Source organism: Euphorbia lathyris, chromosome 7 (genome assembly GCF_963576675.1).
Source record: "Euphorbia lathyris chromosome 7, ddEupLath1.1, whole genome shotgun sequence".
Taxonomy (NCBI): Eukaryota; Viridiplantae; Streptophyta; class Magnoliopsida; order Malpighiales; family Euphorbiaceae; genus Euphorbia; species Euphorbia lathyris.
In genome coordinates, this window is record NC_088916.1 from 67,587,672 (window position 1) to 67,659,760 (window position 72,089).

At 35.3% G+C, this 72,089-nt stretch overlaps 3 protein-coding genes, 1 long non-coding RNA gene and 1 other non-coding gene across 7 annotated transcripts; 4 read left to right on the forward strand and 1 right to left on the reverse strand.

Annotated features, from left to right (window-relative positions):
- The first annotated feature begins 2,417 nt into the window (after positions 1-2,417).
- Positions 2,418-14,582, forward strand: LOC136235368 (ubiquitin carboxyl-terminal hydrolase 26). 2 transcript variants are annotated; one of them, XM_066025006.1, is made up of 15 exons: positions 2,418-2,739; positions 4,107-4,203; positions 4,300-4,896; positions 5,856-6,111; positions 6,271-6,995; positions 7,279-7,390; positions 9,077-9,255; positions 9,629-9,913; positions 10,007-10,214; positions 10,885-10,956; positions 11,187-11,417; positions 11,519-11,782; positions 12,816-12,957; positions 13,230-13,428; positions 14,464-14,582. In XM_066025006.1, exons 2-14 carry the CDS (start codon positions 4,124-4,126, stop codon positions 13,340-13,342), a joined length of 3,264 nt encoding a protein of 1,087 aa, XP_065881078.1. In that variant the 5' UTR covers positions 2,418-2,739; positions 4,107-4,123; the 3' UTR covers positions 13,343-13,428; positions 14,464-14,582. The 2 variants fall into 2 exon arrangements, with proteins under 2 accessions (XP_065881078.1, XP_065881079.1); XM_066025007.1 differs by having other exon boundaries at positions 7,282-7,390.
- Positions 14,583-19,543: 4,961 nt separating this feature from the next.
- LOC136236070 (guanine nucleotide-binding protein subunit gamma 2-like) lies at positions 19,544-20,461 on the reverse strand. Its single transcript, XM_066026178.1, has 4 exons — positions 20,179-20,461; positions 20,053-20,105; positions 19,915-19,959; positions 19,544-19,819 (listed from the first exon to the last, which is right to left on the reverse strand). Exons 1-4 carry the CDS (start codon positions 20,359-20,361, stop codon positions 19,744-19,746), a joined length of 357 nt encoding a protein of 118 aa, XP_065882250.1. The 5' UTR covers positions 20,362-20,461; the 3' UTR covers positions 19,544-19,743.
- A 9,155-nt stretch (positions 20,462-29,616) lies between these two features.
- LOC136201465 (uncharacterized) lies at positions 29,617-33,177 on the forward strand. 2 transcript variants are annotated; one of them, XM_065992132.1, is made up of 5 exons: positions 29,617-30,094; positions 30,184-30,420; positions 30,532-30,600; positions 32,006-32,198; positions 32,310-33,177. In XM_065992132.1, exons 1-5 carry the CDS (start codon positions 29,690-29,692, stop codon positions 32,831-32,833), a joined length of 1,428 nt encoding a protein of 475 aa, XP_065848204.1. In that variant the 5' UTR covers positions 29,617-29,689; the 3' UTR covers positions 32,834-33,177. The 2 variants fall into 2 exon arrangements, with proteins under 2 accessions (XP_065848204.1, XP_065848205.1); XM_065992133.1 differs by having other exon boundaries at positions 32,406-33,166.
- Positions 33,178-39,375: 6,198 nt separating this feature from the next.
- On the forward strand, positions 39,376-42,256 carry LOC136200661 (uncharacterized). The gene is made up of 4 exons (XR_010673432.1): positions 39,376-39,476; positions 39,574-39,686; positions 41,597-41,699; positions 42,022-42,256. It is a non-coding gene; the product is annotated as an uncharacterized lncRNA (long non-coding RNA).
- A 24,225-nt stretch (positions 42,257-66,481) lies between these two features.
- Positions 66,482-66,588, forward strand: LOC136201827 (small nucleolar RNA R71). The gene has a single exon (XR_010674166.1). It is a non-coding gene; the product is annotated as a small nucleolar RNA R71 (small nucleolar RNA).
- The last annotated feature ends 5,501 nt before the right edge of the window (positions 66,589-72,089 follow it).

Genomic DNA, 72,089 nt, shown 5'->3' on the forward strand with positions numbered 1-72,089 from the left:
TTCTAGATTCTCACCATTTTGATTCTTCACTATAATACAATAACTCATACCTCAAGCATGGGATAAAAATCGAAAAAATTACCAGGTGTCTTCTTCACCAATTCAATCTTTTATAGCTGCCTGTTTTCCCTTCTTGGTCGAAAAAACAAAGTAAATATTTTAAGGATTCTCTTACCATTTTTTCTGTGTATTTTTTGAAATCATAAACCAATAACATATGTTTTAAGAATGTTGGATGCTTAAGAAAACAATAAATCTGTTTTAAGAATGTTAGATTCTTAAGAAACAATCATTCGTCTTAAGAATGTTGGATGTGATTAACCAAAAAACAAATTGAACACAGACAAAACATATGAAAAATAAAACTAGAAATTAAAAGGAAAGAGTTAGACAAATCTGAGACCTATATTAGCAGTTTCCTTAAGACGACGTCGTCGCTATTGATGACCGTCTCCCATGATACAACAGATTACGCAAGCAAACTCAAACCGTGTGTAGATTCGTTATCGCCGGAGTAGGAAAACAATAACATTATGAACAGTCAGAGAGCATAAATATTGACAGAATATTTTTTATCAACCACTTATGAATTTGACAATCCATTCTATATAGATAGAACTCGAAATGATATGTCTTTTCACGAATGAATACAACTGTACACGGACAGACACGAGTGTTCACGTACGAACACGACTGTTCACGACGGACACGACTATTCATGAAAGAATGTGTTTGTTGGTATTTAAATTAATATATAATTTTATTCAAAATTTTCCAACAGTTATATTTATGATATTAATATAGTATTTATGATAATATAGATAATATAAATTCATCTATTATCTCTACTCTTATGGTGCCAACTGAGCCAAAAGACACCTAAAACAATTATTTTAAATTCTATCTGATTCCATTATTATATATAGTATAGATAAGAAGATTATTAATAATGGATATAAAGATGTGACATCTAAGAATATAATTAAAGAGAGAGAATCAAAAATTAATTTCAAAGGGAAGGAAAGAGAGATATCAAGAAATGAGGCTTTAAGATAAATTACTCGATTATAAGAGGATTATTAATGACGAATCAAGAGGAGGAATTTATGAATACAATTAAAGAGAGAGAATAAAAAATTGATTGCAAAGGGAATGATGTAACATAAGGGAATATAGAAGGAATTTGAGGCTTTATGGCAATTAATAGATAGATAAAAGAGATTAGCTTTAAAAAATAGATAAAAAAAGATGCATTTGCTAGAAAGTTTTAGAAGAAGAAAAGAGTTGTGAAATTTTTTATTGCATAACATGTCATTTTTTTTATGATGTGGAAGCAGAGTGAGAGGCTAATGTGTTGTTTGATGAAACTAAAAATTAAGTGCTGAAAAATAAATATAGAATTGAATATATAAATATTAAAAATACTAAATGATGCAACAATTTGATAAATATAAAAATAAAGTATTGAATATAAAAAATTTGGTAGATAATGTTCAACATAAAATTTTAAGTCAGATATTTTGACTTACATAAACGAACATATAGGCAGGTGGTTAGCGCTCGTCCTGACGAACCAACCATTCATCTCCTCTCCTTACAATCGAAATCTTCAAATCTCCCACTTTACTTGAGTTATTTAGATCCTATATTTTGCAGAGAGCTACTACTGTGTGTGCCATCATTGTATAGTAAATTAAATGATTCAATCGTGCCATAAACCCCTTCCTCTACTTCATAAAGAGGATATATAGCCCATTGCTATTCGTTGTGTAAGAGTCAAAACCAAACTGCAGAAAGGAAAGTATGACCGGCAAATCACCATTCGAACACTCACACAGGAGGAAGCTCTCGGGGCAAAATCTAGGTGCTTTTAAAGCCAGACATTAGACTTACTAAAAATATATTTTTTTTTTGAATAAAAAAAAAATTCTTGTAAAGGTAAAAAAAGAAAGAAAAACACATCCATGCGGCTCGTTATTAATGGTAAACTGCCTTTTGTCGGAGATTAACTTAATTAAATATTTTAAACAATGAAAGAAGTGAGGTTATTAAATACAAAATGTATTAAATGAAGTGAGTTGATTGTTATCAAAATAAGTTATTTTTAACTTAATTAAATATTTTATATCTTTAACCTAATTGAATATTTTAAACACGAAGCGAACAAATCGAAGTTATTAAGTATATAATGTATTAAATGAAGTGTTTTGATTGGTTATCAAATAAGTACTTGTTAAGTTATTATTATTATTTTTTTAAGAAGGTGAGTTAAGCTTTTATTAAAAATTAAGAGTTTTAGTATTTTATGATAAATGATAAATAACAATAATTAACTTTTTTTTTTTTGATAAACAATAATTAACTTTTAAATATACAGTATATTTTTCAGACCAGAGTTGATATTAACAAAGGTGTGAGACATCATTCCTCTCTCTCTCTCTCCTTTTCCTTTTCCCTCCTCTGAGTGTCTCTCCGTCTCCCATCTTTCCCTCGCGCATTTTATTTATTTTTCCTTTTTAATTAATTATTTACCGAGCCAACTAAAACCAGCGTCGATATAAAATCTCACTGATCCTTGCTTTCTTTCTCCTTCTTCTTCATCTCATCATAATTCAAAATCAAAGCCTTTTCTCTCATCTCATCATAATACTAGCAACTATTATTATTCACAAATCCATTCACCGATCAATTTCCAAAAAACCAATAGGCGGTGTTCCTTTGTCTTCCTCCCTTCTGTGGGTAAGCTTCACGACTGTTGTTTTATTTATCGAAATTTCTTCTGACTTCCTTCTTCTTGCTTGTAATTTGCCATTTTGTTTTCTTTATTTTTACTTCCTATTCAATTTCTAGGGTTTATGATTTTCTCCCCCTATTTTATCAATAGGTGTGTCTCTCCCCTTTGTATATTGTTTTTAATGATATGACGTGTTTTTTTTGTTATTTATTTTTGTTGTCTGTTTTAATGGGTGTTGTTTGTATTCATTTAGTTTGTGCTATTTGATGTGTTACTGGAAACTTTATTAGTTTGAGCTGGAAGATTAGCATACAGACATGGAAGGTACGTTTTGACGAACAGACGATTGAAGATTCTCTTTTCTTCTACAGTGTTCGCTTTTAGTTAAGAAACGGAGTTATTGAATACTTTTGGATACCGAGTGACCCAATGTGATTGCTAAATGCCCGTTTGTTGCCTGTACGGAGAGTCTAGAATTCTTGATTGGGTGACTCCTTTGTCTTTATTGTATCTTCCTTGGGTCTCCGTGATTTTTGTTCAGGAGATGCGATTGTTGAGATGGATATGTGGTCATACGAGAAAGGATCGGGTGAGTAATGAAATAATTAGGACAAAAGTAGGGGTTACATCTATTGAGAATAAAATGAGGGAAAACCGACTAAGGTGGTTTGGCCATGTAAGATGAAAAGCGTTCAGTGCGCCGGTTAGTAGGACTGAAAAGTGGCAAAGGGATGTAATGGTGAGGGTTAGGGGAAGACCTAAGCAAACTTGGAAGAGGGTGATTGAGAGTGATATGAGTTTATTGTGGATTGAGGAAAATATGGTAGTGGATAGTGTTAGATATGTAATTAATAGAGGTAGAACCCTTGAGGATTTCTATTGATCAAGTAGAGTATAAATACCCAAGAGTTTACAACAAACAAGCCCTATATTATGCCTATAATTATGCTAATGTGATAATTAATACCTATAATTATGCTAATGTGATAATTAATACCTATAATTATGCTAATGTGATAATTACAAATCAATCATCAAATAATATATTTTCTAAACAAGATAATTACATATCTAACAGATAGGAGGGAGTGGAGGGAGAGAATTTATGTCGCCGACATGACTTGATTTCACGGTTTTATATGATGGTTCATGTTAGCCGATCCCGAATCATTTCGGGACTAAGGCTTTGTCGTTGTTTATAATGTTGGTTAACTTGTATTTCTATGTTGACTAGCATTTTGAATTCAGACATCAGATAGATTGTTTCTGTGGTGATGAATGCTGTGTTCTTGTGTTGCATATTTTCAATTGCAAAATAGTCAAATTCATCTTTCTATGTTTGGAAATGATGTGTCATTGCCACCTATTGCAGAATAGGTCGGTAATACGATGAGCCGACCAGCTACGCGGAGCAAGAATAAAAGGCATAAGCAAGGGGATAATGTCGATATCACTTCTGAAATTTTGAGGTACAGTTACATAAATGTTCATCTTTCCTACAGATTGCAACTTTTTTCTGCTTCATACGCATGATCTGTTTGTAACATTTTTTGCCTCTTGTGTAGGAATATTAATACAACTGGTGACATAACCAATGGTGATGTAAATAAACTGTATATGGTCTCAAAACCAGTTTGTCAAGGGTGCCGTGTCAATACTAAAGATAATCCCAACTGCTTTTGTGCTTTGATTCCACCACCCAATGGGAGTCGTAAGTCTGGTTTATGGCAGAAGTTATCAGAAATTGTTCTTGGCCTTGGTGATGACCCAGGCAAGAATCTTCGTGCATCTGCTGATTCACCGGCTGGTCTTACAAATCTGGGAGCTACATGCTATGCCAACAGCATACTTCAATGTTTGTACATGAATACATCTTTTCGGGATGGTGTCTTTTGTGTTGAACCAGAAGTATTGGAACAACACCCTGTTTTGAATGAGCTTGTCTGGCTTTTTGCAAAATTGCATGCTAGTAAAGCAGCTTTCATCGATTCAGCTCCATTTATAAAGACTCTGGAGTTGGATAATGGTGTTCAGCAAGATAGCCATGAATTTTTGACCCTTCTTCTTTCCTTGCTTGAGCGTTGCTTGAGCCATTCTAGGGTTTCCAAGGCAAAATCAATAGTTCAAGATCTCTTTCGTGGAAGTGTGTCACATGTAACGACGTAAGATATGCTTGATTTCATCTTTTAATTTGTTTTTTTTTTCTTATGATTTTTTGTTTGTTGTTGCTATGGTAATATTTGTTTAATCCTCAAATCAACATTTTTTTACACCCTTCTGTTTATATTTTAATGATGCTAATTGTCTTCTCTCTTTTTCTCTTGGTGTTTGAGGTAACTTAGACCAGGGCCAGTCTTGAGATTTGGAGTGCCCTAGTGTCTAGCTAATAAAGCTCTACAAATCTATTGAGAGCCCCTTTTTGAGATTGTATTAATTCATCAATTCTCCTTTTTTTTTCATTCGTTTTTCATGTCCAGATAATTGCTTTTTAGGAGGCATTGCAAACAAAATTCAAAAGTATGAATAGACGATATGATAAGATAGCGTAGAAAAACTGATAGAGCTAAACCATTGAGCCATTTCATTGATGTGTATCATATATATGTATATATAGATTACAAAGGATATGATTTGCCTATAATTAAGCCTAAATTAGCTCATAGAGTTAATTAATATGATCTGTCTATAATTAAGCCTAGATTACCAATTAGCATAAATATAGGATAATTACCATAAATACAATATATATCTAACAAAAACTTTTTATTAAGGTTTTACTACTTAGGAGTTTAAATGGTAATTGGATTCTTTTTCAGTTAATGCTTATCAATTTTAACGTCTCTTTTACATTGAAAGTAGCAGTTACCAATCCAATGCCAAACGTTTTTTTTATTACTGCCTTTTGTTTGCTTAATTTAATTAATGCCCTTTTGTGTATTTCTTTTAGTTTATATTTTTATTTATTGAAAGAACGTTTGAATTTTTATTAATGCTCTTTTAACTTTTTTTTTTTCTTTTTGAACATATATATATATATATATATATATTGTGCCCCTAACATTTGGAGGCCCTTTGCGGTTGCATCTAACTTAAAAGTTGGCTTTGTTTGTTCTGGGAGCAGGTGCTCAAAATGTGGAAGAGATTCTGAAGCATCTTTTAAGATGGAAGACTTTTATGAGTTGGAGTTAAATGTAAAAGGATTGAAAAGCTTAGATGAGAGTTTGGATGATTACCTTAGTGTGGAAAAGCTACATGGTGATAATCAGTACTTTTGTGAGTTGTGTAAAATGAGAGTTGATGCTATTCGTAGCATCAAGCTGCGAACTCTGCCCGATGTCCTCAATTTTCAGCTTAAGCGCTGTGTTTTCCTTCCCAAGGTACTTCATGTTGTGCTTTTGGATTTAAAGTATTGATATTTAGATGCTCCGGGTCTTCCTTATATGAAGATTTAGTTACCAACTATTTTTCTACTTAGCTTCTTCCCATCTGAAGCTGTATATTTTATCATATATTTATATGTTGATTTTTGTCAGTAGACTACAACAAAGAAGAAAATCACTTCTGCATTTGGTTTCCCTGGAGTATTGGATATGCAACAAAGGCTTTCCGAACCCTCTCAACAGAACTGGATATATGATTTGTCAGCTGTTTTGATTCACAAGGGAACTGCTGTGAACAGTGGTCATTACATTGCTCATATTAAGGATGAGAATACTGGCCAGTGGTGGGAATTTGACGATGAGCATGTATCGAACTTAGGACTTCACCCTTTTGGAGAAGGTTCTTCAAGTTCTGCATCTAAAATTGTCCCCAGTGAGGCACCAACTTGTGCAGAACAAGTGCGAGCTGTGGCCAATGGAAATCATGCAGATGATGTACAGCCACAATCTCTGAAAACCAGTCTTAATGGCCATACAGAGATATTTTCATCTAATGATGCATACATGCTGATGTATAATCTTAGGCGTACTCAGAAGATGGATCAGGAAAGACCGATGGAAATAGAAGGTTGTGGGAGGTCTTTGCATGAGAGTTCTCTTCCACCTCACCTTTTTGAAGGTCTGAAGAATGAGAATGAATTATATTTGTCCCTTTGTGAAGAATATAAATTGAAGAAGGAAACGGAGGTGAATCAGATCACAGAAAGGAGACAAGAGGTTCGGTCAATTCTCTCTGAAGCTCCCGTCCAGTCACTTGAAGAACCATTTTGTTGGGTCTCCACTGAGTGGCTTCGACAGTGGGCAGATAATATTACTGCAATGTAAGTTCAAGTTTCTATAACGTGTCGTTGTAAGTTGCCAACATAAAGTAACTCCTTTATTTGCTTGTATATGTATGAGTTCATAGCTGCTGCTTCAAGGTCGTAGTTCTAAATATTGATCTGTTGGGATGGTATAATTCATGTTTGCCACGTTTCTCTTGGGAATTTTAACCAAATAAGAATTAGTTTAACTGTTATATATCCAAATTTGCACAAGTGATTTTTCATGTTACTCTGTTGTAAGTACTGTATGAGGCTATTTATGGTTGTTTGTAATGTCCAGCAGTGCGTTAGATAACACTCATATTCAATGCTCGCATGGAAAAGTTCCAGTTTCAAAGGTTGGCTCCATGAAGCGGTTGTCTGCGGAGGCTTGGACCAAATTATTATCTAAGGTATTTTCATGTCTAATCTGTTTTACTTATATTCGGGGTCCTATATTGTATTATAGGCACTCCCTTCCTAGTTGTTTTCATAGAGAGTTGAATGGTGAAATGTGCCTCAATTGTGCTAGGTAGGATTGTCTAAAAAATTGAGGTGCTAGACACTAAGACGCTTGCCTGAGTAAGGCAAAGCACTTTTTATCACTATCTTTGCTTGAGAGGGTGGAAAAGGGGAAGATATATTTAAAAAAAAAATATGCGACTGGTTAGCATTATGGAGGAAGTTTATGTAGAATACATTTCCTTCCTCCTTTCCATTATCCTAATTGAACATAGCCTTTAAGTAGTAGTTTTGTGCTCACGTGCAATTTTATGTATTTTGTACACCAACAGTCCATTATTCGTGTTTTCAACAAATTTTAAGGGTTCCATTCCTTTTGTTGGTGTTTGTTTTATCAATTCAATCATTCCCTTTACCCTCTTTTAGTTTTGGGTTTACCCCTAACTCCTCTAATCCCATTCCCCCTAACCTCCTAAGGTTTTCCATTCCCTTTCCCCTCTCTCTCACTAATTTAAACATTTACTTTTCTTATAAAATTTCAATATATTTTTGACTAATTTTTACTTTTTTATTTTTATTTTTATCCTTATATTTTTTTTATATATTTTTATCCCTAGACTAATCTCACTTTTGATCCTTATACTTATTTGTTTTTATTTTTTATCCTAAAAAATATTTTTGACAAATATTTTTCTTTTATCATATTATTTTTAAAATAGACTACTTGGAAACAGTATAAATAGAACAGTATAGACATATGTATGTAATTCTTGATTCCATTCCGTTACCCTTGTGCGAACCAAACGCCCCCTAAGTGTTTTAAGTATAATATGATTAATATATTTTTACAATTTTTAATTAATTTACAGGTAATATATGATATTTTAGTTAATAACACTTAATACATTAAGTCTAGTATACCTAGAACTATAAAAAAAATATAAACCAAACAGTTCTCTACTATTATATGCTTTTGTACCAGAGTGATTTAGAACTATTCAAATGTGGATAAACACAGAAGTTAGTGTTGAAATACAACTACTTCATAAATATTATCTACAGTTATATCTAAATATAAAGATAACATTAGGTTGTTTGATAGAAGCAATTTAACCACTTTAAACCTTCTAACTTAATTATCCCATAATTAATTTAACCACAATTATAATCTAATCATAATTGTCTAAAATAAATTAATTCCCACATGTATATATATAATACATGTATTTCGCCCCCCTTCATTATTTGGGCCTTTATGGACTATATTGGGCTTCCATCTATTAATTAACATCCATTCCTCTTTTTTGGTTCCAAGTCTTATGTGTGACCAGTAGGTTCTTATTACTACTATCAAAATCCAGAACAGTCTAGAGGTATACACATTCTATTATAATTTGTGTAAATGTAGCAAAAGATAGCAAGCGAAACAGGATAAGAGAAGCTTCCCCTGTAGTTTGCAAATTTGGTGGAACATGATTATTCAAGTGACTTGTGAGAATAGTGTGCTTTTTGAAACAAATGTTGCTTACTTTTTTTTTCCTAACCATTTTATGCTCAGAGCTTGCCTGTAATTACCTGTTTCTATCTAGGCTATGCAATCGTTGCTAATCTTTCTGTTAAATGCTTGTAAATTTCAGTATGGTGGAGGGCCAACACTAACAAATGATGACTACTGCAAGGCTTGCCTTGTTGATGTTGCACGATCTCTTGTCTGTGCCGATAGCTATAGGGATCGGAGGACATCTATGAGAGAGCTTGCAAATGATGTACTTGCAGGGAAGTGCCTGGATGGAACATACTACATATCAAAGAGTTGGTATGGTATCTTGTATTTCTTCCCCTGCTGTTGGAAATTTATTTCAATGTGTTAACCAGCATTGAGTTGTGGCTTACTAGAGCTCTTCCCTGTTTTAAGAGTCTACCTTACTGTTAAGTAAGACAAATATACTGTCCTTTTCTGAACCCTTTTTGGCCTTGCTCCTTGGAAAGCGAATAAAACCCCATCAGTAATCTATGATCTTTTTTACTTATTATTATCTATGGACCTGAAAAACATATTGTTGTTCTGTGGATGTAAACTTTTATCGATGAACCTAAAACATATCGTTCACTGTGGAAATGAATGGTTTCATGGTATCTTTCTGGGAATGGCTGTAGTGATTAGTGAATGTGCTATTTGATCCCTGTAGGTTGCAGCAGTGGGTAAGAAGAAAAAACCATGATGCACCAAGCGAAGCTGATGCAGGACCAACAGTTACAATCAGGTGTCCTCATGGGGGATTGATGCCTGAGCAAGCACCTGGTGCCAAACGAATATTGGTTCCGGACAATCTGTGGCGCTTCATTTGTGAGGATGCCTCTGCAGTAAAACCCGATGATTTCTCAGGTTGCATGATTTTTGATTCAAACACTCAACAGTGTCTGCAATGCTGTGATGAACTTTCTGAAGTTGCCTGCTTGGAGGATTCTCTAAGGTCATTCACAAATTATTAGTAGTAAAGACCTCCCAAACTCATTTGCATGCATGCGTGCATTTCTGTATTTGATTTTCTGTGTCCATACTGCAGAGCTGTGAAGCTAAGACAACGACAAAATCATGAGAAATTGGTTACTGGAAAAGGTATTCCCCTTTCCTTGAACTGCAAGTACTACTTAGTTCCATCATCATGGCTCGCAAAATGGAGAAACTATGTGACTGCAAGCGGCAAGCATATTTCTTCTTCAATGGAACCTGAAATTCTGGATATTGTCATTGATTCACTGAAATGTGAAAAGGTAACTCTTAATTGTGTCAGAATATTCTGTTAGGTCATAATTGACACCTATTTCTTATATGGTCATGCTCTCTCTTTCACCACTCAGCCCTTCCAGTAACAAATAGAATAAAAAATGAAGTACATGCTGCTCCTCACTTGGAGTTAAATTTATGTAATACTTTTTCATCTTTATCATGTTCCACTATCTGATTCAATGAATTTTAACTTCATGGTTAGTGACTTCTGCATGAAAAGTTGCTATGATATTTATAAATTATGATGTGGTGTCTGATTCTGGTACAGCGGGTGCACGGTATGAGTTTAATCAAAACCCGAAAAGAAATAATAAAGACTAGAACTAATCTAGTAACCACTTATAGGCTGAGATAGTTCTTAAACCAAAAAGGAATAGAAAAATTAATAAATTAATAAAGCAAAATAAAACAAATCCAAATTGGATTTGAAAAGGTGCATGTGCGGCAATCTGTTTTGCAAATTGGTTTTGGAATCATGGAATCATGGAACAATTCCAATTCCATATGGAATTACGACTCCTATTTATATGGCACTCCATCAGATTCAGGACCTATCTGGTTTATATCGTTTTCCTTTTAGCCATGTTTAGTGATAAAATTATATGTTTCCAAGTAGTCTTTTTTAGACTCACAATCTCGTTCAATTTTTTTCAGCATTTAAGACTCTTGGAAAGGCCTCCTTATTTGGTTTCCAAACGTGGCATACTTTTCCAGAAGGGTTCTACTGTAAGTATGATGGGTATTTCAATATGATTATGGCCTCAATTTTTCATCTCTCAGCTAGTAAAATTGCTGGTAACCTACAGAAATTATTGTAATTTTCTCTGTGAGCTATATCATTTCTACCATAATGGCCGCCAAAAGGGGCAAAAGTTATTAGTCAATTCTATTGCTAGTGCTCTGATATCACTTTTTTCTTTGTTTTTTTTCCTTTGTCCCCATTCTTTGGATTCTAGACAGATGGGTTAACAATCATTACTGATAATGACTGGAACAACTTTTGTGAAGAGTGGGGTGGTAATAAGGCGAAGGGTATATCTGCAATCATTGAGTCGAGTAATGCAGCTGAAAATGGTTTAGCTGTTTCCTGTGAAGAGAAAACTATGAATGAGGAGCATTTGAATCCTCCAGACGAAGTAAACAATGAGAGAGAGACTAGCCAGCCTATCATTAGGACTTGTCCTGAGGTGAACTAAAGCTAAGCTTGTTTGTAATGTGCAATCGTGCATTCATGAAGTCACTTCATTTTATTTGATAGCTGATTATGGCATTTCACAAAATTTGCTAGGTCTGCGAGGCTTGCATTGGTGAAAGAGAAAGTTGTAAATTGATGGAGAAACTTAATTACACCAACGAGGACATAAATGTATCTCTTGTACGTGGTAAAGAGGCTCCAAAATCAATTCTGGAATCATCTGAGACCACTTCGGAGCCTGATCGTAGGGCCTCTAAGCGCTCTAGAAGGACCAGTTATGGGAATTCTGTTAATTTAAAAGTTTCTGGTTCTACATCAATATACCAGTTAAAAATGATGATATGGGAATCACTTGGGGTAAGCTGCAAGGAAAATATATATATGTCTGGTTTGTGATAGCTGATGCATGATCATTTGGGACTAATCTTCATGGATGTTGCTAGCAACTGAGATTAATTATAGTTGGTGGGTTTTGTATTTTTTTTTTTCTTCTGGGAAACATCAGCCTTTTAATGTCGCATTCTGGTCTACAAATGGATCCTACTGTGCGATCTGCATGATGTGCTAGTTACCTTCAATTCGAAGGTTGATACATTTCTGAAAGGAGATTGTGTATGGACATTAAAAAATTAGGGTATTCACCACAAAACCGATATATCGAGGCTTAGCTTGCAGGAGACAGTGATGCAAAAACATTAAGACAATTTTCTTCTCCTATAGATACTTTTCGAAGATCTTGAGATTGGCTCTTCTGATAGCATCTGATCAATAAAATTTCTTTCTTGCCACAAAACCAATATAATGGGGCTCAGCTCTGCAATAAGTTCTCCAAAAGTTAAAAAGTAATGCAAAAACATAAATTTTCTTCTCCTATAGATGCTTTTCGAAGATCTTGAGATTGGCTCTGCTGATACCATCTGATCAATACAAATTTCTTTCTTGTGAGACATTGTTCCCAGTTTGAATTTTCCTCCTTATAATGGTTGGATTTAGTTTACATCTGATCATGATACTGTGCACCATTTCTTCATTTCTATTGCTTGGCGCAACGGTAAACGTTGTTGTCGTGTGACCGAGAGGTCACGGTTTTGAGTCGTAGCAGTGGCCTCTTGCCAAAAAATTGGCAAGGGAAGGCCCGTCCCCAATACACCCTTGTGGTGGGACGGACCCCTCCCTGGATCCTCGCTTAGTGGGGACACATGTTATTTTTGCATTGGTGAAGCTAAATGAACCTTATTATGATACTGTTATTCATTTCTGTACGAATGATATGTATACCAAAATCAAATAGGGTTGCATTAGAGGTTTGCCTATATGAGCTATAAGTTCAGTTGGGTAGATAAGATGTTTTTTGCCAATAACTATCCTGTAATGAAATGTATTGATGCAGGTAGTCAAGGAAAACCAGATTCTTCATAAAGGTTCTCGGGTACTTGATCAGGAATGTGCAACCCTTGCTGACTTGAATATATTTCCTGGAGATAAGCTATGGGTTCAAGATTCTGAAATTCATGAACATAGAGATATTGCTGGTAATTCATCATTGTAGTGCTTCAAGTTAAACTATTTCAAAATAAATGGTTATTTTGGATGCAATCCATGGGATGTATCTCTGCTGATTATTAAACTGCACATTTAAGTTTCATCTTTGAATACTTTCGACACTTTATTTTAGTGGTTTGTCTGAAATTTTTGAAATAAGGAAAGGAAGCAAAGAACCTTACATATTAGTTGATCTTGAGAGTCTATGTTGTGAAATAGTGGTTGATTGTACTGATTTCGTTGTATCTTGATGTCAAAACAGATGAGCTCTCTGACCAGAAAATGAACACACAAGAAGCTGAGGGAGGGTTCCGGGGTACACTTTTGACTGCAAATGTTTCATCACAACCTGTTCAAGATGTGTGCTCAAAATAGTCATCCTTAAATTACATACCACAATTTTGTACATGCTGATTCAGGGAAAGGAAACAACTTGGATCTTAGGCTTTTGCCTATATGAGGTTAGAACTCTAATCATAATCAAACTTCAGTTTTGTTGTTTCATTGATGGAAAAGTGGTAATGAAATGGAATGAAATCATGATTACATTATCATGTTTGGTTGGAAAATTTTAATAAAATTCATAAAATACAATTATCCTATAGGCCTAAGGTTTTTGGAAAAGTACAAATTTAGACTCAACGTTCAAAATAGCACCAATATAGGCTTAATCATATTATATTCTTTCTCTATTAACTTTAGGGTAAAGTTCAAATAAAACCTTTGTGGTTTTACTAATTTTCAGATAAAGGACTGTGGTTTACTTTTTGTCAAAACGAGGACTGAGGTTTTCAACTTTAGCAAAGTAAGGACTTTTTCGATTGATACTATTAAAATAGAAAAGTTGAAGAATTAAAGTTCCATAGAAAATATGACATTGAACAACTTTAATTCTTGAAAATTTTCATTTTCAGGTCGTTAAAGATAGTTTTAATAGCATTATTAAAAGTGCGAAATCTCAGTCCTCGTTTTGACAAAAAGTAAACCACAGTCCTTTATCTGAAAATTAATGAAACCACAGGGGTTTTATTTGAACTTTTCCCTTAACTTTATATGTTTATATTCGTTTTTCATCAATGATTCCACGACTACTAAATTTCATTGCTCATGTAATATATGCAAACTAAAAGTAATTGAATATCCACAATATTGCGAACACTGACATGTATCAATATTATTTTAACTAGTATTCGAAATATTGTGGATATTCAATTACTTTTAGTTTGCATATATTTACATGAGCCATGAATTTAGGAGTCATGGAATGGTTGATGAAAAACAAATACAATGCTTTAATGGGCAATAATACTAATTAATTGTATTATAATAAATAAGAAAATAGAACTCGGTGTCTATTTTATTTGTAATGCTCATTACATAAATTTGTGAAGAAAAATTGAATGATGTAATGATGATTCCATTACGATAAAAAATGATATGATTAATAAGTGAATTAAAATGTTGTGTGATTAACTTAAATATTGCAATTTTGACAGGAGTTAGGTGACTGGCAGCTTGTCGTTTTGTTGTGCATAAACCAGCGGAATTAGTTATAGCCCCTAAAATATTTTGTAACAATGTAATTTAGAATATTAATGTTGTACTAATCTGGTGGTATTTGCAATGTTCTTTGTCAACCTATTTTGAATGTAGCATTTACTCTATTCGAAGTGGGGATTGTCAATCTCAAAAGTTAAAGCTGAACACTAAAATGAGGTTCTTTGGGGAAATTGTTCTCAATACGGTAATGGTTGGGAAATGATTTAACATTAGCGTTAGTACCTTTACATTAGGGCTTATACCGCTGAAAGCGAGTCTTTTGTTAAAAATAATTCCTTTAAAGAGCTGCATTAGGAGGCCTTCTTGCAAAAACATTGAGGCATCATATGAGGTCTTCTTGCAAAAACATCAAGAAGCTTGATATTATTGAGCCAACAATCCGCCCAAAATCATACTGATTTGCCATTATCAACATCCCAAAGTAGTAGGAGTGGCAATGGAGAGGGGATAATTCGAAAACCGCAGGTATCCGAAACCGACGCGGATGGGGAATAATCGAAAAAATTGGGAATGGGGACGAGGACGGGGATAATTTTTTTCCCGAACCCTACATGAGGATGGGGATGGGAATTGCTATATTCGTCCCGTGAGGATCCTGTCCCATTACATCGTCCCGTGAGGATCCTGTCCCATTACCATGTAAATTCTCGTGGGGATCCTTGAAAAATCCCCATGGGGATCCTCCAATAAAATCAGTAATTTGAATTAATTTTATATCATAAATGAGGGGCAAATATTAAACTTTATCCACTACAAACTAAAATGCAGGGATTTATTTGTAACTATTGTTAGGGTTTTTATAATTTTGATTTCAGTAACACTTTCTATAATCTATTCTATTCTTCACGATCGAGACTGACGAACGCACCGCCGCCCCCAGTCTTCTCTCCACTTTTACGTCTTCTCTGACCGTTGGCTTCAGTCCACCTGCAATCCGTGACTCCGCCTGCGTTCACTCCGTGACTCCACCGCCTGCGTTCCGTCGGTTTCATTCCGCCTGGGTTCCGTTCCATCTGCTTTTGTCCGATGTCTGCTTCACTCCGCCGTCTCCTTTCTTACATTTCAATTAGAACCAGCAAAATTAAGTTCGTTTGATTTAGTTGATTTTGTTGTAATTCCAGGTACCTTTTCAGATTCTGTAAGCAGCTAGTTACAGATTTCTGTAACCAGCAATTGCTGATTACAAAAAAATCTGTAACCAGCAAATGCTGGTTACAGAATTTGCAATTGCTGGATACAGAAATATATAACCTGTTTTTGCTGGTTACAGCAAACTGGTTACTCTAATGGTTTTTGTATTTTTTTTATTGTATATATAAAAATTCATTATATTATTTTATTGGGTACGGGGACGGAGATGAAAAAAAATCCCCGAATCACTTAATGAGGATTCCCCGAAACCGTTCCCGTAACAATTGGTGAGGGTATGAAAAATGCAATTCCGTCCCCGCGCACACCGTTGCCACCCCTAATCCCCGTTGAAACAACATGGAAGCTCTTCCAAAGGTGGGAGCAATTTTTAACTTGGCCATTACCTCTAAACACCTCATCCTTCCCGTGCAAAATGCGAACCCACAGAGCATCCGGGTTCTTCCGCATACACTACACTAGCCTCATAAGCAAAGCTTTATTGTTGTCAACCGACTTCTGGACCCCGTACCTCTTATGTTTTTATACAAACATCATCCCATCTAGCTAGATGAACTTTCTGCTCCCTCTTGGACCGAATCAATAATTTTTTTTTGAAAACAAGATTTGGTAACATGACCACTATTTAGAGGGATTCCGAGATAATTACCAAGGGACTAGGGGACATATTTTTAGAGCACAACATAAAGTGTTCTACCCGAAACAAACAAATCTAACATTTTCCTATTAAAAATAACCCTCATTTTAGAAGTGGAAATATAATCTGCAATAATGCTCCTCTAGCGTAGAGGGAAACCTGCAAGCGAAAGAGTCTCATTTAAAAAATCCCAATTTAAGCGATTACACGCTTTCTCCTCCCTTTCTTGATCTGCATCGAGTGCACCATGTCCTGTCATCTTGAGCCACAACAATGTTATCAACCATCCATCGAGCCGGAATAAAGCTTTCTTGGTTTAGACCAATCAAATCAAGAATCACCAAGGCTTATCAAAGAAGATGGGTTCGGCACCTTCGGAACAAGGACCGGGAAGGTCTCATTGGCATTAGGATATCAACAATACCAATAAACAAATTTCGATTAAATCTGAACAACCCCTCGACTATCAACCTTAGGGGCTTTCGTCCTACACATACTAAAGGTAGCTCTCTGAACATCTATGTTGCTAACCTCGACAAAAGAATGGTGCAGAGCCTCGAACGCTATCTCTAAAATTTTGGACAACAAATAGAGCATCCAAGGTTGGGTTCCAAATCATTGACACAGAACTTTTGAACTCCAGATGTGTTTCCCATTAAACTCTATTAAGATTATCTGTCCTCGATGAGAATCCATCCCAACGAGGATGAGGAATTCTCATTTATTTTTCCTATAGGATGGGGGTGGAGGATTCATCACGGGCGGAATGAAGACTTCTGTCCCTTGGATCTCCATCTTCATCCCCACCATTTCCTCACGTAGATTTTTAATATTCTTAAAATAAAATTTTAAATGTATTTAATAGATTGATGTATTATTTATGAATGAGAATTGATGTATTTTTTTTTATAATACTAAACATTAGATTATATTTATCTAAAGATATTATTGGATAAAAAAAATCATTAAAAAAATGTTATTTATAATTAAAAAGTGAGGAATGAAGATCTCTATGAAAAAAGAGTGATAATAATATTTCCCTTATAACGGAATTCCTCGTATTGATGAGGATGGGCAACCAATTCTCATCCCTACTCTGTCCCATTTGTAATCCAACTCCATTACGATGTTCCATTCATTTGTATTTTTTTTTTCTTTATTACTAGATTAGACATATCATATGTACTAAGTTGGTTTTCATTGGGTTGGTCCGGCCAATTTCTTCATGGGTAGGTCCGACCAAACTTTAATTTGACATAATTATTCGAGTTGACCAAACTAATCCAATTAATCTAATTCGTTGGACTAATATATTTATATTAGAAAATAAATTATAATTATAAACAATAAAAATACAATGGAATAAAAATAACTCAATGATAATAATCTTAAATAAATAAAAACATTTCATCCGGCACGAACAAATACTTTTGAAATAAATTTCAAATCTATTTCATTATGTGTGTACATGTTTAAACGGATTCAAATTGGATCAATCAAATATCCATGTCCTATCCCAACCGAATCACAAAAGAGCAGACTTGGGTCGGACAAAAGACTTTAGAGAGTGTTTGTTTCAGCTTTTCGGATGAGCGTTTAACGTTTCATTCCAAATCGCAGGAAATATTACGTTTGGTTAGGTTTATATAACCGCATCGTTTAGTATTTTCTCTAGAAACTGCAGCATTTTGAAACTTTTCATGAATAACTCCTATTTGGAGCTTGTCATAAACAGTTGTTTATTGTTTGTTTCAGCTTTTCGGAGGAGCGTTTAGAGTTTCATTCCAAATCGCAGAAAATATTACGTTTGGTTAGGTTTATATAACCGCAACATTTAACATTTTCTCTAGAAACTGCAGCATTTTGAAACTTTTCACGAAAAACTCCTATTTGGAGCTTTTCATAAACAGATGTTTATAGTTATTTGTTTTTTACAAAATTATCCTTTTTATTTCCATAAAATATGTTTCTCCTTTAACATTATTTATATTTCTACAACACGGTTTTGATCACATGGACCTTAATGACCATGCAGTATTTGGTTATTCACCATTATATATAGGTTTATTAGAATTCTAAGGTGGAGATTTAAAGCATCATGCGGCTTAGATTTAATAAGGCTAATTCTAACGGTGAATGACCAAATTCACTTAGTCATTAAGGTCCATGCGAATATTCCTGTTCTACAACATAATTACGGGAAGAACAAGGTTTTGTTGTGTTCAATATTTTTTATTATTATTATTTTATATAGATTATTTTATTAATTTGTGTAATACATTTTTTATTTTATAATAAGATAAGATGCAAAAATATGGTTTTCATTGACTTGGAGAAAGCATATGATAAGGTACCAAGGGAAGTACTTTGGTGGGCCTTGATAAGGAAAGACATTTCGCGGAAATATATTGACATCATAAAGGACATATATGAGGGAGCATGCACGAGTGTACGTACTAGTGTTGGGAAGACTGAGGAGTTTCCTATTACGATTGGAGTGCATCAAGGTTCCGCACTAAGCCCATTTCTTTTTGCCATCGTTATGGATGAATTAACAAGTTCACTTCAAGATGGTATACCACGGTGCATGCTGTTTGCAGATGATATTGTGTTGGTTGATGAGACGAAAGAAGGAGTGGAGAGGAAGTTGAAACTATGGAGACAAACTCTAGAATCTAGAGGCTTTAAGTTGAGCCGAAGTAAGACAGAATATTTGGAGTGTAAGTTTAGCGGCCATAAGAGTAGGGAGGCAAGGACAATCACCCTAGATGGGAGAGTTGTTTAGGCCTCGAATTGCTTCCGGTATTTAGGATCTATTATCCAAACGGATGGAGAAGTAGATGGAGATGTTGCTCATAGGATTAAAGCTGGTTGGTCGAAGTGGAAGAGTGCTACGGGTTTCCTTTGTGACCCCGGCATGCCTAATAGATTGAAGGGAAAATTCTACCGGACGACAATTAGACCAGCATTGTTATATGGTACGGAGTGTTGGGCAGTGAAACACTGCCACATCCATAAGATGTTGGTGGCGGAGATGCGTATGTTGAGATGGATGTGTGGTCATACGAGAAAGGATCGGGTGAGTAATGAAATAATTAGAACAAAAATTAGGACAACTAATAACAAACAGCTAACAGCTTACTGCAACCGCTATTAGCTAACACCTGAACCAAAAATAGCCTCGATAAACAATTCTGATTTTAAAATTATTAAAAAGGTAATTTCAAATATAATTTTAATTAAATTTAATGTTTATATATGAATATTCTAAAGTGTACTACATTAATTACTAATTAGGAGATTGATTTGTATCATTTCCAATGTCATAATGAAGAATCGGCAAAAGTGGAATACGGAGCAATTAAATCAAAATACGAAGAAAAGTGAAGTAGTCGTAGGTTTGTTATTGCGATTTCTTCCCAGTTTTTTGTTAGATCCATCGTTTTCTGGTGTTATGAGCTCCTCTGAACCATCTATCCCAGCCATTATTACTCGGTCCTCTACACCTGCAAATCACATCACCACCATCCCTCAATTCTCCCTCTATTTGAAACCCCTAAAATTTCAATTTAAGCCCACAGATTAGTAATGGTGAACTTACCATGGAAGCAGCGGATCGGGAATCGATTCAACACTTGAAATGAGTCTGCATTGAAACGTTTTTATCAAAATTTCAGGAAAAAATCAATCACTACACCAAAGTATTGAAAATTTGGGGATAATTTTATGAACTGCTTACTCTTTGCAAACGATGGAGGATTCGCCTAATGTTTCCAGCTGTTCCAACTCCTCCTAAAGGAAGAAAATGAGATTATAAAGCGCAGAAAAAATTGGAGGAAGAGGAAGAAGAAGAAGATGAAGAAACCTGGAGGAAATTGATTTCGTTTTGAAGATTGGAGATGGCTGCCGCTAGTCTGTGCTTGCCAAACAGACCATTATTAGGTTTTGAGGTAGGAAGAATCGTCGATAGTGAATCTAGCTGATGTTCGGAGCCCGGCGACGGAGTTGAAGGAAGCTCATGATCGACTGGCGATGAATCGGGTTCCATAATCAGATATGGGGAAAGAGTGAAGATTTGAGAAGGGATGAGGAAAATAGAGGAAGAAGCGTAAATTATTGAAGAACTCTTTTATTTATTTATTTATATTATTTTCTTAAAGCTGACGGTCAAAAGAGAGGAAAAGGTAATAGGCAGGCTGACGTGTGATGCAGATAAATTAATTGATCTATATCTTCTACCAAAATAGAAAAAAAAAAATAAATACAACTTTTTCATATATTCTGTCGAAATATTAAAAATTCATCTATTTAATTTTTGTGTTGAATTCTCCCAATTTTTTTTTTTTTGATGACGTGTTTCTAATTTAACAAGTGAACTTCATTTTCAATCAATTATAGAATTATGTTCGAATATTAAAGAAGACTTTTATAGTTTGACAAGTGAATTTCATTTTCAATCTATTGTATTATATGAATATATAATAATAACATTATATGACGTGTGTAATACATTTTTCACATGCAGTTTACTTTTTTTTACGGTTAAATTAATTATATTTTATGTAAGTTTAAAGAACTAATTAACATTTTATGCAAATTAAAAGAACTATCAAAAAATACTTTAAAATTTAGAAAGGCAATCAAAATTTTTAGATAAGTTTAAAAAGATGATGCATGAAGTCTTAAATTAATAAACTACTTTAACATTTCTTTCAAAACTTTTAATTTTTTTTTTGTATGTAACTTGAAATAGGAGTCAAAGTTTCTCATATTTTTTAAAATAAAATTTATCTATATTAAATTTACGAATTCAATATAATTTGAGGTAAAAGTAATAATTTTAGAACAAAAATGAAATAACATTGATTAAGGCTCATTTGTTTACCAGTGTTAATTGTTGTTTACTGTTGGAAAAAATAAGAAATTTCATACTTCTAGAAAAAGCTAATTTTCATGTATAAAAGGTAAACAATAGTTTTCTGATCAAACACCTAGAACTCTTATTTTTAATATGAAAAAACAAACAAAAAGAGAAAATGAAGTAAACAAACACTCGTTAATAGTAAAGTTTGTGTTATGAAAATAACCAAATGAGATGAAAGTATAAGAATTCCCTATTTATTTTTTTAAAAATAATTTATTAGTTTTATTTTTTGCCTAATATAATGTTTAATCCTCTATTTTGAAAAATATATTATAAGGTTTTTATCTTTTGTCACTAATAACCGTTTTTATCAAAAAAAAAAATAACCATTATATTCGATATCAACCGGTGACCATTTTATATCGCATTATGGCTTTACTGAAAGCCAAAATATGTTTGGCTAATCAAAATATCTAGATAACTGCCTCGGTATAGAGGTTCTGTTTAATCCAAAGACCCCTTTTCATAATTCACAATCGCGTATCCCGCAACCACAGATTGCTTCGATTTCACAGGATCCTTTGAGAAAGCCTAATTTGGAGGTGCAGGGCAGGTCATTTGCGAAGGTCCTTGCTGGGAATCTGGATCCGACTCCTTGCTCGTCTGCTGTGATTTCTGATATTGGCGGCCTTCGGTCGGTTAGAATTTCTCAATCTGCCTATGATAGGTGTGCGGCCCTTTGCTCCTCATCTCTGATTGGCAGGTTAATCTTAAACAAAGGAGATGCCCCATGGAAGGTTCTTTCTCTTAAGGAAACTTTAACAAAGGTTTGGGGTTTGAAGGATTCTTGGCGACTGATATCTATTGGGAGAGGCTTTTTTCATGTGGTTTTGGGATCCTAGGAGATCAAGAATCAGTTGCTAGCGCGAGGCATTATCAATACTAAGCCAGGTACTTTCCGTTTGCAACAATGGGTTCCGGACTTTGACCCCTATGCTGAGAAGTCTACAAATGCTCAAGTTTGGGTTAGATTATATTCTCTTCCGTGGGAGTATTAGGATCCTCAAATTCTTTCGGATATTTCAAAGGGTATTGGGGGGCTTATACGATTTGATAATACCACTCTTGAAGGTGAGTTTGGTCATTATGCTAGAATGTTAATTGATGTGGATTTGATGAATGAGCTTCCTGTTAAAATGGGTATTGAGAGAGAAGGAAAACAAATTTGGATAGATGTGGTGTATGAGAGATTACCAAGCTTCTGTAAAGTTTGTTCAAACATTGGCCACATGGCTTATGACTGCAGGAAAAATAAAAAACCATTGGAAAAGGTTCTAGAGGCTCTGGTTATTGAAAGAAAACGTACAATGGTATCACAGGAGAGGAAGTTTGTGAAAAAGCATAATGCAATTCAGACCGAGGTGCCTGTTCAACATGCCACTTCACGGATTGTTTATGAGCTTAGGCCTCCTACTGATACTGGTTGTGTGGTGGAGGTTGTTCTACCTGGCAGCCTGCAACTTAGGAAGGAGGATGAATACAGTTGTGATAAAACTGATAGGCCGGATTCACCTGGAATGGACAATATTCTCACTAGATATGAAGGAGCTGATTCAACATCTGAATCATCATCCCGTACTAAATCCTGGGCTGATATGGCAGAGGAGGATGATAATAGCTGGAACACAGTTAGCACTAAGAAAGTAAGGCGGAGGGAAAAAATTATGACAACAATGGAGAATTTTCCAGCTCGAAACAAACAAGCCAATAAACCTCCGGTCCGTTTTAAATGATCTTTCTTTACTGGAATTGTAGGGGTATTCTTAATAGGGATACTCAGGGTTACTTGCATCGTTTATGTTCTCTTCATAAACCGAATTTTCTTTGTTTAGCTGAGCCTATGGTGGAGTTCAGTTCTGTTAATGAGGCCTTCTGGAGAAGGCTTGGTTTGTCTTTAATTGCTATGAACAATAAGGAGCTTCCAACTCTATGGGGTTTTGCAAAGATTAATTCTTCCATGGTTACCAATATTTGTTTCAGACATGAACAGTTTGTTATTCTGAGTTTGTCTAATTTAAATACTTTTGTCTGCTTTGTTTACGGGAGCGTTTGGGCAAATAGACGTGTCACTATGTTTGATGATATTTTGGCTCATCAAAATAGGTTGAATGGGCATTGGGTGCTTCTTGGAGATTTTAATTATGTCCTTGGATCTCATGAGAAATCGGGACGGGCTCCTGCTTTGCGTCCTTGTAGGGAGTTTCGTGATTTTATTGATTCTGGTTCTTTTGTTGATGGTCCTACTCATGGGGCCTTCTTTACTTGGTCTAATGGCAGGTCTGGCTCTGCGCGGGTTGAATGTCGGCTGGATAGAGTTTTATTATCTGCTTTATTCTCGGACTTCTGGGAATCGATTTGCAGTTTGGCTTTGCCGCGACATCACTCTGACCATTTCCCTTTGATGTTTAGCTGCTCCAAAGGGAATCTCCCTATCTCTAGATTCAGATTTCAGTCTATGTGGATTCTGCATCCGGGGATTAGGGAGGTGATTGCTGATTTTTGGAATGGAATGCATCCTAGCTTACCTCCTATGCAAGCTTTATGCGATAAACTCAGGCAACTTCGGCCGGTGCTCCGTCACTAGAATAAAGTGGTTTTTGGTAACATTGATATGTGTCTCACTGATGCTGAGACGGATCTGGCCCGTGTGCAGGCAGAAATCTCTGAGAATGGGTTTACTCCTGAACTACATCATGAGGAGATGAATGCTTATGCACATTTGGATAATATTTTGCATAGAAAGGAGGTCTTTTTGCGTGACAAGAGCAGAGTTAGATGGCTTAAGGAGGGAGATCGAAATACCAGCTTCTTCCATCGTATGGCATCTATTCGAGCTGCTGCCTCTGGGATTTCGGTGCTTCAAATTGAGGATGAGCTGGTCTTTAATCCGAATCAAATTGGGACATATATTGCTGAATTTTATTCAAGTCTTTTTAAAAATGATGAGGTCTTACCGCAGAATTATGATCTAGTTTATGAGCTTGTTCCACATCTTGTCTCTGACTTGGATAATGATTTACTTACTCGTTGCCCGGATATGAATGAAGTTTGTATGGCAGTCTTTGCAATGGATAACAGTAGTTCTCCTGGACCTGATGGGTTTTCTGGGGTCTTTTTTCAGTCTTTCTGGGATATTGTTGGTGCTGATGTGTTTGCTGTTGTCAAAAGCTTCTTTATGAGTGGCATGAGACATCCTGGCATGTGCTCCAGTATTATGGTCCTTATCCCGAAGGTGGAGGGTGCGATATCTTTTGATCAGTATAGGCCTATTGCAATGAGCAACTTTAGTTATAAAATAATTGCAAAAATTTTGGCTGATAGACTCGCTTCTATTGCATCTCGCATTGTTTCTCAGAATCAATTTGGATTTATTCCTGGACGAAGTATTCACCAATGCATTTCGCTTGCTTCTGAAGGCACTAATATGCTTCGTAAAAAGTGTTTTGGAGGGAACTTAGCCTTGAAGGTTGACATCAGGAAAGCTTTTGACACTTTAAATTGGAATTTTTTACTTGCCGTGATGGACGCTTTTGGTTTCTCTATTCAATTCAGAGACTGGATTCTGAATGTTTTATCTGCATCTCGGATTTCAATTTTGAACAATAGAGCCATTAGTGGATATTTTCAGATGTTCAAGAGGGGTTCGACAAGGCGATCCGCCGTCTCCTATATTGTTTGGTATTGCCGAGGACTTTCTTAGTCCGTTGGTTGCTTCACCTCGTGGATACTGGGCGACTTACTCCAATGCAATATACTTCTGCAAAGGTGTTTCCGACTCATTTATTTTATGCTGATGACATTCTTCTCTTCTGCAGGGCCTCTTCAGGTAATCTAGCTGTTATTAAGGGTGTATTTGAGTTGTATGGATCTATCTCGGGTCAGTGTGTTAGTTGGAACAAATCTGAATTATTTCTGGGCTCCTTTGTTTCTTCTGGACGTGGCAATCGTCTTGCTGATATTATTGATATTCGAAGGGTCTGTTCCATTTCGCTATCTTGGAGTCCCTTTGTTTTTTGGTTTACCAAAGACACGACATCTGACTAGTTTGATGGATAGGGCATTGTTTGTCTATGGCTGGGAGAGTGGCTCTAGTAAATTCTGTAATTACTGGTAGCTTTATTCACTCTTTTAGCATTTATAAGTGGCCCTCTGCGCTGCTTACACGTATGACTAGGCATATGAGGAATTTTATTTGGTCTGGGTCCATTAATTGCAAGAAGCTTGTCACTGTCCCTTGGAAAATTTGTTGTCAAAACTTCAAGGATGGAGGTCTTGGAATCAAGAATCTGTCTATTCTAAACAAGGCATTAAATGGAAAGATGGCTTGGGGTCTTCTTCAAGAAAAGTCTCTATGCTTTAACTTACTTAGAACTCGTTTTCTCAATAAAGCGGGACAGTCACGACATTATATCATGAATTCTTCTATTTGGGGCTCGATAAAATCCATTTATTTTGAAGTTGAGCATCACTGTTTTTGGTGGATTGGTCAGCACTCTGAACTTAATTTTTGGAATGGGGCCTGGATGTGTCCTTCACTGGCTGCACAGGTTGGCCTATCTGCTAGTCAACAACGTCGTTGTTTTGATTTGGTGGAGGATTATTTGGATGGTAATAATTGGCATAATCTGCCCGTGTTACCTGCGGATGTGGAGAATAGATTGCGGAATATTAGGCGGGGTAGGGACGATGTTGATATTTGTGTTTGGAAGCCTGCTACGAGTGGGGTTCTAACTGTTAAGCTCATGTACGTTTGGCTTAGATCTCCTCCTATTCAACAGCCTTGGAGTCGTTTTTTAAGGTGTCAGAGTGTTCCTCCTACACACTCGCTTATTGGATGGTGGGCTTATCTTGGGTATTTTCCAACACATGATCAGCTTCAGTTGTGCGGCTGTCAAGTTGTTTCTCGTTGCAGTTTGTGCTCGTTAGATTCTGAAACGTTGGACCACCTTTTTGTCTCCTGTCGATTTTCCAAATTTATTTGGCATGGTGTTAGCTCATTGTTTGGAAGACGAATTAACACTGACTCGACTCTTAAGAATCTGGTTGATCATGCTGTTATTCAACGTTTCAGTACTCAAATCGCTGATTTGTGGGCAGCAGCAATTGTTAATACAATTTGGGCTTTATGGCTTGCTCGTAATAGGTCCATTTTTGAGGATGAGAGGGTTGATACTTCCGTCACGGTGAGAAGAATTTGGGGAGCTGTTCGTGAATCTGCTCACACTGGACGAGGCTCCGTTTGGAATTCGCTAGTTGAACTTCAAATCTTAGGTGAGCTCGGGATTGAAAAGCGTCTTGCTAAGGCTCCGCACATTACTCTGATTTTTTGGCAACCACCTCCGAGGGATTGGATTAAGATCAATACTGATGCGTCTGTCACGGGTGCTCCTGGTCCTGCAGGTTGCGGAGGTATTTATCGCTCGCATACTGGCATGTGCCTTGGTGCGTTTGCCTTTCCGATTGAAAGTTCATTTGCTTATCTTGCTGAACTATCTGCTGCTATTTACGCCATTGACATGGCTATCAGCAAAGGTTGGCAGAAAATTTGGCTTGAAAGCGACTCAATGTATGTTGTGCAGATGTTCAAATCTAAATCTTGTTCGGTTCCTTGGTTGCTTAGACAAAAATGGTTCAATTGTTTAAATCAGATCGATTCTGTGGCTTTTGTGGTGTCTCATATTTTTCGTGAAGGAAATCATGTTGCGGATTCGCTTGCAAATTATGGACAGACGGCAACAGCTTCGACTTGGTGGGATGTTGTCCCGGATTTTTGTGGATCGGTCTTTTTTCATGATCGTGTAGGACGTTGCGTTTATCGTTTTTCCTAATTCTTTGGCTTCATTTTATTCTTTATTCTTTTTGTATTATGACATTTATTTACTCTTTTAATAAATTTGGTTCGGGGCTTTTTTGGATCTGTGGTGGGGGTGACAGCATAGCTGGTATGTCCGCCGCTTTCCTTTCCTCGCTAACCAATTTTTAATAAAAAAAAAATCTAAAAAAAAAATGCACAAAATGACTATAAGATTAACCGTGACAAGAAATGTATCTTATAATGTGTTTTTTAAAATATAAAAACTAAACAAAATATTACATAAAAGATGGGATTAATAAATTAATCATCTTTATTTCTTTATAAGATAAAATGGAAAAAAATAATTTTTCAAATGTGTGGATGAAATGAAGGGTAAATTTCACACATGGTATACAACCTTTGCTCTAAATCACACTTTGGTGTACAACCTTCAAAATGTCACACTAATATACACGAACTTAGGGGTGACCTCACACTGTGGTGTACAGCCGGTGAGAATGACCGGTCAACGCCAGTCAACCCGCCACGTCACCCAAATCCCACTAATTCGAATTAAAAAGGTGGGCCCCCTAGATGTGTAATGTCTAAAATACCCTCATTTGGTTTTCCCTCCTAATTAATCACATACCCATTCCCAATATGATTAGAGCAGCTCCGGAACAAATTGTGAAAACATTTCTGATGCAAGTCTGGAGTTTATGGCAGGTTAGAAATGCTCGTCTTTGGCAGTATGCGATTCGCACAACAGATCAGATTGTGGCTCAAGCCTGCACTGTACTTAATGATTGGTCAGAAGCTAATGCCTTGCGGAATCGGACTGGTACGAGAGAACACCAGATCGACAATACTATAGCAGGAAATATTGCATCTGCGGGTTGCACAGTTTGGCACCCGCCGTCAGGAGGACTGCTCTCATGTTGTGTCGGTGCCGCATGTTTTAATGCTGATGGTCGTGCAAGGTTGGGAGCAGTAGTACGAGATGCCAATGGACAGTTTGTAATAGGGAGATGTGCGGGTCTGTATGTTGTCCGACGACATGAGAATGTGAGGCTGAAGCTCTATTACAGGCTATGCAATGGCTAGAAGCTGAGGGAATAAGGAATGTGGTTTATGAATCTGATGCTAAACAAGTGATTGATGCAATAAATTCTAGCTCTGTTGATGATTCTGAATTTGGGGATAGAATCATTCAAATACGTTCGATTCTAACATCAAATGACTCTTACTCAGTCAAATGGATACGGTGCAAGCGAATGAGATGTCACATGTTCTCGTTTATCCACTTGCCTTTCAATTTTTAATTCTTTACCGAATTTTGTTTCTGAATCTTTATTACAATTTTGCCAAGTTTTGGCTCATTAATTCATTGCTTTTTTTTATTAAAAAAAATATGTTTTATTTATTAAAAAAGTTCTACCCATTAAATTAAAATTTTAAACTTATTTAAAAAGTAATAACTTAATATTTTAGTGCTTAGAATCATGTGCGAAAAAATAAAATATGAAGGTTATGTGAGGAGAAAAACATTAAATAGAAAAAGTAAACGTTTTATCCTTTCAAAATAAAAGCAAACATTTTATCATTAACAATAGGTTATTTTAAAATTTATTTAATTATTGACTTTGAAGGAAGGATCAAAGAATTAGATGTAAATAAAAAAAGGGCAAAGTGCGAAAAAAATACTCGTGGTTTGTCTTGTTTGCAAATAGAGGTCCGTGGTTTAAAAGTTTGCAAATAGAGGTATGTAGTATACTTGTTTTACAAAACAAAGTATTTAAAATTAAAATTTTAAGTAATTGATAACAATAAGAACATTTTTTTATTTTTTTTTAATTACATTTATATATTGACAAAATACAGATGACAAAATCAAATTGCAACCATGTAAAATGAACTTAAATATCAATTTAGTTCATAAACTGTTAGATTAGTAAAAAACGTAAAATTTCACCATATTATTTATTGTTTCGATTTAGAAAGTTGTTTTTTTCGGGGGTTGTGTTTTGCTGATATGTAAGAATAATTTTTTTTTAGATAAAAACGTCTTTGGTTGTAATCAGAACTTAAATGTGTAATTGTAATACTTTGTTTTGTAAATAAAACATACTACAGACATTTATTTGTAAACTTTTAAACCACATGCCTCTGTTTGCAAATTGGGCAAACCACAAACATTTTTTTCGTACTTTTCCCTAAAAAAAAAATTGAGAAATTATATAATTATTTTTGATAGCGTTCATTAAATCTAAAAGGATACTTTGAATCTTTACCGTAATTTTTTTAATAAGTTTAGATTTAACGGTGAATTATTAAATAAATAATTATTTTTTTTGAAAACGAAAGACTGGTTAGTGTAATATGTAATATAAATACTAACAAATTGTTTACCATCAAATAAAAGGCTATAAAAAGTGACAATAAATGCACAAAAACATGAAATTACAAGTTAGATGGTTTTAGGAATTTGGGCTTCACTATGGGCCTGTTAGGGCTCTTTAAACAGCCCAAACTATTAGGGTTGTTCAGACTCAAGTTCAATTCTAATCTTCTCCTTCGTGCTAGGACATAGCAGAAAGAAGGAATGAAGAAGGGGAGTCGTTTTAGCTCTTAAGCAAACTTAAAACGGCAGAGGTTCTAATGGCGAAGCAATTGACGCGCCATTTCTTATCACTCCCACTCTTCACCAAAGTCCTTCTTCCTCCTCCTACTCGCCTTACAATCAGAGCTGAAAGAAGCTTGGCCACTTCTGCCGATAATGCTATCAGCAATGACAATGATTATATGAAGAAGAGGAAGAAGAAGGAAAAGAAGAAGCAGGAGAGTGTGGAGAAGAAGAAAGCAGAGTTACTAGCTGCGAAGAAGGAAAAGGAGAAGCGGAGGACTCGTTCGGAGAGAGAATTTGGGGGTTCTTCTTGCTATGAGTTTAGTGATAACGAAAATCATATCCCGGTTATGCTTGGTGAAGTTGTTGATGTTTTCTCTTCGCTTAATCTCCGCTCTTTCGTCGATTGCACCCTTGGCGCCGCCGGGCACTCCTCTATGGTTAATTACTTTTCATTCTGATAATTATCAATTATTTTTTTACGAATTGGTGTTGGTGTTATTCTTACTGTTCAATTAATGATTTACAGATAATCAAAGCTCATCCTGAATTGGAAAATTATGTTGGTCTGGATGTTGATCCAGTTGCACATGGAAAGGCTCGAGCTCAGATTGATTCGTTATTGCTTTCTCATTCTCAATTGAAAGCACACACGGCTGTGCGGAATTTTAAATATATCAAATCAGTACTTACTGAGGTTGATTCAAGTCTTTTGCATTCTGGAGTTAATGCCATCTTAATGGACCTTGGAATGTCTTCCATGCAGGTTTTCTTTTTATATTTTTATTATTTTTGGTTTCTGATTGAAGATTTTTTCATTGTTCGTGAATTTGCATATACTGCTCTTCATTGTCAGCTTTTTTCTTCGTTTTTGTAGGTGAACAATCCTGAAAGAGGATTCAGTGTTCTTGCTAATGGACCTCTTGATATGAGAATGGATCCTCAGGTATTAGCTGCTGTCTTTAAGACACTTTGAGACTTGTGCCTATTATTATTATTTCACAAAATAAATCCATCCTCTAAAATCCTCCAAAGATTTCTCCTTCTTTAGTCCAAGAATTGCCTATTATTGTTATTTCAACAAAATAAAATCCATCCTCTAAAATCCTCCAAAGATTTCACCCTTTTTAGTCCAAGAATTGTGTTTGTTGCTATTTCCTAACCATTGTCTTAAACTTGGCATTGGTCATTGTCTGGGACTTGTAAGTTGTAATTTTATTTATTCTGGTCTGGTACCCTTTTCCTACAGTTATGTGAATTTCTGATATGATAACATAATTTACAGATGTTTTAAAACGCGTCTGCATGTATTGGATTCCCAACTTAGTAATAAGCCCCGATCACTCCCTCTCCACTTCCGATGTGGATCCAGTTCATTCATGTCCCCATCGCCATCCCTTAGGGCCGCTCCTTGTTCAGGTCTTCTACCCCGGCGCCACCCACTCCGGACCGGATCGTTACAGGCCCACCAGCTTCCGCCTGGTTCGTCCCCGAACCACACATCGTACGTGGAGAGTCGGCTCTGATACCAATTATAACACCTTGTTACAACACCATGTAGATATTGTCCGCTCTAGCCCAAATCCAACACCATGGGCCTCACGGCTTTAAAACGCGTCGGCATGTATTGGATTCCCAACTTAGTAATAAGCCCCGATCACTCCCTCTCCACTTCCGTTGTGGGATTCAGTTCATTCCTGTCCCTATCGCCATCCCTTAGGGCCGCTCCTTGCTCAGGTCTTCTACCCCGACGCACCCACTCCGGACCGGATCGTTACAGATTATTATCTGTTTGACATGATTATTATTTTTGTTATTTTTGTTGCATTTGTGTATCACATATAATCATGTGATTGTGATAGATAACCTGATTTGACACCCCTAGTTATTCTTTACGAAATTGGGGTGAATCTAACAAGACATGATCGAAATGAAAGAATTATCTGGATTGGTTTTCTTAACTTAACATGATTGGAGCTCGTAGGATGTATGCCAAATTTGGAGTCTTTATGAGATCCCATTGCTAATATATTCTTGGTCCATTTCATATTTTTCCATGGTGTTTGATTTTTTTCTATAGTATTATTTATAGCTGAAAACAAACATGCTGCCTTCACCATGCATTTTTTAGGCCTTTTTTAATGTTTTATTCATCACGTTCATTGCTGCACATATTTTCCTAGCATTATCAGTAGCAGAGGAATTGAGACTTTTCTAAGTACAGATATTCAACATCCCTACAGTTGCTGAATGTCTTTTCCTTTCTTTTGCCCTTTGTGTTGATTGATTCTTCCTTTGTTTTATAATCAATAATTCTATTAATTTAACTGACTTGAACAGGTGTATAACAGGCAACTCTAAAAGCTAAGGACATATTAAATTCTTGGCCTGATGCTGAACTAGGCCGAGTTCTACGGGATTATGGGGAAGAAAGCAACTGGCATTTTCTCCAGAAGAAAATTGTTCAGGCTCGTCTAGGAGGCGGGTTGCATTTGACCGGTGATCTGGTAAACCTTATTCGCAATACGACTCGTGGGACAAGAGGTACAATTCAGAACACTTTTATGTATTTTCACTACTACATTTTCTTCTCAAATTAGGGGATTTTGCCGCCAAGTTCGCTAAATGAGTTATAATCTTGAATTTTTCCATTAGAATCTTGCAGTGTTAAGGCAATAAATCTGTGGAAAATGGAAATTGATGCGTGTTATACTTGCTGGATGAATAAAATTTTGTCGAAAACTGCTGCAGGAGGGAGGCAGGGTTGGATAAAGACAGCCACACGGGTGTTTCAAGCTTTGAGAATAGCTGTTAATGATGAACTTGGCACATTGGAGAAGTCCCTTCATACATGTTTTGACTGTCTTGCTCCCGGGGGAAGGCTTGCTGTCATTTCTTTCCACAGTTTGGAAGATAGAATAGTGAAACAAACTTTTCTGAACATCATTGAAACTAATGAAGGAAACGAAGTAGTAAAAGGCGGAAGAGACTCAAGAAAAGATGAAGAAGAAGATGAAAATGAAAGCGAGAAGAAAGAAATATGGATTAGATCCATTGTAGATGGGCAAAATGGAAGAATCCTGACAAAGAGACCCATAACACCATCAGAAGAGGAAGAAAGATTGAATCGTCGGAGTAGGAGTGCCAAACTCAGAGTTATTGAAAAAGCTTCTCAGTAGATTGATTGCTTATAAATATTACTGTATTACAATGTACAAGTGACCTGCAACTTACAGGCTCCACAACGAGCAATTTCTTATTCTTGGCATAAATTTTGGCTAGAAAAAGAAGGTATCCCCGGTCTACATGGGTGGATCCCCATCTTTTACCACGATCACCGAGGCTTTGGTCTCCGGCTCCCGTCATCAGGTATTTCCTTGAATTTGAGGCACTTGGTAGGCATCGGCCTCCTTACGTTGCTTCAGTCTAGGGTTGAGCATTGATTCGGTTACTAATTGAATTGAATTATCGATTAACTGAATATATATTTTTTTTAAATTGAAACCAAACTGAACCAAACAAGTTTAATAACCAAACATAACCAATCAAAATTTATCGGTTACATTTGATTACTAACTTATTATCAATTGAAATTTATTATAATAGATTGAAAAATGTATAATAAATATGAAAGAAAAAATAGTAGTATTCCTAGCAATTGTGTAATGTGTTCTATGGACATCGAACATGGGTGGCACCTGTTTGTGGGATGCGAGTTTGCGGCTATGTGCTGGTCGGAGGTGGGGTTACAAGGCCCATTGTGGGAATGGGAGTGGATTGAGGATTGGATATGTTGAAGACGATCGAGACAGATGAAGCGGGAATGAGAGCTATGGTCTATCTGGCTCCATAGGAATGCAGAGCTGTGGACGGGGTTGTGTCGATCTCTGGCGGAATTGGTGAGAGAAGCGATATGGTTTGCTGAGCAGCTTCAACAGCATGTAGTGTGTCAAGACCAGTATCAGGAGCAAATTTGGTGGCGCAAACATGAAGACGGTGTTAAGTGCAATGTTGATGCATCAATATTTCCGGTGGATAAAAAGTTTGGGGGCGGGAGTTGTAATCCGAGGTAGTTCGGGTGAATTTCTGTCTTGTTTCAATTCTTTCGCACATGGAAACATCATGGCAAAGCTAGCTGAAGCAATGGCACTCCCCAATGCAATGGCTTGGGTAATGTCCTTGCAATTTGAGAAAGCACAGTTTAAAAAAAGAGTAGTAGTATTTTAGTAGTAAACATATTAAATAGGCTTAATAGGTACACAGCTCCTTAAACTTGTAACTTTTTTTCACCTGGCCCCCTCAACTTAGGGGACAACCTCTCAACCCCCTTAACTGTCCAAAAACATCACATACAACCCCTTAAACTTGTAACTTTTTTTCACCTGGCCCCCTCAACTTAGGGGGCAACCTTTCAACCCCTTCAACTCTCTAAAAACATCACATATAGCCCCTTAACGCCTACGTGACTCTGACATGGAATAAGTTGGGATTGCACTCATTAGAAAGCGCGCGAAGGTTTGCTTTAGAAACTTAATTAAACGGTAAAAAAAAATCCCCTTTCTTCTTAAATCCCTAACGTTCTTCTCCTCAGAAATCATTCCTTCCTCTTTTTCGATTCCTTCGATTCACCTCTTTTCTGTCTTCGATTGGTTTCCGATTCAAGTTCAACAGTAAGTATTCATCTCCTTCATCTCCTTTATTCCTCCTCTACCTTCTTCTTTTTATTCTTCTCCTTCTTCTTCTTTTTAGGGCTTGTGTTGTTCTTGAAACCCATTTCATGGTGGGTACTCATGAATCATGTTTTTGTGGTGAATATGTTGTACTTAAGGTTTCGTGGAAACCTGCAAATCAAGGAAGAAAACTCTACGGATGCCCAAATTATGGGGTAATTTACTGGATTTACATGCAAAATTTTAAGAAAAAAATGACACGTGACATTGGTGTGGTCAACAGTCAAGCGCGTTTTCTACACGGGTCAATATTTGGCCGGATATAGGGGTATAGGGGTTGTATGCGATGTTTTTGGAGAATTAAGGGGGTTGAAAGGTTGTCCCCTAAGTTGAGGGGGCCAAGTGAAAAAAAGTTACAAGTTTAAGGGGTTGTATGTGATGTTTTTGGAGAGTTAAGGGGGTTGAGAGGTTGTCCCCTAAGTTGAGGGGGCCAGGTGAAAAAAAGTTACAAGTTTAGGGGGTTGGATATCTATTAAGCCTATTAAATAAGTAAAATTATAAAAAGACAGACATATATATAATAGTTTGGAATTATATATAATTTGGTTATGAGTGAAAACGGGATGAAAGTGGGGAAAAGAATTTTCAAAGATTGTGCCAACTATTTCTCTAAATGTGATGTACATTTTTAATCCATTTCATCATTTTTGCTATATCAAATCTATTTTTTTTCATTTTTTTTCTCTATTTTGATATTACTATATAATTTTTACACCAACCTATTTTCAAATTTTTTCTCTCCAAATAATTTTTTTTTTCAAATAATAATATTTATATATAAAAATAAATGAAAATGTAAAAAGATAGTAATAAAATATTATTTGATGTTGCATCAAATTTGTGGAAGAAAAACCGTATTCATATCTCATTCCTAACATCAATTTGATGCCAGGTTGGAGATGGTCTTATCACTGTAGACACAAATATTCCTATAATATAGGCTATAAACTCGTCTCCTAAGACAATCTCCAACCAATCCAATATCAATTTGATACTAGGAAAGAGATTTGACCGTATGATACATGTAGTGAAACTCCCACAAAGGAATATTTTTTTACATTTTAATTTAATTAAAATAATATTATTTTGAAAGGATTGTTTTATTTGGAGAGAGGAAATGAGGTAATGGATTGGAAAAAATATATTATAGCAACATCAAAATGAAAAAAATAGTAAGATTTAATGTAGCAAAAATAATGAAATATGTTGAAAATATCTAAAATTCTATAAATTCAAGTTATATTCTTCTTTCCTTTCCAGAATTTTCTCTTTTTGTTCAAGGTTATATAAAGCTCAGAACAAGCAATGATGATTTTCTATAGAAATCAAATTGGTTTGAATAATAGTAGTACAAGTTTATACTAGTTAAAATAGATTTAAGTGATTAAGCATCTGAAAATTACGCTAAAGATCATCTCAAATTTAAATTCTCATAATAATTTGATAACATATCATATATATTTTAGGATCTAAATTTATAATTTATAATTTAGAATCTATAATTTATTTTTTAGACTATAGTATTTATATTTAGTGTGTAGAATTTTATATAAATAAATAATTAAAAAATATATAATTAACTAAGGTGTCCGCTATAGTTATTTTTGTTGAAAACAAACTAACCATAATTTGTTTTAGATATCCAATAGTATAATGATATGTGTTAATACACTATTAATATTTTACTATTGAGATATTATCTAACATTAAATTATTAGCTTAATTATAGGGATAAGGTACCAAAATAGGCCTAAGGTTTTTGGGGAAGTACCAATTTAGGCTCAACGTTCAAAATAGCACCAATATAGGCTTAACGTTTACAATATAATATCAATTTAAGCTTAACGTTTACAATATAGCATCAATTTAGGCCACACGTACAAAATAGCACCAATATAGGCTTAACGTTTACAAAATAATACGAATTTAAGCTTAACGTTTACAAAAATATATCCAATTTAAGCTAAACGTCACAATTAAATTAACCATATTATATTATTTTCCTATTTTTTTTTTGGTAGGAAGGGAAAGGAAAATATTATTTTCCTATTAACTTTATATGTTATCTTTTTTATTTAGTTCTATTTTCTTATTTATTATAATACAATTAATTAGTATTCTTGCCCATTAAAACCTTACATTTGTTTTTCATTAACCATTCCATGACTCCTAAATTTCATGACTCGTGTAAAATAATATTGATACATGTCAGTGTTCGAAATATTGTGGATATTCAATTACTTTTAGTTTGCATATATTACATAAGCAATGAAATTTAGTAGTCATGGAATCATTGATGAAAAACAAATATAAGATCTTAATGTGCAAGAATACTAATTAATTGTATTATAATAAATAAGAATATAGAACTAAATAAAAAGATAACATATAAAGTTAATAGGGAAATAATATAATAAGATTAATTTAATTATGACGTTTAGCTTAAAATATATATATTTTGTAAACGTTAAGCTTAAATTCGTATTATTTTGTAAACGTTAAACCTAAATTGATGATATTTTGTACGTGATACCTAAATTGATGCTATATTGTAAACGTGAAGCCTAAATTGATATTATGTTGTAAACGTTAAGCCTATATTGGTGCTATTTTGAACGTTGAGCCTAAATTTCTCCAAAAACCTTAGACCTATTTTGGTACCTTATCCATTAATTATATAAATTTTTTTTTATTAGTCTAGCGTACCACGGGGATATATGATAAAATCTATACTATATATAACAGCGGAAGAGAGAAATAAAAGATTTAATTAATTAAAAGCTTTTTTGATGAGTTGTCAACGTAGTATAAAATCAAAATAAAAAAGATTTAATTAATTAAAATAATAAAAGATAGTAAGAGTTATAGGAAGATGAAAAAACACAAAGCAAAGGAAATTCAAAAGGCACAAATAAACTTTTATATAAAGCATAATAGATAGTATTCCACCATTATATTCATTGGTCATGATAGACAATATTATATTTCTGAAGATAATTATTCGATTTTTTATATGTTGTAGTTATTTTGTTCTCAATTGTGTTGTTGTTTTATTTTTATTAAACAATAGTTGTTATAGTTTCATCTTTCAGATCCATTTCTGTCGTTACCCAGGTTCTATACCTCTCGCTACCTTATCCATGTTTTTTTTTATTTATCTTTTTTTTTTCCAAACCGATATCTCCAATCGAAGAAATCCGATAAAAATAGAAGATGCATGGACAACTAAAATTGGGAAACACAAAAGTGTCAAAAATTACAAGAAATTATTATCTTTCTCAAGGTAATTATTCGATTTTTTTTCATATGTTGTAGTTATTTTGTTCTCAATTGTGTTGTTTTATTTTTACTATACTATATATAATAGCGGAAGCAGAGAGAAATGAGGAGAATTGTTTTAGAAGCCTTTTTTATGAGTTGTCAACGTAGTATAAAATCAAAATAAAAAAGATTTAATTAATTAAAAATATCACATTTATATTTATAATATATTAAACAATTATTACTCTATTAATTAAAATAATAAAAGACAGTAAGAGTTACAGGAAGATTAAAAAACACAAAGCAAAGGAAATCCAAAAGTCATAAATAAACTTCATATAAAGCATGATAGATAGTATTCCACCATTATATTCATTGACTATGATAGAAAGTATTATATTTCTGAAGGTAATTATTCGATTTTTTCATATGTTGTAGTTATTTTGTTCTCAATTGTGTTGTTGTTTTATTTTTATTAAACAATAGTTGTTATAGTTTCATCTTTCAGATCCATTTCTGCCGTTACCCAGGTTCTATACCTCTCACTAACTTACCATGTTTTCTTTTTTATTTGTCTTTTTTTTCCAAACCGATATCTCCAATTGAAGAAATCCAAACAAGAAAATCGCTTTTTGGCAACAACAGAAAAAGTTGTTGCTAAAAATGAACTTTAGCAACGATAATTTTTGTGTCGTTACTAAAGATTGTTGCTGTAAATTACTTACATTTATGGAAAAAAGGTAACAACTTTCGCAACAATAGCTTCGTTGCTGTAAATGACAGTCTATATAGCAACGACTATTTGTTGTGGTGGTAAATGAAAATATTTAAAGCAACGATTGCATGTCGTTGTTATAAATGCTTTCATTTACAACGACGACTATGTGTCGTTGCTGTAAATGAAAGCATTTACAGCAACGACGGTATGTGGTTGCTAGAAATGGAAGATTTATAGCAACCACTACATGTTGTTGCGTAAAAATTAAATACTTTGGCAACCCAAAAGGTTGTTGCGAAAGAAAATTATTAAACTAACTAATTAAAAATAAATAAATACATATTGTTTTTATAATATAAAATAAATTAAATATTTAACATAATTTAATTTGAAATTTAATTATAAAATATATAATACTATTTTATTTTATTTATATGTTATAGATATTTAAAATTTATTTTATATTAATTTTTTATTACTATTTTAAGTTTAATTATACACGTAATAAATTATAAAAATATAGTTACATAATTCAACTTGAACTACAAAATACTATATAATTAAAAATACTTAGTTAAAAATTTATATTTTACATTATGTATAGTTAGTTTTTGTAACAATAGTTTTATTACGGAAAAATATTATCATTTACAACATCAATTTTGTTATAGAAAATTATCATTTTTTACAATAATAATTTTAGATTATTATTGCATAATTTTTTTATATTCCTCCATAATTGATGTTAAATTTCTATAAAAATAAGAGCTAAGGTACAAAAATACCAAAAATATTAAGTATTAACGAGAAAAAAAATAACGAGAATAATAAAATATTCTTATTAAAAGCATAATCTCAATAATTTCAATGAAAATAATATATATATTTTGATATTAATAACAAAACAATTTATTTATTCAATTTTATTTTATTTTATTCACACTAATACTTTTTTTACCACTTCATTAAATTCTACTCTTCCTTATTCTCATTATATTTTTTTTACTTTAATATTAGTAATACTTTTTACCCTTACTAATCTCTTTAAACAAAAAGGGAAAATAGGAGAGTCTCTTCCGCCCTAAGCAGCGCCGTCTCTCCTGTGCTTCACCGGTGAGAGTTTGTCCTTCCATTGCTGTGAAGGTTGGTCTCAAGTTGATTTGAGAGTCTTTTATTTACGGTTCGAGTTCGTTTTGCTGTTGAATAACAGGTCGTGTCGAGTTCTGTTCTTGGTTTGATTTTCATCTTCGCTGCCGCTGTTCCCTGGTCGCCGGTGAGATTCGGATCTCATCTCTTGTTGCCGGTGTGAACCTGTAATTTCTGGTATGTTTCCTCTCTGTGTTGCTGAATTTCTGGATTATTGGAAGATTTTGTGAGGGTCTGGTGGTTGGAGGTGCTAAGATTTTCAATTAGTGTTCCTATTTTCTTGACTGAGTGGTTGTGGAGTTGTGGGATTTGCCAGGAAAGTGTTCGACGAAATGCCTAACTGGGATTTGGTGTTCAGGAATTCTATTATAGATGCATATGCTATCAGGGCTTACTAATTTGTTTGTCTTTGAAATTGATTACAGGCAAACAAAGATGTTCTAGACTTTAATAGATCTAGTAACCTATTATGGACTGGTCGATCTTAATTGATTTTTATTGACATTTTTATTTTCCCCTATTATTGTTGATGGACAATTTGCATTTTGTGATGTGTGTTTTGTTTAGGCATGTGTTTCTATTGTTCTCTGCCTAGTTAATAAGCCTTTTATGTTAATCCTAAGGATGGAAACTATTCCTAATATTAAGCCTAAAATTGTTTAGTTTGGTGTCTATTTTGACATTTGAAATTGACATACTAGTTTCGAATTGGTGATTAAGCAGAACTGGTTAACCAATTCTGAGCTAGTATACCTGCCCAGAACACCTTACAGAACTGGTCCTGATCAGCTCTGTTACAGAAGTGGTAACCTGTTCTAGACTAGTCTACCAGTCATGAGCTGGTTAACATAGCATGTTCTGGACTGGTTATCTTTTTCGGATGTTGAAAGATAAAGAGATGTTGAAAGGTTTTAAGAGGAAGAGAGTAAAATGAGATGCAGATAAGAAGAAAGTTAAAAGTGATGCTGGAGATTCAACATAAGGGATACAATTTTGCGTAAATTTAACTTAGAATATTTCAAATAACAAGTTGCCAAATCAAATAATGATTCTTGTCTTGTTTGGTTAATGTAAGACCAGATGCTCATATAAGTTAGATAGTAACTAAAATATGATATCATAAATAATAGGGTAATAATTTATTAGTCCCTTCCTTTTTACCCAATACACTATTTAGTCTCCCTATTTTGAAAAACACATTATAAGATCCATATCTTTTGTCAATATTAACCCATTGATCCTTCTGTCTAATTTTTTTTAGCTTTTTAACCGTTATATTTGGCATAAATAGATAGCCAGAAAATAACAGAGTAACATGGTCATTTTGTATATACTATAGCTGTCCTGAAAGCTAAGATATATTCGATTAAAAATCTAAAAAAACTAGACAAAAGGACCAAATTGTTAATATTGGCAAAAGATATGGACTTTATAATGTGTTTTTTAAAATAGGGGGACTAAATAGTGTGTTAGGTAAAAAGACGGGGAGTAATAAATTATTTATCCTAAATAATGATTCTTGTCTTCTCTTCCACACTTTTGTTTCTACACTAGCATAGTTTCGTAATTCATTTGTTAAGTATTAACTGTTAGCTACTTCAATTAAAGGCATAGAATAGGATAAAGAATTCCTGTGATGTTGAATTATAGGATTTATTGGGAATTCAAGGCATATTTGGATGGGTTTTGAGGATCCCACGTTTTCTATTTCCATGTGATACAAATTTATCAAAACAGGTTTCTTGTGATTTTTTATGGTCTTATTGAGGATCCAAAAATGTCTGATGGGATATCTGATAGTATTACATGCTTTGATTTGGTTGGTTCTTCTGAATTATAATTTAAAATAGGATCTACTGGTTTTCTTTTCAATTCGAGGATGCAGATATGCCAAAGAAACATATAGTGAATTGTATGTAGAATTTTCTGTTGAAAAAATTTAAGATCTGTTAAGTGTACATGAGCAGCTTATAGTTTAGTTGCTTGAATAGCTTGATGGATTTATGTGCAATATTTTCTACTTCCAAATTGAGACTCGTTAGTTTGTAAGTTTTAAGTAAATTAATAATTAATTTTCTGCTTTCCAGCCGAACTAGAAGATCCGACGGTTCTCTCTCCAAACCTCTGTGGATTCATGCCAGTTATGTGTCCAAAGACGAATTCTATATCTACCAATCTAAAGGTGTCCTTGTAAGTGCACCAACCCTTAAAGAATAAGAATTAAATTATTTTTCAACAGATAATGTTAAGGCTAAAATTAACAAACCTTGTCCTTGTAGAAATTCACTACTTTATGAGAAACGAGCATGCTAATTTAATCATATTAGCATTAGTTTGAATATAGGTTGTTTAACTTTATCAACTGCTATTTCACGATCATTTCTTGAAAGATATATGCTAGTTATATTTTTTAATCATGGTTAGTATATGTATATGTTAGCTAATGTTCATTTTATTTTATCATGGTTGTTATTCTTATATTTGTTTATCCTCTATTATTTTTCTTATTTAGGAGGGAGTTTCAGGATGATGTATTGAATGAAAGTGAAGCATAAAGAGGAATCCATGGTTAAGAGAATAGGCCAATTTTTGTGAAATTCATACTCTTTCGGCTATCTAAGAAAGTTATTATACTATGTATTGATGATTAGTTTTGATGTATTTAGATATGATGGTTTATGTAAAGAAGAATATATGTTGAATTGGCAAGTAATTATGGATATTAAATAGCTTTCCACTTATGATAATTATTGTATTTCATTTTAGTGTTGTGTTATATAGATATATAAAAGAAAAAAGAAATATTATATATGTATATATAGATGTTACGTTTTATTTTGCAATTTAGTTTCCAAACATCCGGATATATGGCAACAACATATGATGTTGCGGTTCATTATAATATATGGCAATGTCAGCAGTTGTTGCTAAACCTCAAAATATATGGCAACGCCAGTACCTGTTGCAAAACATTATATTTAACGCAACGATAATCTTTGTTGCTAAATTCAAACGTATATAGCAACATCCTACGTTGTTACAAAAGATAAATTTCATCTCTTCGCTTATGCTTCGAATTTGGCAACGTCAAACTTTTCGCAACAAGGATGTTGTTGCCAAAAGCACATATTTGGCAACGACAGGTAAGTCGTTGCAGTAACCATTAGCAACGAAGCTTATTGTAACGAGCAGAAGTCGTTGCAAAAAATGAATAGTCCTTGCGAATAATATTTTTAGCAACGACTTGCTGCGTTGCCAAAAATCAAGTTTCTTGTAAAGTAGAAGATGTATGGACAACTAAAATCGGGAAACACAAATGTGTCAAAAATTACAAGAAATTATTATGTTTCTCAAGGTAATTATTCGATTTTTTTCATATGTTGTAGTTATTTTTGTTCTCAATTGTGTTGTTTTATTTTTATTAAACAATAGATGTTATAGATTCATCTTTCAGAGATGAAATTCCATTTCTGTCGTTACCCAGGTTCCAGACATCTCGCTACCTTATCCATGTTTTCTTTTTTATTTATCTTTTTTTTTTCAAAATGACTAAAATAAAGATTTTGTATATTTGCATTCTTTTTTAGTATATATTGCTAGGTGTTATCGTTTCGATTGTTAACTCTAACTAAAATTTAGATTTTCGGATTTATATGAACTCAATTGTTAGCCTTAATTAAAGTTAGATTAATTTTTCTAATTCGGAACCTGTTGAAATCCACTCATTTTTTTAGTTTGAGTTTATCTAACTGATATGGATTATATTTTTTTATTTTTATGCATTTTGGTACAAATAGATATAAAGTTTCACACAATAGTTATTCATTGAAGTTAGAGACATATTGAAGAAAATATTAAAGAGGAATTGAAATGTTATACTTACAATGAAGTTTATTTCAATTATAAGTTATGTTATATCATTATTATTATTGTTATCAAAAAGGTATTTTTTCTCAGTTCTCTAGACAAACAGATTGTTGTTGAAACACCTTTCCACATAATTTTGATTTGACAAAATTGTTTAAGTATAATTAAAATATATTCTAAACACACTAAGTTTAAATGCTTTGATTTATTCTACTAATATGTTTGTTCAATGTTGAGTTAAATTGTTTATAAGTCACAAAGATTAAAAGGCCCAAAGCCCAATATGGAAGTCAAAGCCCAAGTCAAACAGTTTAAGGCAACTCGGCCCGCGTATGTCAAAACGCTGTCGTTATGTACAAAACGCAGCTCAGCGGAAGAAGGATCTAGAAGATCTTCAAGGAACAACTTCGGGACGAAGCTGCTGAGTTGATTCGACAAAGAGTACAAGACAGCAGCTGGCTAAGAATAACTTCCAGACAAAGTGTTTCTACTTTGGGTAAAGTTCAGAAGACACAGTATGCTGTCTAGTTGACATTACCATAAATGGAGAGACATTCTGCCGAGCTGACCAAAAGCTGACCGAGGACAGAAGATACTCAAATCTGATTGGTCGAGAGCTCTGAGCAAGTCAGGATGACAACGACAGGAAGCCGTTTCCCTCCAACGGTTATTTCGAAATTCGAAATGACCAACACCTCAGACGTCTCTATAAATAGAGCCCTTCAGTTGCTTCGTTCAACACAGAACTTGATCAAGCCATTACGCTGACCAAATTTCTACGCAAAGTTCTGCAAGAAAAAGCAAAGCAATCTTACACTAAATTTCATATCTTTTGTGTAAAAGTCTAGAGTGATGATTCAATCATCTAAGGTGTCTTAGCAATCATTGTTTAGGACAAACACTTATCATTTCTAGAGATTAGAAAGGAGAGGCTGAGTACTCGGTTATAGTACTCAGCGAGAGATTAGGATTGAGTAGATGTATAGAGGAAGGTACTCTTGTTATACTCAGTTGCTAAGATTGTAAAAGGTTTGATGCTCTACCGTTAAAGAGCTCAGTAGAGAATTCGAAATCTCGGAACGTGTTCCGGGGACAGGACGTAGGCTTGGAGGCCGAACCTAGATAAATCTGCTGAGTAACATATTTCTAACCTTTAACTCCTTTATATATTTATTGCTTGCTTAAACAAAAAATGACCAAGTAAAGAGGTCAAGCTGAGTTGTGCGCGTTGAATATCCGAGCTCAGGAATAGACTCTAAGTGCTATCTCCTGACTCAAGTAAAAAAACTGACCTAGTCACTAGTTGACTAAGCCAGTATCTTGCTATTCACTCAGCGCCGCTGTCCAAACCTTTTTCTCACGAAAAAGAAGTCTGCCCTAGCTTAAATTTTTTAAATAGTTCCTAACCCCCCCTTGGAACTATACTTGTAACGTTATAAGGGACCAACAAGTGGTATTAGAGCTTAAAAGCTCACTGTAAAAGGTTTAACCACCTTGAGCTGATCCCCACTATGGAAGAAAACAGCACTCGGTTTCTCCCAGGAAACCAAACAACTCAAATCTTACCTGAGGGGTTGTCCATTACTCGGCCTCCCCTATTCTTCGGGTCTAACTACACCTTCTGGAAGAATAGGATGAAAAATTTCATTCAGGCTACAAATATGAGTGCCTGGCTATCCATAGTCCAAGGTCCATTTGTACCTGTCGAAGTTGTGGCTGGCCAAACAGTTGTTAAAGCTGAGGCCAAATGGACAGAGGATGATCTCAAGAAGCTACAAAATCATGCTTCGGCTATAAATATGCTTCACTGTGCGCTCGATGCTGCAGAATATAATAAAATCTCAGGTTGTGAGTCGGCGCAAGAGATCTGGAAGAAGCTGGAGGTCACCTACGAAGGAACCAATAAAGTAAAGGAGTCCAAGGTGAACCAGCAGATGAGACTGTACGAGCTGTTCGAAATGAACAATGATGAGGGTATATCTGACATGAATGCAAGGTTTACCAACATCATCAATGAGCTCAAGAGACTTGGGAAGATCTTCACTGAGGAAGAACAAGTCAAAAAGATACTCAGGAGTCTTCCTAAAGACTGGCAAGCAAAGAAGACCGCTGTTGAGGAAGCTCAGGACTTAACCACCTACAAATATGACGAACTCATCGGATCGCTGCTGACCCATGAGATATCAATGAAAAACTTCGAGGTGAAGGAAAAGTCTGAAGACAAGAAGCAGAAATCTCTTATCATGAAAGCTGACTCCACTGATGGGAGCTCAACAGATGATGAGGAGATGGCTATGTTCACAAGGAAGATGAAAAGGCTGTTCAGAAAGAATGACAAATATTCTAAGAAGCCTTACAGAAAGTTTGATAAGTATAAAGCTGAGTCCAGCGACATCAAATACAAGAAGGACAACTCAAAGCCCATTACATGCTTTGAATGTCATCAAACTGGCCATATCAAGTCAAGTTGCCCCACGCTGAGGAAAGATAAGAAGAACGGCAAAAAGGCAATGGTGGCTACATGGAGCGACAGTGATGAGTCTTCATCAACAGAAGCTGAGGCCATCGAGTCAGCGAAGATATGCTTCATGGCTGACGAACTTGCTGAGCCGTGCGTCTCTGAGCATGCTGACCCCTCCATTGCATCTGATGATGAGGAGCAATCAAATGAGGTAATATCACTTTCCCAGCTCAGAAACGAAATGGGTAATGCCCTGAGTGACCTCTATACACTTGTCAAAAAGTGTAATAAGAAAATTAGAGCACTCAGCAGGCGCTGTGACGAGGTTGAAGAGGTCAAGCTAAGTGACCTCAGATTCCTTCTTCAGGACAACTCAACTTTGCATGATAATATGGAGATCATACATAAGTCTGTCTCTGAAGTCCAATCAGATTCAAAGAAACTGAGAAAGGACGTCACAAATATCCAGAACCAACTAAAGGTTCAAAACAAAAGAAATATTCCTCTGAATGCTCAGTACCGAAGTACTGGTCAGCAGAGATGGAATCCCCAGCGGAATGTCCAGTGTGACTTCTGTGAGAAGAAAGGACACACCACAAAGGTGTGCTGGCATGCTCAGCACTGGGGTGCTGACCAGTCAGTGAAAAATCCTAAACGGAAGGTCAGCTGTGACTTCTGTGGAAAGAATGGCCATACTATCCAAGTATGCTGCCATAAAATAAAATATGATGCTTTACATGTTGAACCTAATAAGCAAGGACCCAAAAAGAATTGGGTACCTAAAAGTAACTAGTTACAATGCAGGTAAGCCTGAGGTGTGCTGAGAAGTCAAAGATGTGGTATATTGACAGCGCATGCTCGAGGCACATAACTGGTGATGAAACTCAGTTCATCACGTTTGAGCGTAAACGAGGAGGAAGCGTAAGTTTTGGAGACAACAAAAAGGGTAAGATAGTAGGGTCAGGAACCATCGGAGGTAATCCTACTATTGAGTCAGTCTCCCTAGTCAGCGGACTCAAATATAACTTACTCAGCGTAGCTCAGCTATGTGACAATGGGAGAAAAGTTATATTTGATGCTACTGGATGTAAAATATACGAGGGAAAAACAAATGAGTTAATTTTAACTGCCCCTCGGATTGATAATGTCTTTATGCTAGACTTAGAGAAAAAGTTTTCAAAAACTGTATGCTTAGTTTCAAAGGAAGAAAATTCCTAGCTATGGCACAGGAGACTTGGTCATGTAAGCATGGACCTCCTGGCCAAATTAGCAAGAAAGCAATTGGTTGAGGGACTGCCTGAACTTAGATTTGAAAAAGATCAATTATGCCACGCCTGCCAAGCTGGAAAACAAACCAAACAATCTTTTCATAGCAAAAACATTGTCTCAACTAAGCGTCCATTAGAATTACTACACTTGGATCTCTTCGGTCCAGTCCAGCCGCTGAGTCTGGGTGGAAGAAGATTTTCCTTGGTCATTGTAGATGACTTCTCTCGGTACACTTGGGTCATCTTGCTGAGTAACAAGGATGAGACCTTTGAGACATTTTCAAATTTGGTTAGAAAACTTGAAAATGATAAAGACCTAAAACTAGCTCACATCCGAAGTGATAATGGTGGAGAATTCAAAAACCAACAGTTTGTTGAATTCTGTGAAGCCAACGGCATTGACCATAACTTTTCTGCTCCTAGAACGCCTCAACAAAATGGGGTTATTGAAAGGAAGAACAGAACACTGGTTGAAATAGCCAGGACAATGCTGAGTGAGCATAGGCTTCCAAAGTATTTTTGGGGAGAAGCTGTTATCACAACGTGCTATATTCTTAATAGGGCTCTTGTTAGACCTATACTAAAGAAAACCCCCTACGAGCTTTGGAAAGGACGAAAGCCCAACATTGGATACTTTCGTGCCTTTGGCTGTAAATGTTTTATTTTAAAAACTAAAGATAGCCTAGCTAAATTTGACTCAAAAGCTGATGAAGCTATCTTTTTAGGCTACTCAACAAACAGCAAAGCATACAGAGTTTTCAATAAACGAACTCAAGTTTTAGAAGAGTCAGTACATGTTGAGTTCGACGAAACTAACCCTGCAGGAAGATATCTGCAGCTGACCGAGGATGATCCACACTCAGCACCCGCTGATCAAGATACAGCCGCTGAGTCATTCCCTCAAGGGCTGACCAAAGGTAAAAGTGAACCAAATATTGTTTTCACTGACCAGTCTTCACCTGCAGAGATTGTTGAAACACAGACAACACAAGACATCAATCTACCCAAAGAGATAAGGATTCCAAGAGGGCACTCAGAGAGTGCAATCCTTGATGCCGCTGAGGATACCCTGATGACAAGAAACCAACTCAGGAGGTACCTCAGCAATGTAGCCTTCGTCTCAGTTCAGGAACCTAAGAACTTCGCTGATGCTGAGGAAGATGAATTCTGGATGAGCGCAATGCAAGAGGAACTCGACCAATTCAGAAGAAACGATATATGGGACCTAGTGCCACATCCAAGGAGTCAGAAGACCATTGGAACGAGATGGGTCTTCCGCAACAAGCTGGATGAGCAAGGAAACATAGTCAGGAACAAAGCAAGGCTTGTAGCTCAGGGCTACAGTCAGCAAGAAGGTATTGACTACGGTGAGACCTTTGCCCCAGTGGCAAGGCTAGAGGCTATTAGGATTTTATGTGCATATGCATCTTACATGAACTTTAAACTGTTTCAAATGGATGTTAAGAGTGCATTCCTTAATGGAGTTATAAACAAGGAAGTTTATGTTAATCAACCTCCAGGGTTTGAGGATACTAAATTCCCAAACCACGTTTATAAACTCAAAAAGGCTCTGTACGGCCTCAAGCAAGCACCACGTGCTTGGTATGAGAGGCTGACCAGTTTCCTGCTGACTAGAAACTATGTCAGGGGCAAAGCTGATACAACCTTATTCATTAAGAGAAAGGGTAAAGATACCCTGCTGGCTCAAATATATGTTGATGATATTATTTTCGGTGCTACTAATGAGTCAATGTGCAAGGAATTTAGCAAGCAAATGCAGACTGAGTTTGAAATGTCGATGATGGGAGAACTCAACTTCTTCCTTGGACTTCAAATTAAACAAGGGAAAAATGGCATCTTCATCAGTCAAGCTAAATATGCCAAGGAGATATTGAAGAAATATGATCTTGAAAATTGCAAGCCAATATCCACTCCTATGGGCACTGATACTGTCCTCTGCGCTGACGAGAATGGTAAGTCGGTAGACAGCAAATTGTATCGAGGTATGATAGGCTCTCTACTTTACTTAACAGTAAGTAGACCGGACATTCAGTTCTCAGTATGCTACTGTGCTAGATATCAATCTAACCCTAAGGAATCTCATTACATAGCTGTAAAAAGAATCCTTAAATATTTGCAAAGCTCAGTGAACGCATGTTTATGGTATCCCAACACTCATGGCTTTACAATCGTTGGATACACTGATGCTGACTATGGTCGAGACAAGCTAGAACGGAAAAGCACCTCTGGAGGATGTCATTTCTTAGGAAGCTATCTTGTATCCTGGTTCAGCAAGAAGCAGGCGTCAGTAGCCTTGTCTACCACTGAAGCTGAGTACATTGCTGCTGGTCACTGTGTTGCTTAAGTCCTATGGATTAAGCAACAGCTTGAAGACTATGGTGTTCAAACAAGGACAATTGAGGTCAAATGTGACAACAAAAGTGCAATTGATCTATCAAAGAACCCAATTCAACACAGCAGGATGAAGCATGTCAGCATAAGACATCACTTCATTAGAGACCATGTACTCAAGGGTGAGATAAAGCTGACCTATGTCCCAACGGATGAGCAGCTTGCGGATATCTTCACAAAGCCACTGGCTCGTGAACAGTTCAGCATACTGAGAGAAGCCATTGGTATGTTTAATCCTCTTCAGTAAATTCCTGTTCTAAAAAGTAAATTTATGCTGAGTGAATTACTATGCTGAATGATTTATGCAAATGCATGCTGAGTGATTTTTATGCTGAGTACTCAACGCAAAATACATATCAAAACTGAGTAAATATGCACACCGAGTAGTAATCTCAAAACTGAGAAATCATCCTTTCATATACTACTGACCACTCAGAATACAAAATGCTTAGTGCAAATGCATGCTGAGTGTTAGATCCGTTGCATTAAATGCAAAAGCACGCGAATAGCCACCTAGGATGACGTATGTGCGGAATGTGTCATAAAAGCCAGAATCTTTGTCGGTTGACAATCCCAAGGCAAAACTGACACATGGATTCCATAAGATCCACACTTCACCGCTATAAATAATGGGTAAATCCCCATTTTTTTATTTTCTTTACATTTACCGAATTTTCTGGCAAAGCATTCTATCTCTAAGACTCTCAAAGCCTCCCAACCTTCTTTCTGAAACAATGACTAGAGTTTCCGTCAACATCTCCGGTGCCGGTCACCCTAAGACCAGCTCCGATGAACCCTCTAGGCAAACTACTGTGCCTGAAACCACCAAGGTCACTACGCCGAGCAAAGGCAAAGCTGGCCAAGCTACCTCAACTAAGAGTAAGCCGACCAAGGCCAGAACCTATTCCAAGGTATTTGAAGACATTAGCGAATGGAAAGTAGACTTCTCACGATGGGTTTCTGAGACCTTCGTGACATCCGAGCAACCCTTCTGCGAATGGATATCGCAAAATGGCTGGACCGAGCTATTCTCCATTAGAGATCACACCTATCCTGACCTTGTAAGGGAGTTCTACCACAACCTCCGAGTTGCTGATGATAACCAGGACTATCTGATAACTGTGGTAAAGGAAAAGACCATTTTCATAAACCCTACATATCTCGCTAACTTGCTGAAGTGAAAGAATGAGGGAACAAAACTGAGGTGATCTAGAGATCATGAAGGTACTGGGTACGATACCACCTTCTGTAAGCCCGCTGGCCACTCAGGAGAAGTCTCGAGCACCTCAATGGGTCAGCACAAAAAGATGGCTCACTATCTACTGACCTTCTTCATTTATCCAAAGATCAACTGCACAACCTCGGCAACGAACTTTGAGCAATGCTTCATATGGCATATGTTGATGTACAAGCCGATCAACATACCAGTATTCTTGATTGCTGGCTTCCAAAGGAGTACTGGAACTCTCAGGCTGGGATCACTCATCACCAGAATCCTCTTAGATCATCAAATTGATCTATCTGAGGAAACTAGGGCAAGAGGATCTGAGATAACCGCGGCTTCACTGAGGGCTTTAAAGTTCAATCAGCCACTAAAGAAAGGAAAAGCTGCTGCTGAACAACAAGCTTAGGAAACAGCTCCAAAGCAGAGCCAAAGGACAAAGGCTCCAGCTGCCCGCAAGAGGAAAGCTGTTGTGACTCCTTCAAAGAAAGCTGAGCCTCAGGCCAAGAAGTCGAAGTCAGCTGCTGAACCAGGTCAGGAGAGACCTAAGTCAGCTGAGAAAAGGAGCAGGCAAGATGAGCCTGAAATTGAGGAAAGAATAAATGCTGATGAGCAACCTCAAAAGAAGCAGAAGTCTTCTACACTGACTCCTATTGATGCTATTCCTACTGACGTCGTTGTTCCTGGTGATTCTCACTACACACAGTGTCTAGGAACTGTAGCTGAGCATCAAGAAGATGAAGTGCATCTGGACAATCAGTTCATTGCACAAGTTGAGGAAGAGTTAGATGGCGATAGTGAAGAAGATGAAGAACAAAAAGAAGGCGGTCAGGATGACGCTGAGGACGCCGAGGAGATAGCTAGCGATGTTGATGCTGAGCATGCCAACACTGAGTTAGCTGTTGAAAATGAACAAGAACAAGCTGACCAGCTTAATGCTGATCAAGAAGAAAGTTCTCCCTCTCACTCAGGAGAATCTATACAAGCTGACACTCCTCCTCCAAGAAGAAGATTAATCAAGACAAGTCAGAAGTCTGTCATTGACCCTCCTGTTCAGAAACCTACTGTCCCTGACTTCATTATTCAGAAGCCGACCCAAGACCCTTCTAAGATCAAGCTGAAATTTTTCAGAAAACAACCAACTTCTACTCCATCGACTTCCTTTGAAAAGCAAGCCTCTGTTTCTTCACCAAAGGAACACGCCGACTTAAATGCTTCTGCAAACTCTACAAGCCAGGTAGAGCCAATACCCGTCAATGCTGTTACAACAAGCATAGTGCTGACTCAAAACATCCCTGCTCCAGTCAGCACAGACATCATTCGGATTACTTCTTCTCCAATCAACACTTCTGCCGATCAATCAGCTTTACCTGAGACTCAAGTGCAGATTGGAAACACACTTCCAGTCACTGACCATGTGATTCCACTGAATCCTCTTCCAACCGATCAAACTGAGGAAACCATGCAAGTTAATGAAGGCCCTCTTAGCTACTTGCATGCCACCGAGTCTAGAAAAAGAATCATCGACTCGGTGCAAACATTAATCAAAGACCTTCATCAAACCACTCCACCTGCTGCTGGGTCTTCTACTATTGATACCACTCAGCTCTCCCACGTAACTCAGCTTCTCAATGAAGTTAAGGGATTTAAGGACTTGCTGAGTGTCATCGTTACCTTTCAAGCACAGCAAGCTAAGCAGGATTCCATCACAAAGCTGGCTAAGATCCAGCTGACAATAGTTCAACATCTCAACGCTCTTCAAGAACAAGTTCAGACTTTGTCAGCTGCGAACACGCGCTATGCAACTTCTGATGAAGTCAAAATGCTCTTCGCTCAGCTTCACACCGAGCAAATCAAGACCAACGAGCAAATGGTCTCCTATTCTCAATGCTCAGTGGAGCAAATTGGTGAGGCTGTTCGACTGTTAAACTTGAACAAGCAAGAGATGAACACTGACGCCATGAAGCAAAATGAAATACTGTCTGTCACCAGACAAACCTTCAACCATATATGTCACAACAACATTCAGCATCAATACTATGACACATCCTTACTGAAGACTTTTCATCAAGTCGTTGCTGGTCTGACCGACGCACTTACCTGGATAGGTAAATCTCAAGCTTTCATAGTAAGCATGATCAGCGCTGCTGAACTCAATATACCCGCCGAGGTATCAGATGATGGAGTTGCTATTTTTGATAGTGTCAATGAAAGCGCCGATAGACTTAAGACGCTGTCCACAGAATTGACCAGAGCCGTCCTTACCGACGCCTTTAGGATTCCTCCTCCCGATGCTGACAAAACGGGGGAGAAAGAACAAGCTAGAACACAGCATGAGCATAGTCAGTCCAAACAAAAGAAAAAGAAATAGAAATTAGGCTAGGTCAGTTATGCTAAGTTTGTAGTCTCTATGTGTATCTTTTGTTGTATACGCTGACTACTTCTAGTAATATCAATACTTGCATCTTTTTATTCAAAAACTGAGTTATGAGTTATTATCTATGATGCTGAGTATTAAGTTATTATGTATCTTCAATCACATCCAATGCTGATAACATGTTTGACATTGACTTGTATGTTTATATACCATTGTCTTATAAAACTCATTGAACAATAAATTACTCAGCGCCCTCTGAATGATAAAACTTCCACTTAAACACTGAGTAAATAGAATATGTTTCATGAGCTGACCTATATCTGAAAACTGACTTACTCGATTAAACCTTTAAATGTTTAGAGTAAAACTAAGTCAGTAGCTCAACCCTTACGGGGGAGTTTGCTAAGCTATAATAGGTCAACTATCATGGGGGAGCTCAATACTGAGTTCTTCGCTGAATAGTTTTGCCAACATCAAAATGGGGGAGTTTGTTGAAACACCTTTCCACATAATTTTAATTTGACAAAATTATTTAAGTATAATTAAAATATATTCTAAACACACTAAGTTTAAATGCTTTGATTTATTCTACTAATGTGTTTGTTCAATGTTGAGTTAAATTGTTTATAAGTCACAAAGATTAAAAGGCCCAAAGCCCAATATGGAAGTCAAAGGCCAAGTCAAACAGTTTAAGGCAACTCGGCCCGCGTATGTCAAAACGCTGTCGTTATGTACAAAACGCAGCTCAGCGGAAGAAGGATCTAGAAGATCTTCAAGGAACAACTTCGGGATGAAGCTGCTGAGTTGATTCGACAAAGAGTACAAGACAGCAGCTGGCTAAGAACAACTTCCAGACAAAGTGTTTCTACTTTGGGTAAAGTTCAGAAGACACAGTATGCTGTCTAGTTGACATTACCATAAATGGAGAGACATTCTGCCGAGCTGACCAAAAGCTGACCGAGGACAGAAGATACTCAAATCTGATTGGCCGAGAGCTCTGAGCAAGTCAGGATGACAACGACAGGAAGCCGTTTCCCTCCAACGGTTATTTCGAAATTCGAAATGACCAACACCTCAGACGTCTCTATAAATAGAGCCCTTCAGTTGCTTCGTTCAACACAGAACTTGATCAAGCCATTATGCTGACCAAATTTCTATGCAAAGTTCTACAAGAAAAAGCAAAGCAATCTTACACTAAATTTCATATCTTTTGTGTAAAAGTCTAGAGTGATTATTCAATCATCTAAGGTGTCTTAGCAATCATTGTTTAGGACAAACACTTATCATTTCTAGAGATTAGAAAGGAGAGGCTGAGTACTCGGTTATAGTACTCAGCGAGAGATTAGGATTGAATAGAGGTATAGAGGAAGGTACTCTTGTTATACTCAGTTGCTAAGATTGTAAAAGGTTTGATGCTCTACCGTTAAAGAGCTCAATAGAGAATTCGAAATCTCGGAACGTGTTCCGGGGACAGGACGTAGGCTTGGAGGCCGAACCTGGATAAATCTGCTGAGTAACATATTTCTAACCTTTAACTCCTTTATATATTTATTGCTTGCTTAAACAAAAACTGACCAAGTAAAGAGGTCAAGCTGAGTTGTGCGCGTTGAATATCCGAGCTCAGGAATAGACTCTAAGTGCTATCTCCTTACTCAAGTAAAGAAACTGACCTAGTCACTAGTTGACTAAGCCAGTATCTTGCTATTCACTCAGCGCCACTGTCCAAACCTTTTTCTCACGAAAAAGAAGTCTGCCCTAGCTTAAAATGTTTAAATAGTTCCTAACCCCCCCTTGTAACTATACTTGTAATGTTATAAGGGACCAACAATTGTAAGCATCTAATTCACTTGATAAAATGTTTATTCTTGAAGAATTTGGATTATGCTAGATACGAATTCAAAATGAAGGTAAATAAAAATAAATTTTGATGCTCAAAATCCTAAAAATGTACATTAATTATGAGATATTGAGATAATTGCTTTTGCAACATTGGCTTATATTGTTTTTAACTATTATATTGTGGTTTGTACAAAATTGTTAGTATTTCAAGAGTTTTTAACAGATGAAAATGAAACATGATCATAGGACAAGTTGTTGGAAAATATTAATTAAAAAATATTATTATTTGAATCTCTTCAAATTCTCAAATGTTGAGCATAATGATTCTAATTAATAGAATTAATTTCACATATTAATTATAAAACATTTTTTTTTGTACTGAGTGGTTACAATTGCGGATTTAATTCTATTTAACAATGAAATAAATGACGGAACCTCTAATTTTAGGGCTTTGAACCATAGTCAATCTTCCTACGATCGGGTAAGATTGCTACCTTAATCAAATTAATACTCTACTGATGATATTAATTTGTTAAGTTGTTCAACAAAGTTTCCTTGTAAAGATTTTGAATTAAACTACGTTTTAATGAAAACACCAGCAATCCACCTTGGATCCTTTACCAAAGTGCTGTATAAAAATCTATCGAATAGAACAGACTTTATTAGATGAAACATAAATTTGATACAAGTTTACAGAGAACAAGGAGCATGAAAACATTCTACGGCGTGCAAGTGAACGGGTTGTCAATCCTTTCCTTGGGTTTCGTTAGAGTTTGTCAGACTCAGGGCGGATCCTCTACTCAATCTTCTCGCTGTAACTTCGTAATAGGGATACGGTCGGCCTCTACTAAAATATAAACTAATATGAACAAATCTAAACGCTACTGTGTTTGTTATTATTGAATAAACAATGTGTGTACATCATATTGCTTTTTACAAAAATGAAATCTAAATTCTGAATCACTTGACTCGGAATTTCTGCATATATTCTATACTAATCTCTTTCTTCTATATCTCTTCAACTCTCCATCAACTCTTTATTTATAGATGTTGAAGAGTCGTGATTGAAGTGTCGTGTCCGTTGTGAAGGATCGTATCCTCTGTGAAGAGACGTCTTTATCCACCCGAACGAACGCGTTTCTTTGAATTAAACATGTGTTCATTGCACTTGGAGGAATTTCTGCACTTACCGATAATGGCAATTCTCAGCCGAGAATGGGGGAGCATTTATTTGGTCTTCAAACGAAGGGAAGGAGCTGCTGAAAAACGCGTGTCGCGACCGAGAATTTGAGATTCTCGGTCGCAGCTTTGTAAATTCTCTACCGAGAATCTTGTTTCCTCAACCAAGAATGTGACATTTTCTTCTGTTTCTGACTTCGTCTTTGTCCTCGTTTAGGTGTAATTGATCTTCGTTGTTTTTGACTCTTTTTGTAGGGTTTTTATTCTGTTTTTAAGCTCTTTTCGTTCCTATTTGGATTTTACCAAATATTTACGTACCTTGCAAGAAAGAAACATATTTGAACGTAAAAGTATTCTAAACAGGTATAAATAGCACAAATTCGTAGCAATATTGATGTAATTATTGATGATATATTAGGTATATTTTGGGCTTAACAAATCTCCACACTTAATCTTTTGCTAGTCCCGAGCAAAATTTTACTGATTTTATTCTTTAACTAATCTCTTTATGAAAATAAAACATATATCTCTGTATTACCTTTTAAATTAGTTAAGCCGAAAAGACTAACTTCGCATGGCAAATTTATACGCAAAATATCAAACTAACTAGTATAAAGGCGATATATCATTTGTCTTGTATTTGCAATTTTTGAATTGAAGTATTCGGGACGATAAAAGCACGCATGTTATTGAGTCTTTCGTCTCAAGGCATTTCAAAGCACAAAATTTCCTTTCCCAAACCTAAATTAATATATGAAATATATAAAATGAATAAGTACTTAGGACTAATTTATTTACTTGGTTACGCCCGAGATAAGGGTGGTCTTGATCGTAACCTTATACGTATTTTATTGCTTTGTGTTCGCTTAAGAGGTATCGACCATGCCATGGGTGGACGCAATCGTTACTTTAAACTTAAACACACTTATTTTTTGTTTAAACGTTCCTTCCATACCTCGATTGTGATAAGGGTGGTCGCAATCGTGGCCAAAAGTAAACGATACTTAATTTTCTTTCCTTTCATACCTCGATTGTGATAAGGTTGGTCTCAATCGTGGCCAAAAGTTAAGAATTCAACTAATTGATTAATTAATTATGAATTATAAAATTTAAATTGTAAATTGGGAAAAAAGAAAGATAGCACATTCATCCTATATTGACTTAAAATTCAACATGTATTATGGCTAAAGTTTCCTTAAAAACTTCAATTGGTGTTAATGTAAGACGAAATCAAACCGAGCTAAAAGTTGTTAGTTCAATTTAATGCCTATAAACCTAATTGAAAATTTAAAATAAGATTTATTGTATCATGAATTTCATGATATAAAATAGAGATTAAAAATAAAGAATGTTTACTTAAATACATTCGCTCGAGACAATTTACTTAAAATTGTATCGGAGATTTATGAAAAATTTTGAAAAATAATACCCATATAGAAATATATTATTTCTATTGATAATGATAACCTAAAAATAATTATAAGTTAAAATATTTTTGTTGCAATATATGTTGCATATGATTAAAAATTATTTGTTGCATAAAAAGTATTCATTGCATTTATTATTCGTACGAAAGATTAAAATGATATATGTATATATCCTCCCACACTTAAATTGGACCATGTCCTCATTGGTGCAAATAGTGAGATAACATGAAAAATAAGCACGAAATAAAGCATACGAAATAAAAAAAAAATATAGCAAAGAAAAACATTCAACATAAAATTAAAAATTGTACGAAACATAATAAATAAAAACATTGTACCAAACTTAACAAGATAACAAGAAAAATAAAAGAGACAACCTAAGCATTAGGCGGGGAATCCGGAGGTGTTGGTGAAGTTTCCACATTTCGGCGACGGAAGAATGAAAGCATCCGATGCCGAGTAGACCTATGTTCGCGCCTCAAAGTATTGAGGTTGTCATTCATCACCATATTGTTCTCCACCAAATCATCAATTCTTAAATTCATTTGATGATTATTGGAATTGATTTGGTCCAAAATCCTCCTCAAATCTACCGGATCATCCTCTTGAGGTGCTTGGGGTTGTGGTTGAACCGGCGGTGCATCTTCCTCGCCTTCCGCCTCGCCTCCTCCTTCGGTACCTACAAATTGAGAACTAGAAGCTCCTCCACCCATAGTGCCACGAAGATGGGCAATGCGGGAAGCATATGTAATAAAAACAGGAGGAACCGAAGTAAGCAATAAGTGAGCCTGCTCAAGAGCCAAAATGTCCAAGATTGGAATATACCCTTAGTAGGTGGACATGTCATAATCGGCCAATTCACCCCGTGCTCCCAAAATAATAGCCGTGATAAAATTACCGAGAGGGACTTGAATGGTTTGAGCCCTCGAAGCACGAAATAAATTGTCAAAAAGCATTCTGATGCTATCAACCCTCAAACCCTTAAACAGACTATCCAAAACAAACAAATCCCGAACTTGAATCTTCGAACTCTCAACACGACCAAACAAGGAAAAACTCAAATATTTGTGAAAGAAGAACACACAATTGTCCTTAATCAGCTTGCTTGAAGTGTTTTTGGAATTAAAATATTCTTGATCCGAAAGAGTTTGCCAAATAGAGTCATTATCAAAATCCTTAGGCTTGTCATAAAAATCAGTAGTAGGGAAACCAAACATATTTCCCATAGCTTCATAATCAATGGTGTAAGTCACACCATTATTCCTAAAAGAAATTGATGTCTTCTTCTTGTTCTTGGTCAAGGTGACCAAAAACTCCACCACGTATTCATGAATACGGGGAAAACGCATAGAAACGAACTCTTGCCAACCCAAAGCCTCAATAAAAGCATCAATTCGAGTAGAGAAGTTCAATGCTCTTACCGAATCGAAGTCAAGGAAGTGCATATCCACAAACTCTCGCTTGGAATTGGAAAAGTGAAGAAATCGAGCGGCTTCCTCCTCCGTTTCGATATCGAAATAGGCTCCGCAACGAATACGAAGGCGATTAGCTTCCGTAACCGGAGGCTTTTGACCAACACGCTTTTGTCTAGGCATGGTAATGGTGTTGGCTAGGGTTGTGTAAAGAAGAAGAAGAAGTGAAGAAAAGAGAGAAAAGCAAAGGATGAAGATGAAGTGAGAGATGTAAAATGAGGTAATGAATTGAAAAGAGAGAAGAGATGGTAAAGAATAATTGGGGAAGAGTAAAAGTAATGTATGGGGAAGAGGTTAGGATAGGTGATTGGGTGAATTTTGAGGTGATGTGAGGTTTGTGTAAGGAGTAGGTTTATATAGGGTGAAATAGGGAGATGTAGAGGTAGAATAGGAATAGGAATAGGATTGAAATAGGTCAAAAATTCGGAATATTGCTTCCTACAGGTCGCGTGTCGCGACCGAGAATGCGGATCCGCGGTCGCGGCACGCGAATTTCAGAGAATAAATCGCTCTGAATTCGGCCTGTTTTTGCTGGACTTACCGAGAATTTTAAATTCTCGGTAGAGAATTGGTCAAAAGTGGCTGTTTAGGTGCCTTTTGACTTGGTTTGTGCAATTTTATTGATTAATTGTGTCCTAAACTTAATATAAACTGTACATGCACTTAAAACTAGAATAAATAACATTAATTGCTAGGAAAACCAAAGGTTTATCCTTATTAATTGGAATTAGAGGGAAATAAATGGTATATGAAGAATTAATGAAACATTAATGCACATTTATGCATACAAGTTAAAAGAATCATATTAAGTGCATATTAAGTTCATATTAATACACTTTAAATGCATGTATTTAATCAATTGAATTATTTGAATGAAAATTTAATGTATTGAACACAATGAATTAAGTATATGAAGTGGGATTATGTGTTGATTAAGAAACCATACTAGGCATTTTTACTCGTCATCTAACCAATATATTTAACTATTAGAAAAAACAATAAATGAACTAAGATGAATAGAAAATTTGATTTATTAATTGAACACATATGTATAAAAATACAAAAATAAAGAATTGAATTACAACAAAATAAGAAAATATGTACAAAATTCTACCAAAAAAAAAAAAAAAAGAAAATATGTACAAAATAAAATTGAAAAACCTAAACTATTCTATATAATCATCCCTATCAAGCGGGATTTCTGTGGCCCTATAGTGATCAATTTTCAACTGCACGAAAGCTTGCCGTTCCGGTGCAGAAAGAAAATACGGGCCTGCACGAAAGACACGTTTCACGAGTCCTTCAAACTCTAAAAACTCATAGTCTATCGTCGGAAAGAATTCATCATCACTCCAAGGAACATCAATGGTATCCTTGGTACCGAGAATTATTCCACAGATTATATTTCCGAACCCAATCTTTTTATCCTTGGATCGAGAAGCGGCGACAAGACCCTCCATCAGAATTTTTGAAGAATCAACTGTATTTCCTTGGAATATATCTCCAAGAACATATAATTCGGTGTCACAGACCACACTACTAAATGTGTGACCGAACAAACTGTGACACAAGAATTTGTGTAAATACAGCATGGAGTTGGAGTGAAAGGAATGATTGTAGGCGAGTCTAGGATTGAAACGCCAAAAACCAGTAAGCATTCTCCATATGTCTGTGGATGTCATGTCTTTGCCAGGATGACGTTTGATTGTATCCCTCGGGGGAAAACCAAACCAGGCATGCAATTCTGGATAGCCAAAAGTAAAGATTTCGCCATCTCGACGAAAACTAAGACGGACCCGTCGTTTGTTAACAAAACGAACGGTACAGAAAAATTCCAGAATCCAATCGCCAATGATTGGAAATCGCATGTTGGCGAATTTTGTCCACCCTAAGTGTTCCAAATAGCGACTCATGTCATTGCTTATACCAAGTTGATCATTCAAGAAGTCATCCATATATAACATTCCGGCGAAGAATGTATAACGAAGCCTCCAGTAGCGCCTTCCTTCATCATGATTGAAGATAGGAAATGGCGCCCGGTATCGTTTGGATAAGTCTGGACGTTTGTTGCTTGAAGCAACATTTTTCTTTGAGGTTATGTGTTTAGTAGGCATTGTAAAGAACTAAAGAAACAAGGTGTCTGTAACTTAGGGAAAAATGGTTTTTGAAGAAAATCAGAAATTTGATCTGACAAAGATGAAAAGGATGTAACAGAACTATGATCCTCTAGGACTTATTTATAGGATTTTAGGATGAAATGAGGTGTTGTTTTGATGTGAAAAGGCATAAAATTATACGTTTCTGAATTGAAGAAACTTAAGTTTTCGTTTATGAAAGGGTTTGTCTACAGGTTGAAGATGATTCAGGTCTGATGGTGCAAAAATAGCGCGTGTCGCGACCGAGAATTCCAAATTCTCGGTCGCGACACGCTGATTTCCTTGCGAAAATCAGGCGTCGAAACCTATTTTCTGATTCTCGACCGAGAATTAAATATTCTCGGTAAGTTCAGAAAAAACCTTACCTATTTGGTCAATTCTGACAATGTGAATTCTCAACTGAGAATTCCAAATTCTCGGCCGAGAATCATCAAATTTTCTCCAAAAACGTACTAAAAGCCTAAAAATAAAATAAAAGCATGACTTAAACATATTTTTATGCATCTAAATTTTAATATAAAGTCTATTTAAAAAATCATAAAATTGGCATATGTAAATTTTAACTAAATTAAAAATCATTAAAACATATTAAAACTAACAAAACGAAATTAAAATAAATAAATAAATAAAATACATTAAATCTAAATGAACTTAATTGTCAGAAAAAATGCGTTACAAACGTAATTTTTTCGTTTGAAATATTTTCGTAATAGATTTTACATCTATTACCGTTAGCTTTAAAACGAACTCCGTCAGGTCCTTCAAGTTCTAAGGAGCCATAATCAAATACCTTGATGACTAGATATGGTCCTGTCCATCTGGACTTAAGTTTACCTGGAAATAAACGGAGTCGTGAATTAAATAACAGCACCTTGTCCCCTATTTTAAAGCTTTTGACTTTAATCTTGGCGTCGTGCCATTTTTTCACTTTTTCTTTATATATTTTCGCATTTTCGTAAGATAAATGACGTAATTCGTCTAACTCATTTAAGTCGAGCAAATGTTTCTTACCTGCTTGTTGTAAATCAAAGTTAAGTTCCCGAATAGCCCAATAGGCTTTGTGTTCTAATTCGACTGGCAAATGACACGCCTTCCCATACACTAAGCGGTATGGAGTCATTCCTATTGGAGTTTTAAATGCAGTACGGTATGCCCATAATGCATTGTTTAGTTTATAAGATCAATCTTTTCTTGAAGATGAAACTGTTTTCTCTAGAATCCATTTGAGTTCTCTATTTGATATCTCGGCCTGACCATTTGACTGAGGATGGTATGGCATTGACACGCGGTGGCGTACTCCATATTTTTTCATAAGTATATCAACTCTTCGGTTTATAAAATGGGTACCGCCATCACTAACGATGACTCTAGGACAACCAAATCTACAAAATATATTGTCAAGAAAACCAACAACAACTTTAGAATCATTTGTCAGGGTTACAATTGCTTCAACCCACTTTGAAACATAATCTACGGCGACTAATATGTAAGTTTTACCATTAGAAGGAGGAAAAGGTCCCATGAAATCTATTCCCCACATGTCGAATACGTCAACTTCTAATATGTTTGTGAGGGGCATCTCATCTTTTCTACCTAAATTTCCCGTTCTTTGGCATTTGTCACAACGAGTAATAAATGAACGGACATCTTTAAACAATGTAGGCCAAAAGAATCCACATTCAAATATCCTGGCTACTGTCTTACTAACGCCGTTATGTCCTCCATATGAGCTAGAATGTCATTCAGACATTATAGACTCATATTCATTTTCACTAACGCATCTCCTAATTATCCCGTCACCACAAGTTCTAAACAAAAAAGGATCTTCCCAAAAATACTTTTTAATGTCAAAGAAGAATTTCTTCTTTTGTTGGAAAGTTAATCCTTCCGGAGCAATGTTGGCTGCAAGATAATTTGCAATATCCGCATACCATAGTGACATGACACTTTTTATTTGATAGAGATGTTCATCAGGGAAATCATCTCGTATACCGTTAGTTTCACCTATAGGACCGTTTTCATCTTCGAGCCTTGATAGATGATCGGCGACAAGGTTTTCTACTCCCTTTTTGTCTTTAATTTCTATATCAAATTCTTGTAACAATAAAACCCATCTGATTAGACGTGGTTTTGCATCTTTTTTAGCAAATAAATACCTTAAAGCTGCGTGATCAGTATAAATAATAACTTTCAAACCTAACAAGTATGACCTAAACTTATCGCATGCAAAGACTACAACTAACATTTCCTTCTCGGTTGTGGTGTAGTTTAATTGTGCACCAGACAGTGTGTGACTTGCATAACAAATGACATGAAGTTTCTTATCATTCCTTTGACCTAAAACACATCCAACAGCTAAGTCACTTGCATCACACATAATTTCAAAGGGTAAATCCCAATCAGGTTTAGCAATAATAGGTGCACTGACTAGAGCTGTTTTCAACGTTTCGAAAGCTTTAACGCAATCTTCATTAAAATCAAAAGTTGAATCTTTCATGAGTAAATTAGTAAGTGGTTTGGAAATTACAGAGAAATTCTTAATAAATCTTCTGTAAAAACCTGCATGTCCTAAAAATGACCTTACTCCCTTAACAGTAGTTGGAGGGGGTAATTTTTCTATTACTGAAGTTTTTGCTCTATCCACTTCTAATCCCTTTTTAGATATTTTGTGACCTAAAACAATTCCCTCGTCAACCATGAAATGACATTTTTCCCAGTTTAATACTAAATTTGTTTCTTCACACCTAGACAAAACTTTATCCAAATTTTGTAGGCATGAATCAAAAGAATCTCCATAAACGGAAAAATCATCCATAAAAACTTCCATGATATCTTCAATGAAATCATTAAAAATTGCAGTCATACAACGTTGAAATGTTGCTGGTGCGTTACATAGACCAAAGGGCATTCTCCTATATGCAAATGTTCCGTAAGGACATGTGAAGGTTGTTTTGTCTTGGTCATCTGGGTAAATATATATTTGAAAGAATCCAAAGTAACCGTCTAGAAAACAATAGAAAGCATGACCAGCTATCCTTTCGATCATTTGATCAATGAAAGGCAGAGGAAAATGGTCTTTCCTAGTTACTTTATTAAGGTTCCTATAATCTATACAAACCCTCCAACCGGTGGTAGTTCATGTAGGTATTAATTCACCTTCATCATTCCTTACAACTGTTATGCCTCCCTTTTTAGGTACACAATGGATTGGACTAACCCATTCACTATCCAAAATAGGATAAATGATTCCATTGTCTAGAAGTTTAGTAATCTCATTTTTGACTACTTCTTTCATATTCGGATTGAGACGTCTTTGTCTATCCGCTTTAGGCGGCTTATCTTCTTCTAAGTGAATTCTGTGCATTACAATACTAGGATTAATTCCTTTTAAGTCTGAAATTTGCCAACCCATACTTTCTATTCTATTTCTAACAACTTCTTTCAATTTCTCTTCTTGAACCTGTGTTAATTTGTTAGAGATAATTATAGGTAGAGAATCGCCTTCGCCTAAGAAAGCGTACCTCAAATGGTTTGGTAATTCTTTAAGTTCTAATTTAGGTGGATCTATAATTGAAGGCGGAACTGGTCCATCTTCTCGAATCAAAGGCTCTGGGTCCTTATCTTCTAATTCCTCACTCATTATAGGTTCTATTATTTCTTCTTTTTGAACAATGTCATTTACACATTCTTCAACTAGATCAAGTTTCATACAAGCGAAATCCTCCATAGGATACTTCATTGCTTGATTCATATCAAACTCGATCTTATCATCTCCTATTCTTAAAACTACTTTCCCTTCCGACACATCAACTAGAGCACGTCTCGTGTTCATGAACGGTCTACCAAAGATTAGCGGACAATTAACGTCATATGCAAAATCTAATATAACGAAATCGGTAGGAAAAATAAATTTGTCAACTTTAACTAAAACATCCTCAATTATACCATATGGTCTTTTAGTGGTTTGATCCGCTAATTGCAAAACCATGTTGGTACGTTTGATATCTTCTTCTAAGCCTAACTTATTAAAAATAGATAATGGCATCAAGTTTATGCTTGCTCCTAAATCACAAAGACTACTTGGGAATTCAATATCTCCCAATTTACACGGAATGGTAAAACATCCGGGATCTTTGAGTTTAGTGGGCAAATTACTGGACACAATTGAACTGCAATCTTCGGTTAGTGAAATGGATGAAATTCCTTCCCAACTGATTTTCTTTGAAATTAAATCTTTTAGGAATTTACCATAATTGGGAATTTGCGTAATTGCATCCATAAACGTTAAATTAATATGCAAATTTTTAAGTTTGTCTAAAAATGTTAAAAGTTGTTTGTCATAGTCCTTATTGCGGATTTTGTGTGGAAAAGGTGGTTTGGGTACAAAAGTTTTTGTACTAGAGTCAATTGGTGCATCTTTTTGGTTTAATGTATCTTCTTTGGATTTTGGTAAATCAGTTCCTGGTAAAGTCGAATTTCCGGGCATTTCCGGACCTAAGTAATTTTTCCCTGAACGAAGAGTGATTGCCTTAACATGCTCTTTCGGATTTTCTTCCGTATGGCTGGGAAGACTTCCCTCTTTGCGGGATGGAATTGATTTAGCGAGTTGTCCATTTTGAACCTCCAAATTATGGATGCTAGATGATTGGTTTTTAATAAGCTGATCGAATTTATTCTCGATCCGTTTAAAACCATCGTCGTGATTACTTATTTTTCCGCTCATAGCATCAATAAATTTGTCGATTTTAGAAGATAAAGTGCTAATCGTATCTCTTGATTGATTTTGATAATTAGTGGTACGATTTTGATTAGCATTAGCATTATTATTGTTGTCTCTCCAGTTAAAGTTAGGATGATTTCTCCATCCAGGATTATATGTATTGGAATAAGGGTTATTAATTTGGTTTTGCCCTTGGACAAAATTTACCTGTTCAATTTCGCTCATACCTTCATAATCCACATCCGTTTGGATTGGTTTACCATTAGGATCACACGGTGCCATAAACCTATCAATTTTGTGCGATAAGGCAGAAAATTGGGCTTGCAACATCGCAACTGGATCAAGATTCACTATACCTTTAACTGATGACATAGTTGAGGATGATGGTTTCGCCATTGGTACGTGTCCACGCTCCGCGGGCCACATACTGCTGTTGATTGCCATTTCCTCTAAAAGTTCTCTTGCTTGGGCCGACGTTTTCTTCATGAATAACCCTCCGGACATAGCATCTAATGAACCTCTAGGTAGGATTTAATCCATTATAAAATGTTTGCATTAAAAGTTCAGCGGGCAATTGGTGGTGTGGGCATAAACGTTGAAGTTCTTTAAAACGTTCCCAAGCCTCATAAAGAGTTTCATTATCATTTTGAGAAAAAGATGTTAACTCTTTTATGACTCTTGCGGTTTTTGCTAAAGGAAAATATTTTGATAAAAATGCTTGGGCTAATTGCTCCCAAGTTTCAAATGTTGCGGCTGGCATAGAAGTTAACCATTCTTTGGCTCGATCCTTCAAAGTAAAAGGAAAAAGACGAAGTTTGATTGCTTCCGCAGTCACATCTGTTATTTTAAAAGTGTCACAAATTTCTAAAAATTTTGTCAAATGGGTGTTAGGATTTTCGTTAGGTAACCCGTAAAATGTTACGTTATTTTGTAACATATTAAGCAATGCTGGCTTAATCTTAAATTGATTTGCATTTATTTGGGGTCTAACTATACTGTTTGTTACACCGGCCACTCCTGACCTAGCGTAATCCATAAGCGTAGCCATAATTTCTGGCTCAGTAATTCTAGTTTTTATTGGAGTCTTATTTTTGTTTTTGTTTTTCTTGTTCTTTTTAAGGGTCTTTTCAATTTCTGGGTCTAGCGGTTTTGGTGGAATGCCTGAACTTCGAGAACTGTGCATGAACTTGAAATTTCGCACGAACCAAAACGACCTACAAAACAGAATTAGAAAAATAATTATGTTAGTAACTTAAAATAAAAAAAAATTTGAATAAGTATAAATAAACCTATATTCGAAATAAAATACGAAAAATCTAAAATTTTTGTCAAAAATTTTGGCGTTCCCCAGCAACGGCGCCAAAAACTTGTTGAGCGATTTCCGCAAGTGCACGGTATACGCTTGTAGTAATAAAAGATATCGATCCCACAGGGAACGCTTTTTAACAAAAACTTATTTTGAATTGGTTAAATATACTTTTAAGATTTATAATATGGAAAATCGTTAAATCGGATTTGGTTTTGAAATTGCTAGAATAAGGATTAGATTAGAGTATAACAAATGTTAGAAAATATTTATGATTTAGGGATTAATTCGCAAGACAGGAACGCTTAAATACTTTTAGAAAAGTAAACAAATGTATTCGTTTGCATTAAGCAAAGAAAACAACTTAAACTTTGTATAAATTATAACAATGAAATAAATGACGGAACCTCTAATTTTAGGGCTTTGAACCATAGTCAATCTTCCTACGGTCGGGTAAGATTGCTACCTTAATCAAATTAATACTCTACTGATGATATTAATTTGTTAAATTGTTCAACAAAGTTTCCTTGTAAAGATTTTGAATTAAACTACGTTTTAATGAAAACACCAGCAATCCACCTTGGATCCTTTACCAAAATGCTGTATAAAAATCTATCGAATAGAACAGACTTTATTAGATGAAACATAAATTTGATACAAGTTTACAGAGAACAATGAGCATGAAAACATTCTACGGCGTGCAAGTGAACGGGTTGTCAATCCTTTCCTTAGGTTTCGTTAGAGTTTGTCAGACTCAGGGCGGATCCTCTACTCAATCTTCTCGCTGTAACTTCGTAATAGGGATACGGTCGGCCTCTACCAAAATGTAAACTAATATGAACAAATCTAAACGCTGCTGTGTTTGTTATTATTGAATAAACAATGTGTGCACATCATATTGCTTTTTATAGAAATGAAATCTAAATTCTGAATCACTTGACTCGGAATTTCTGCATAAATTCTATACTAATCTCTTTCTTCTATATCTCTTCAACTCTCCATCAACTCTTTATTTATAGATGTTGAAGAGTCGTGGTTGAAGTGTCGTGTCCGTTGTGAATGATCGTATCCTCTGTGAAGAGACGTCTTTATCCACCCGAACGAACGCGTTTCTTTGAATTAAACATGTGTTCATTGCACTTGGAGGAATTTCTGCACTTACCGAGAATGGCAATTCTCGTCCGAGAATGGGGGAGCATTTATTTGGTCTTCAAACGAAGGGAAGGAGCTGCTGAAAAACGCGTGTCGCGACCGAGAATTTGAGATTCTCGGTCGCGGCTTTGTAAATTCTCTACTGAGAATCTTGTTTCCTCAACCGAGAATGTGACATTTTCTTCTATTTCTGACTTCGTCTTTGTCCTCGTTTAGGTGTAATTGATCTTCGTTGTTTTTGACTCTTTTTGTAGGGTTTTTATTCTGTTTTTAGGCTCTTTTCATTCCTATTTGGATTTTACCAAATATTTACGTACCTTGCAAGAAAGAAACATATTTGAACGTAAAAATATTCTAAACAGGTATAAATAGCACAAATTCGTAGCAATATTGATGTAATTAACATACATTGTAATTATTTTGTATCGTAGATATAATATTTAATTTTAATTATAGTTTAATTCAATTTTTGTTTAATATAGATTATAATTCTTTTGTATCCTAGATATAATATTTAATTTTAATTGTAATTTAATTCAATTTTTGGTTTTTCATTATATTCTAATATATTTTTTTAATTAATCTCCTATTTTATTATCATTGTTTCACAGAATTCCAGTTATATAAAAATGTATTAAAATTATTAAAAAGTACAAATCATTGAATTTTGTAAAAATAAATAAATCATTCACACCTTTAATTAAAATTCTATAAAAAATTAATCAATTATTTTCAAAATTAATTTAATTTAATTTGAATTATCAATAAAAATATATATATTAATTTCAAATATACATAATATAATTTTTTTTTTCATAGGATGATATAAATTACTTAAAAGTAAATATGTCAATTTATTTATTTATCTAAATTATATAAAAGTTTCATATCCCGTGCATCGCACGGGTTTTCGACTAGTATCTTTAAAAACAAAAACCATCTTATATATTAAAAAAATAACCATCTAATTTGCACGTAATAATCAACCTCAAAGCATAAATGGAGTGTAAAATTTATCCAATAGTGAAAACACCTAAAATAATACTAATTTTGTTAAAAACAAAGTTAACATACTCTCTGCCTAATGATATATGAAGTTATGACTTTGTCTATTATTATTTTTCACTTAAAAAATAGTAAATGTTTATTAATTTTCGTCTTTATTATTTTAATTAGTATCGATGAATCCGATGACAATTAAGCAGCACATAAGTTAGATAGAATTCAAACTTCAGTTATTCCTGTAATTACAAAAATCAATCATTTATTTAATAGTGATTTTATATATAAAAACAACAATAATATTAATGAACCTGATATAAACTTGGTCCACGATTAATTGATATGTGTTCGACCAAAGTTAATTTTTTTTTTTTAATGTAATCAGACAGCCATTTTGATTTGACTGATTAACTATAATTAACATATCAATTAATTCACCAATCTGCCAGGTTTGAATAATTTAATTAGTTTATTCAAATTAGTAAACTTATATATTGATTAATATTTAAACTTTAACTTATGACTTTGTCAAAGTTTTGGATGATTTTAATCTCAATTATAAAATTTTAATAAATCTAAATATATCTGTGATTGTGATTGTTTGGCCATAGTCTTTCACTTTAGCATGCAGGATCATATTCTCATAAAATTTGTATGGAATATGTGGTTTTTTTTATGAAGATAAAATATATTAATTCAAAAATCGAGTAGCATCAGTACAGACCGATTCCCATATTGGAAATGTAAAATCCCTAGCCCATCTTGCTGGTTGATGGGCAGGTTCATTACCTTCACGGTGAGTAAAAGTAAAAGTAATAATGCAAAATCTGAGCTAAAGATAAGAACATCCTCGTACAAAAGGTTCAAAGTAGTTATTGGTAGTCGGTTCCCCAAAAAGGTGTGAATGAGCATCAGACTCGATGCAAATATGAGAAAAGAAGCAATCACGGACCATAGCCAACCCCGCCATTATCGCTTGAAGTTTTGCCTCTTCCATCGAGTCACACTGATTTATCGGAATGCCAACCGAAGCAAGGATCCGACCCTCCTCTTCCCGAGCTATTAACCCAACCCTTGCAATTCAGCCATTTTTCCCTATTGAAGCATCACAATTAATCTTTGTAACACCTCTTGGGGGTGGATACCATATTTTGTAAGGATCAAGGGTCATAGCGGTAGGGATTGAAGAAGAAGGGTTAGTAGAACTTGTCTGCTAATCCTCCATGAAAGTAGTCGCGCTAGTCAAAAGAAGGCCATCGTCAATCCACCGGTTTTCATGAATGAACTTGTTACGCCGATACCATAACCACCACACAATACAACCTGTTAGTGAAAATTGAGAGGGTGTTAAACGCTCAAAACATACCTGAATCCGCGAGAAAGTGTCCGGAGCCTCAATTTTATCAATACGTAGCGACAACTCAGCGATACGCCACACCTCGCGATTTTTCTTACACTGCTTAATCGCATGAGTCTTTGGCTTGGCTACCGCAGAGGAAGCACATCTCAGCGCATGGAACTTTGCGTTTTGCCAACGCAGCAAAAGTTGGCAGAATGTTGTTAATTAACTTTCACAGGAAATGCCTAACCTTCAGAGGTAGACTGACAGTCTAGAGGCGCTTTCAAAGACCTGATACCCCTTAGGAAGAACTCGACACAACCCCTGCAGATATGGTTTGACATTTATCCGCCAAGTGATATGCAGATTTAACAGAAAACAATCATGTCCTTGTATAGCCCCAAAACCATGAATCCTCTGGGTGTCGAGTGCTCAAAATAATTTTATTTAAAAAAATATATTTATGTTTTTGTTTCCATTTTGTTCACATTTTTACTTTTCGTTTCACATCTCTTTAGTTGTTAGCTTTTGCAGGATATATTGTTGTTTTACATTGGATATATATATTCAAACTATGTTGGATTTAAATTTAGAGGCAAATGAATAACATAATGAAATATTGAGATGAGGGCATCAAGTTGACGATAAATGTAAAACTGAGGCCACATTCCATGTGGTTCTTCCCACACGTCGTGTCGTGTGGATATGAGTCAACCCCTCTTGTAACTTATGAAAATTGACATGTCATGTCAAGCTTTCCACACTTCATGTGGAAAGTGCACAAAACCTTATGATCTTAAAAATAGATTCCACATGTCATATGACTAATCCTACACGTAATGTTAGAAGAAAAATAAAAAAGAACCAGAAAGCAATGCCAATTTCAAGGCGGAGATGAGTATTTTCGTTATTCCGTAACAAGTATTAGTAAGTCCCTAACATGGTTTTTTCTACTTTCATCTTGTTTTAGCATTGGTAAATAAATAAATTAACATTTTATTCTAGTTTCATGTCTTTGATTTATCTCTTAGCATAGGAGAATAAATGAATAAGCATGTCATAATCCTCTTCATTCACTCAACAACAGAAAATCATACATAACTATTTTGAAAATTTTGTACAAATTCGTGCCTAATTAATAGGCTAGCATGCCTTTCAATTCAGGTTTATTCCCTAGTCATTCAATCAAGAAAGATAAGAATAAAAAAATAAAATCCACGAGCTCAAACAAGGCTCTTATATAACAAAGAAACATTCAGCAAAAAATATTGATATAAAAATTAAAAACAAATAAAAACTCTAGATTACTGAATCAAGCAGTCAAGAGAAAATACAGAAGTCCAACTTTGGAAATCTGGCCCAGGACTCAAAGCTTTACGAC

What these genes read in the sequence shown, in the direction of transcription:
- LOC136235368 (XM_066025006.1), top strand. Translation starts at nt 4,124, where the DNA reads ATGAGCCGACCAGCTACGCGGAGCAAGAATAAAAGGCATAAGCAAGGG. An exon ending in TGCTTGGAGGATTCTCTAAG is followed by an intron (nt 9,914 to 10,006) that starts GTCATTCACAAA and finishes TCCATACTGCAG; the next exon opens with AGCTGTGAAGCTAAGACAAC. An exon ending in TCATTAGGACTTGTCCTGAG is followed by an intron (nt 11,418 to 11,518) that starts GTGAACTAAAGC and finishes AAAATTTGCTAG; the next exon opens with GTCTGCGAGGCTTGCATTGG.
- LOC136236070 (XM_066026178.1), bottom strand. Translation starts at nt 20,361, where the DNA reads ATGGAACCCGATTCATCGCCAGTCGATCATGAGCTTCCTTCAACTCCG. An exon ending in ACGAAATCAATTTCCTCCAG is followed by an intron (nt 20,106 to 20,178) that starts GTTTCTTCATCT and finishes TTCTTCCTTTAG; the next exon opens with GAGGAGTTGGAACAGCTGGA. An exon ending in TCCTCCATCGTTTGCAAAGA is followed by an intron (nt 19,960 to 20,052) that starts GTAAGCAGTTCA and finishes GTTTCAATGCAG; the next exon opens with ACTCATTTCAAGTGTTGAAT.
- LOC136201465 (XM_065992132.1), top strand. Translation starts at nt 29,690, where the DNA reads ATGGCGAAGCAATTGACGCGCCATTTCTTATCACTCCCACTCTTCACC. An exon ending in TTGGAATGTCTTCCATGCAG is followed by an intron (nt 30,421 to 30,531) that starts GTTTTCTTTTTA and finishes TCGTTTTTGTAG; the next exon opens with GTGAACAATCCTGAAAGAGG. An exon ending in ATATGAGAATGGATCCTCAG is followed by an intron (nt 30,601 to 32,005) that starts GTATTAGCTGCT and finishes GGTGTATAACAG; the next exon opens with GCAACTCTAAAAGCTAAGGA.